The 72089-nt window shown below is 38.6% G+C and overlaps 1 protein-coding gene and 1 pseudogene across 2 annotated transcripts in view; one reads left to right on the forward strand and one right to left on the reverse strand.

The window, feature by feature from the left end:
- GXYLT1 (glucoside xylosyltransferase 1) overlaps positions 1-17049 on the forward strand; it is a 52969-nt gene extending 35920 nt beyond the window's left edge. For both annotated transcript variants that reach the window (XM_027093555.1, XM_027093556.1), the window contains 3 exons: positions 3203-3326; positions 3543-3715; positions 11227-17049. In XM_027093555.1, the coding sequence (XP_026949356.1) occupies positions 3203-3326; positions 3543-3715; positions 11227-11388 (459 nt within the window). In that variant the 3' untranslated portion in view covers positions 11389-17049. The remainder of the gene's footprint in view (positions 1-3202; positions 3327-3542; positions 3716-11226) is intronic.
- Positions 17050-20050: 3001 nt separating this feature from the next.
- LOC113613082 (N-acetyl-D-glucosamine kinase pseudogene) lies at positions 20051-53259 on the reverse strand (annotated as a pseudogene).
- Between the last annotated feature and the right edge of the window lie 18830 nt (positions 53260-72089).

Here is a 72089-nt window from a genome sequence, read left to right on the forward strand (position 1 = left end):
ATTTTTGCCTGTTTTCTCCATCTACTGAGGGCAGGGTGTGTCTTTTATGCAGCTTTGTATTCAGAATATTTAGCATGGAGTCTGGCGTAAAGTAGCAACTCAGTAGATAATTACTGGCAGAGGACAGACAGAAGTTTTAGAAACTAGGCCATTAATGAATTATTGAAAAATTTAAAAAAATAGAATACTTACTGTGAGGTGGCTGTGAGGGTCGTTTTTACATATTTGAAAGATGTATGTGATGGAGGGCTTTTATTGTGTTACGTGTAGAGCTTAAAACAATATCAATGAACATCTTACCAAAAGGGATGGAACTTTTCAGAGATTAGGAGAGTAACTAATCTTTGGGAATTGATGAATTCTCAGTTTCTAGCATTGTTGGAACATAATAGGAATAGCCACCTGTCAGTTTTATATTTGTTTGTAACCTAAACTGAGGATAATAATGAGTCTGTCTATTTTCAAAAGCATACATAGTTCTAGAAATGAAACTAATTTATCTTAATATAATGCATGTGCATTTTGGTAGGTTTGCTGAAATTAGTAAATTAGAACTACATCTTTTTAAAAAATTACAAAAATACTTCAGCTCTGTCATCTCCCACCTCCTCTCCCTCCTCCAGTCAGTAACTCTTCTTGCCTGTTCACTTGATGCCAGTTCCTGTATGCCAGCTGTTGTACTGTACTACTGTACTTTTCAAGGTATTGTACTGTAAGATTTAAAATGTTTTCTTTAAAAAAAATTTACAAAACTAAATCATGCTTATAAAAATTCAGGCAATTCATTGCATATAGAGTAAAAAGACAAGTCCCCCCTTTACACACCACTCTCCTCAGTTTCATTCCTTTGCCCAAATGGCATTATAAACTTTGCTGTGTATTCTTCAGACCCTTTAAAAAAGTATTTTGAAACAGATATACATGTACATTAGCATTTATATGTAGAATTCTTTTATATATCTTCAGTTTGCTTTTTTCACTTAGTAAATATATAAATGATTTTTATGTCAGTACATATAGTCTGTCACATTTAATATGTGTGATATTGTGGAGAAAGAATGTTTTGATTTTATTGTTTGTGTGTACTAGTATGAATATGTAGTTACATGGCTGAAAAATATCTCATGTATTTTAATTTTTACTTTCCTGACTGTACCACCAATGTGGGATGAAAATCTTTTCATACAAATTTTAGCCATTTTTGTTTCCTTCTTTGTGAATGGCTGTATGGCCATATCCTTTGACTATTTCTGTACTTTGCCGTTTTTCCATTTCTGTTGACTTGAGCTCTTTTTATATATGATGCCTCTTTATTAAACTCATTTCTCATAGTTTTCATTGGTTGTCTTGGATATTCTAGGTTGTATCCTCAGCAAATAACACTAGTGTTATTGCTTCTTGTCCAGTATTTTTCTAGTAGGACTTTTCCTTTACGTGTATTATAAAGGTCCCCCCCACCTCCCACCCCTTGATTTTTTTCTTTTTTCCCTAAAACTGCCCTGGACCTTGTAATTTTATCTTTCTTTTCTTTGAATAGATGTATTTCTTTGAATAGGTGTATTTCTGTCTCTCTATACATTTTTTTTTTCATAAGTAGAATCCAGTGAAGACTTGAACATTGACATGGTACAAGGGGTCCACCAGTCCTGTCTATTTAATCTGTTTCTGGTCTTGGTCCTTTTGAGCAATTCAGAAGTTTCCTTTTCAGATCCTAAGAACATTTAGTGAACATGATCTGTGACTTATTTCAGAGTCATCCTTTCAATAAAGTATTTTCTTAATATTTCCTTAAGTAAAACTTGCTTCAGTCATTTTCCAGATTTATTTCTGATTGTGTATAGTTTACTGTATTTACTGCATTCTGAGAAATTTCACACAAAGGTAATACAATTATAGCAGATTATATTTAGTTTAAATACGTAGTTTTTTCCCCAGGAATTCTGACTTTTCTTTCTCGAAGGATAGATTGTTTATACCTCCATTGTGTTTGTTATATATCCTAGAATAGCTTGTAATAATGTTTTTTAAGCTATCTGTGGAGAAGAATCCGTGTTTTTTTAAACATTATTTACAATCTGTCATGAGGCAATGCTTTTCTAAAAATAATATAAATAAATTACTAGGAAAATATTAGACTAAATAGACATAAAGTTGCTATAAATGTTTCTAAATCTTACTCTTAATTTGTGTACTTAAATCTTGTAGAGGACATGAAAAATTCACTGATCAGCACACTGCAAACTGTACTTTGAGGAGTACTGGTTTAAGTCTGGAGAGTTTCACAGAGTCAGATTGGTATAAAAGACTTAGTATTCAACTTCACCCCAGGTTCACTTGATCCCCAGCCCTCTTTCAACTCTGTTGTTTCCTTAGGTATGAGCTATGAGTAGTTCCGTAGAGGCTGAAAAGGCATCTGATGAAATTCAGTATCTATTTTTGATTTATCAATTTCAAATGCCCTCTTTGAAATGCCAGTTATAAAGGGTTGGCAAATCAGACTAAGAATAATAATGATCATGGTGATAATAATAGCTAACACTGTGCCAGGTACTTTTCCTAGTACTCTTTATTTATATATTAACAGGTTTGATCCTCAGCAGCTGTATGATAGAGACATAGGTACTGTGTCTAGACATATGACATAGGTACTAAAGCTATCTGCTTTTTAAGATGAGGTCACAGTCATAGTACTTAAACTACCACCTACTTTCTCTTTCCCTTTCCTCCCTGACATCTGTTAGTTTTATCACTTCTTTGTGCAGCTTCAGATACCTTCTTTTGTTATCTTCTGCACTCCAGCTGGACAGTTTTACTGACATTTATGTTTACATTAGGGTCACTTGGTTTTGAAACAAAAGTTTACACTTCTGGGCTTCCCTGGTGGCGCAGTGGTTGGGAGTCTGCCTGCCGATGCAGGGGGCGCGGGTTCGTGCCCCGGTTCCGGGGGGATCCCGCATGCCGCGGAGCGGCTGGACCCGTGAGTCATGGCCGCTGGGCCTGCGCGTCCGGAGCCTGTGCTCCGCGGCGGGAGAGGACACGGCAGTGAGAGGCCCGCATACCACAAAAAAAAAAAAAAAAAAAAGAAAGTTTACACTTTTCCCCTTGATCTGTAACAATTGCTAAGGGAAGAATGGGGAACTGTCATTATGCTGCCATTTTACACCTGGAAGCCTGAGAATCTCATTAATGTATTTACCAACAGAATGATATGACCTCTGTGCGACTACGATGGGGAGATATACTTATGCCACTGCTTAAAAAATACAAACTGAACATCACATGGGGTGATCAAGATCTGTTGAATATCATATTTTTTCATAATCCAGGTAATCATTTAAATTTATTCTTTGCATTTGTAAAAATAATCATAGTTAATATTTAGTCAGAACTGGAGAAATGCATTTATTTGATTTTGGCTTATACTAATGGCTATCACTCTTTTTTTTTTAAGACAGAGTAAACTAAATTTAAACTAAAATTTTGCAAAGTATTAATTCTGTGGAATTAGGGTATGTTTGCTTTTTTGTTTTGTCTCTGCCTAGAAAGCCTTTTTGTTTTTCCGTGTCAATGGAATTATCGACCAGATCATTGCATATATGGAAGCAATTGCCAAGAAGCCGAAGAAGAAGGAATCTTTATTCTTCATGGGAACAGAGGTGTTTACCATGATGATAAGCAACCAGCGTTTAGAGCTATTTATGAAGCACTGAGAAATGTAAGCTTTTTTTAAAAAAATGTTTTTGTGGACATACTCGCAAGCTTACAGAGAATTTGCATATCCTTTACCCTAGTTCAAGAGTTATAAACCCAGCACTCCTTCCACATCTAGCTCTGGCACTTGGCGTTCTGCTGTAAGGACTTTTCCCACTTACTGATCTATACATTATCAGTGTGAACTCATTGATATGTATTTTTTTCCATGATTTATAATGCAGTATTCAATTTTATTTATATTGATGCTGAAGTTGTGCCAGATTTGGCGATTGGGAGCCCTTTTGGCTACCTCTTGTGCTCATTTGACATATTCCCATCATTATTTTGAGTACCTCCGCATTCTCTGTCCAAACAAAATATCCCAGGCTCGTCTTGTTAATACATTCCCTGCCCTCACCCTGAAATCAGCTGTCAAAGGAACTCTGATACTTATTGCTACAAGGGTGTCTTCCCTTCTAAGCCCTTTCAGCAGCAGAGCTGGGAAATACAAATATACAACCACACACAGTCATGTGCTCACACCAGTGCCTCCAGTTCCATTCCCTTAGGCCCCTTCCTTGCCTTCTCCTACTCTGTTTCTGTTTTATCTCATTTCTTCCACAATTAGAATCCTGGCTCCGAGCATACAATATTTCCTCTTTTGCTTAGTTCTACAGTACACTTAAACTAATTTCAGAAATGCTCCATTCATACTGCTATCTCTGCTCCTCTGTTCTTGAAAAACCAGCCTACTATAAAGGATTTGTTTCTAGTCCTCCCCCCGCCCCTCCCCTGCCCCAGACGAGGGTGTGTACTCAGTACTATGTACAGAAGTTACTTGCGTCAGTTCTTTTCTCCTTCTTTCAGTGTGGTTATTCATTCACTGGAAATACAGTTGGGTTCATGTGTTTCTGTATGCTTTCAGTTTTAAGTTTTTCCCCCTCATCTTTGTTGATTTAACTTTAGTTTGATATGAGGAATATTAATATACTTCAAAAAGTCGAAACTATATAACGGTTTACTCAGAAGTAGCACTCCTTCCCCATCCTTCCACCCCAGGCCCCCCACCCCATCACCAATTTCATTTTCCGGTTTGTCCTTCCTATACTGGTAAGTAGATACGTGTATGTTTTGTAATTCCCCTTTTCTTACATGAGAAGTAGCATACTGTTCATCTTTATTTGCGCTTTGCCTTTTTTACAGTATTCTGGAAATTTGGGCATTTATAAATATTTTCTTCATGCTTCTTTTCTTTAAACAGCTGTATGATATTCCATTTTGTGCATGTACCAGAGTTTATTCAATTAATCTCTTATGTTTGAACATTTTGGTCTTTTCCAGCATTTTGAATAATAAATAACGCAGCAGTGCATAACTTTGCCATACATATATATGTATTGTTGGGAGATGTTTCTTCAGGGTAAATTCCTGGACATGGGATAATTTTAATTGAAGATACCGCCTGTTTTCCCTACATGGGGATTATTTGCATTCCCGCCAACAGTTCATGACGAGGCCTGTTACTCAGCCTCCCTAACAGAGTGTATTATCAAGCTTGAAAAATTTTTGCCATTCTAACGAGTGAGAAATGGAATCTTAGTTTAATTTTAATTTGCCTTTCTCTTATGATTGAGATGAACATCTTTCTATATATTTAACAGCCGTTTTTACATCTTTTTTATTGATAACATATTTTATATACCACACAGTTCACCCATAGTATAAATAATTCAGTGGTTTTTAGCATGTTTACAGAGTTGTACAGTCATCACCATGAGGGAGTTTCGGTCTCTACTCCCCACCTCCCCACCATTTGTTGCAAGTTCTTTGTGTATTAAAGATGTTAGTTCTTTTTCTGTGACATCTCATGTAATTTTTTTCCCCGATTTGACTGTACATGGAATTTTTTACCATTCAAAGTTGTTTTTTAAAAATTTTATGTAATCAAATTTAAAACCTTTTTTTAAAAAAAGTAGTAATTAGGAAGTCTTTCCTTACCTATACTCAACTTACAGAAAAATTCACCTGTATACTTCTTCATTTATTACATTTAGCCTTCTGCTCCATTTGGAATTTACTCTTTTGAGAGAGGAATAGATCTAATTTGATCTTTTTCCAAATAGCTGTCTTGTCCCAACACCATTTATTTAAAAGTCTATCTGTAACCCAAAGATTTGAGATACTGACTTTATTATATACTAAAGTTCCATTTGTAATTTCTGGATTTTCTGTTTTGCTCCATTGATCTGTCCATTTGTGTACTCTTGCACACTATTTTAATTATAAAGCCTTTGTGCTGTATTTTAATATCTGATAGGGTTACTTCCTCTTCGTAGCCTGTCCTTTCAGTGTTTTCCTACCTACTGTATTTTTATTTTTCCACAAATATCAACTCATTTAATTACATAAAAAACTTGGTTTTTTGTTGGGCGTGTATCATCTTCACATATTAACTTAGTGACTGCTGACATTTTAATGGTGTTGAGACATCTTAAGAACAAGGCCTGTCTTTCATTTGTGTCTTTCAGGAATGTTTAATAGTTTTCTTCATACTGTGGATTTTGAACATATCTTAAGTTTATCCTTAAGTATTTTATCTTCTTTGTTGCCTTTGTAAATGGGGTTTTCTCTTTTAGGCGTTTACTTTATATTGATTTTGGGAAAAAATTATACTGGCCCCACCACCCCAGATATCTGTTCTTCTCTCTTTTTCTTTCCTTGTTCTTACGGTGCTCTTGTTTAATTAAGGTGGATTGACAGGGGGAGATGATGCATGAACCAGGTCTCTGAATATGTTGGGGACCAAGACTTGGGGCAAATCCAGATAAGGACTGGATTTATGATTTTGCTTAAGGAGCATTATATCAAGTGCTATCCATGCAGCTAATTCATTGATACCTGGGGAGAAGTGTATGTGAGCACTCACCTCTCACGTGGGTGTGTTCACTGCTCTGCTAGACTGTGTCTAATCTTATGTGGACGTGAAGACAAAAACATAAGTAAAATAACAGGAGTGGTTTGGTGTAAGCGTGGGGGTCAGGAGAAGAGCTGATGCCCCTGTTTGCTAGATGCTCAGTATCTGCTCGTGACTGCTCTCATTGTTTGCTAGTACAGCCTCAGTAATAGGAATGGGGATAAAGATACTGAACTGTACGTAATCTACTGAGACACAGATTGTACTAGGACTGTGAAAGAGTGCAAGTTTTGCCCCGAAGAGCCAGGGAAGTCTTTGTTGATGAGGCATTTGAAGTGAGCCCTGAAGAATGAGTAAGAGTTTGCCAGGTGAGCAGCCTGGGCCAAAATTGCCTGAGAAAAAGCCTCAGGGGTTGTGGAAGGTCCGCGAGGAGGTCAGGCGTTGAGCTGTTTGGGTTGATGGGTGAAGGGAGGCAGCAGCAGGGCTGGGCTAGATGCGGTGATGACGTGCTGTGTAAGGTGATGGTCTGCAGTGACAAGGAGCTGAAGGTTTCTCCTGGAAATCTGAGTTTCTCAAACCTGGTGGTAGGCAAAGTGCTGACAGCATTGTAGGCTACAGTTTTAGTGTTTTTGCTAAGTTTCTTGTCCTATAAACCTGAGAGAGAAGGTTTCTGAATAATCAGTTTATCACGATACAGCTACACTCACTGAAGAATTATAAAATTTAGTGATGTTCATTTTCATGTAGCCGACCTTGTATGCCTTCAGAAATCAATATCGTATTTTAATAATGCTTTATCATGGGTTGTCAAGAGGTGATAAAAATGACAAAAGGTACATTTGGGGTTCTGAGACTTTGCAGGATAGAAAAGAAATGCACTCCTATAAAAATGTGATTTCTTTGTTGCCTTTGATCATTTAAAAAAAATTATTAAGGAATTAAATCTTACTAGTTTTATTTGATCTTTTCTGATCTTCTATAAATGTATACTTTAAAAAAATTGAGTATTGGTTTTAAGCTGATGAATTACACTTGGTTTTTAAAAAATAAATCTTATTTTAAAAACTATTTCAAATACTGAAGTAATTAAAGATTAATGTTTGTTTTGGGTCCATATTAATAGCCATATTACCCATTTTTCAACTTAATGAAGTTAATCAGTCTTTTTTGGTGCTCTTGGTTAGTGTTTTTATCTTGCCTTATCTATAATTCAGTGAGAAGTGTAATTTAAAAGAATTGCAGTTTAGACAAGGGCATTTATGCAAGTGTCAGACAGAAGCTTAGTCATAGCCATCGAATGCTGTGAACAATAAGGACGTGAACCATTTTTAAAATGTAAATGCATGGCTCTGTCTGCCAGCAAATCAGTTTTTACAGCCCACACATAGTTGTTAAATATTAGTTGCTGAGTGAATAAAAATACTAAGATTAAAAATTGCAGATTTGCAATGGGAACAAAATATTTTATTGCTCTGTAAAATATTTTCTGCTTCTTGTATTTCATTTGAATTATTAGATTTCTTGGTGTTTCTGGGTTACCTATGATTTACTTCACACCCTTCTTCTATTTGCATAAGATGCAGTAGATTTGCAGAGATGCAAGGGATTCTCGACCATTTCCCTCCTGCACGACCTTCTTGTACATAGTTGGCACTCAGCATTTGTCAGATTGAACTGCCTGCCATTCTGCCATACTTTTAAAACATGTTCTGTTTTTTGAAAATGCCTTTAATTATCTACTTGTGGTCATCATAGCCTCACTATTTATTCACTGCCTTCAACTGACAGTCTTAGATATAAAACATGACCTTCCTAAAAGTTTGTGTGCTGGGTGCGGTGCCAGTGAAGAGGGAGGGAGTGATTAACTGTGTCAGGAGAGCTTCTCAGAGGAGCTGACTTTGGACTGAGCTGGAAGGCTGAGTACCAGGCAGGCAGGAATGGTGCAGACCAGTCAAACGTAGCACTCAGTATGGGAAGAGGCGCACAGTCAGGTAAGGGCACATGTGGCCTCTGGGAAAGGGAACGTCTGGATGTGCGTTCCATGCTGCACAACTCCTGGCCACTGCAGAGTCTGTGGCTGGTGGAGGGCGTGACTTCCGGCTGTGCACTACAGGTGGACATCTGGGTGATTTATCACCTTCTCCCGTAAAGGGCAAATTACTTGTGTTATATGTTGGACTAAAAGAGCTCTAATTCATGAGGCACTATTTTTATTTTGGGAAAATACTCATCAAAAGACTTTCCCAGTGAAGAAAAAAGAAATTTAACCACAAACTGGGATTTAAATCACATGAAAATGGATGAACTGAATCTCTAGTATTCCTGGGAGTTTACTTTTAAACACCTTTGTTATGTTTTCATTTTTTGTCATTGTAGAGTAAGAAAAAGACCACAGTTTGCTCTTCCCATTATTACTCGCCTCTCAGCCACAGTTGTCCAAGTATGTTGTTTATACACAGTGAAATGTTACTTGACAGTATCACTTAATACAGGTGTTAAACCTTGAAGAAGGTAAGGTAAACCTGACCTTCTTCAGCATAACCCCAGACAAATGTAGACGTGTCTGTATACAGCACAGCACAGTTTACCATGTTAACAGAGCTGCATCTTTTTTTTTTTTTTTTTTTTTTTTTTTTTGCGGTACGCGGGCCTCTCACTGTTGTGGTCTCTCCCATTGCGGAGCACAGGCTCCGGAAGCGCAGGCTCAGCGGCCATGGCTCACGGGCCCAGCCGCTCCACGGCATGTGGGATTTTCCCAGACCGGGGCACGAACCCGTGTCCCCTGCATCGGCAGGCGGACTCTCAACCACTGCGCCACCAGGGAAGCCCCTAGAGCTGCATCTTTTAACAGAGTTTTTGAAACTGACTTGGCACAGTTGCGTTTGCTGTTTTGGATAAGCGGTGCTGTGTGGTTGTAAAGCTGTTGACTTTTTTTTTTTTTTTAACATCTTTATTGGAGTATAATTGCTTTACAGTGGTGTGTTACTTTCTGCTTTATAACAAAGTGAATCAGCTCTACATATGCATATATCCCCATATCTCTTCCCTCTTGCATCTCCCTCCCTCCTACCCTCCCTATCCCACCCCTTTAGGTGGTCACAAAGCACGGAGCTGATCTCCCTGTGCTATGCGGCTGCTTCCCACTAGCTATCGATTTCTTTTCACAGCTGAGGTGGACTCCTGGCTTAGCCACCTAACTAGCGTTGTAACTGGGAGGATTCTCCTCCTGCCTTAAGTTGCTTTGTAAATAGTGATGTCCTGTTACATGAAGTTGGTATGAGGCTTAAGTGCATTAATACGTATAAAGCTCTTAGAACAATGCCTGGCATGTAGGAAGGGCCCTCTTTTAACCAGTCCAGATTTCAGCAGTCTCTCCTAAATCCCTGTGTGCTAGCTGTTGTTATTTTCGTTACGTTCTTCCCAGTTAAGCCTCTCCTCTTTTTGTTTTTTTGGGGTTTTTTTGGTTTTCAAAAATACTTCAAGATATTTATCTTCAGTATATGGGATTAGGTTTGAAAAACCACCCCAAGAGTGAAGGTTTCATGCAGTTAATGCTCATAGTTTTCTTGCACTAGAGGCACCCAGGTTTAGGATCTCTTTGCAGCTCTACACGTCCATGTTCTAAATTAGCATCTACGTTCAGCCTGTTCTCCCTAGATGGGCTGTGGCTTCCTACAGACTCACTAATTGTGATTCAAATGGTGCTTTTATTTCCTCTTCCTCAGTGGCAGCGTAGTGAACCTCAGGTCATATGCAGCCCTCCTAGATTTCAGGTTCTGAATTTCCTTCAGGATTTTGCATTTTTCACTGACTTCAAACTTTTCCCGTAAAATGTTCTGTTTTCAAGCCCCATCAGTCTTTCTGACTGTAGTTGCAAATACTAAATGAAAAAATGTACCTGGTTGAAAATACTAAGCTCACAGGTTATTTGCACTTAACTATTAGAACAGTGTTTTCCAAAATATATTCCTTGGGTTATTAATATATTTTATGGTGAAAAGGGTAAAAAGTATATTTTGGAATTAGTGGGCCGAACAATACCCAACAGATGTATTTTCTGTTTTTATAGTTTTTCATGTGCCACTGCGAATCCCCCCGAGAGTGCTTGGTATTTAGCAGTTCTCAAACATCTTTATCCTTGGGAACCCTGTGTGCAGTTAGAGTTCTGTGGGAAGCACTGACCTGTGCTGTCATTTTGCATTCCTCCCGCTGTGTGCCTCCGTCTCACTCCTTCCCAGTCCAGCCTCACCAGTGTTATCAGAGTGATTCTTGGCTCTTATTAGTCTCTCTCAGACACCTCGAGCTTTTGGTTGTCACCTCACACCTGTCAGTATCTCTGGTCTTCTCTGCCCTTAACCATGTTCTTGCCTTGGCCTGGAGTGCCCTGCCTCCACGCTCCTCTCTGAAGGGCTCTCCCCAGTACCCCCAGTGAGTTACCCATACTCTCTCCCTCCTCCTGTGAGATCGTAGTCTGTTAAACTCATTGAAATTATTTGTTGGGCACATACTTTCTGTGAGACTTTAAATGGAGGTTGTCAATGTCAAGTTGATTGAAGAAGAAGTTGTTGGGAATAGAGTGAAATTTTTATATATATCTTTGTCTTATTTTCTTTCTCTAGTGTTCTTTTGAAGATGACAACATCCATTCTTTATTAAAGCCTTTAGAACTGGAACTACAAAAGACAGTGCATACATACTGTGGAAAAATTTACAAAATATTTATCAAACAGCTGACGAAAAGCATACAAGATCGTTACGATAGACCACCAAAGGAAAGGTGATTCTTGGTGACCGCTAAATCAAATGAATTAAAACAACAAAATATCAGAGGATGTGTGTGAAGGAACAGTCTTAGATGAAGTGTTCAGGAAAGAATTATTCATCTTCAGAATAATTTTTTTCCCGAAGAAGTTTAATGAGCAGTATTTTCATGTAATGAAGAATAAGTTGAAGTCTTGGACCCCAACAAGAAGATATTTTTGATTTCTGATGTTTTGTAATGCTATTTGCTGTCATTCTAGTATTGATGAAGATATTATTGAATGGTTATATCCTACAGACTTTGTTTGACTCTTACTCTCAAGTGGGTAAGAGCAGTAGGGATGTATGGTTGGAGAAAAATGTACCTCATACACAGTGGAAACACTCAAACTGTGAGTATAGCAATAATTTTATGTCAGCACTAACCTCACTTTAAACGTGTGAGAAAAGAAAGTTGTTTACAGGAGCAGAAAATGTTCTGTTTCTAAAGAAATGGGATGTAACTGATGTCACTATCGACAATCTGTGTGTGCCTTTATACATTTCATCTCTGTTTTAAAATATTTTTGTGACAATCATGCTTAAAATTATTTTTAGTTTATAAGTAAACTGCACATTTAAAATTGAGAGGGAAAACTGAAAGTTTTGATTATTAGTCTCTGTGTGTATTTGTGAAATGTAGAATTTTCATTTGTATGTGCTTAACTGTCTTGCCAAAAGTCATATCTAAGATTATTAGGTATTTTAGGAAATTTTTTATCACTTTAAATGAAAATTTTCAGCTTTACTGGGCATTCTGGACACAATAAATATACTCATAATAAAATGAGAACCTAATGAGTGTACTTATATGATGGTGGAAAATGTGATGGACCAAAATGCATAAGCTATGTACTTCCTGTGAGCAGTCATTATAGTTACAGTGGAGCAGAAAAAAAGTGGTCCACTTAAACCTTTTTCCTTCTACCTCAAAATGGCTTTGCAAGATATTTTTGAAGAAGCAAATATACGTATAGAGCCTTACCTTAAGTTAGACAACTTTCATGGATGATTGGCTTCAGAAGATTGTCACATCTGATTATAGAAAAACTAGTTTTGATTTGGTTTGATGTGCATGTCCTCCTTCTTTGAATATCACTTAAGACAGTTATTTTTTTTTTTTTATCTTGGCAATAAGAAAATATTACTTCTCTTAGTGTTTTTGACCTGTCTTCTATAGCTGTAGATTCTGAGTACTTAGCATGTACTGTGCTGGGGCACACGTCTCATTTTACCAAGTACTGTATGGTTAACTTCTTTTTCTCCTTTTGACATTTTAACGCTTAAATAGAGAAGAGAAAATCATGAAGGAAGACTATCACCTTTGTGAAAATAGTGGTGATTGGGTTTATGAAGACGCAGTGCCCTCTGTGGAGACGTGGAAGACGGTCCTCGGTCTTTGCAGTTCAGTCAGGGACAAATTGGGAGAGGAAGGTGTTAAGAAAGGCAGATTAGAAGCTGATGGCCAGCCCAGCACTCTTGGACAGAAGCGTTCAGAGAGCACAGTCTGTGCGTCCCTGGCAGAGCACCGTGGTGACTGTGAGAACTTGTGAACTTGTTGAAGTTGATTTGCTAAATAAAAAATGAGGTCCCTAGAATTTTGAAGTTTGGAGGGTATAGGATCATTTTTAATGGTCCCCAGGTGAGACCATTGGCGGCCTGGCTACATTAGACTCTTGTGGGGACCTTGCTGAGAATGGATTCCTGGGCCTCACCTTTGGTGACTCTGGTCCCCCATGTCTAGATGGGTCTGCACATGACACAGAAGTAGAGAGAATAGTACAGTGGGACTCCTCGTCCAGATCAGACACGTCAGTATCTTACCACATTTGTGTCATCTGTCCCTTTTTCCTTTGCTGAAGTATCTTAAAGAAAATGCCAGGCATCATGTTATTTCACCTCTGTGAACACTTCGGTAACTACAGTGACATCATATCTCCTTTGGCTTCGGTTAATATCCAGTTCTTAGGCAGATTTCCCTTACTGACTACAATGTTAGAATCAGAGTGCAAAAATAAGTCACATTATGATTCTGTTTTTAATAAGCACCTCAGATGATTTTGGTGTCAGTCTGGGAACCCCTGGAAATCATTTTGCCAACTTGAAGGTTGAAGTTAGGACCACAATTCTCGGCACAGTTGGTGGATTATAAATGTGATTCTGAAACATTAGCAGAAGTACTTGGGGTTATTGACACGATACAAATTTATATTAGGAAGTTGCTTAGATTTAACTTCCTTAGTGAACAGAGACTCTTAGCCCCATAGGCTCTAGTATGATTGAGACTGGGTAGAGTGTGGTCATAGTTTAACTGGACTGTGTGCTGTGGTCTCACGCCTGTTGTACCTATTTACACGGTTACACACTCTACATTGTGGATCAGTTGGAAGGTTCTTCATGTGGTTTATTCAGACCTGACCTAATTGAGCGTTTTACCATAAATTGGTTTATGGCGAAAACTCTCCACTTAGGGACTGTGTTTACCTGAAAGTTAGGGTATCACAAAAAGTCCTTAACAATATTAAAATGAGTTTTCTGAGTTTATCTTTAGATAAGGTAACTTTTTCCTTGAGAAGTCTCAAGAAGTGCAGTTCTCAGCATTAATGAGGTTAAATTCTAGAACAGCTTAGAGAACGTTTTATATTTCTTTCCATAAGATGGTGTATCTATGCAGTTTATACGAATTACATTCTATATCCTTTGAGTCTATGTGTTAGAACAATTCTGACCTCAGAACTATCTCTGGGCTGCAGTATTACCAAAGCGGAATGACTTTATAATGTAGCCAGCCCTCATTTATATGAAGTAGCCACCTTAGAGGAACTTGGAAAACCTTTAGAAAATATATATTGTGATTTACATTTTAAGAAAATACATACTTTTTTTTTCCCTATGAAGAGTAGTTCATAATGTATACAGTAACCCACTTACCTTTGGACACTTCAGAGCCTGAAACAATACTACTGCTTACTCACTGCTCTCTCATCTTGCCTTCAGTCAGATGTTACTGGTGTAATGGAAGGAAAACCAGACTGTGAACTAGATCTGGATTCTCTTCTTGGTTAGGGACCCGAGGCATATCATTTAACCTTCTCTGTGCCATAAGTTTGTGAACAATCAATATGCCCTTCCCACCTCATAAGACTCAGAAGTCATGAAGTTGAGACCCAGAAGAGAGAATGGATTTGCTGCATGGCTTGTATCATGCCACACCAGCATTACTGTTGAAGTTCTGTGTTGCTCTGTTGTCTCCTGAACAGATCATTCTGTTTTAGGCTGAATGTTTTTTATCTCTGGTATGAATTTGCTTAGATTATGTAAGGAAGAATTTTTAAGGAAGAGAAAGCAAAGGAAAGAATGATGTAAAGGAATGATCAAAGGAAGAAGGAAAAGAGAGGAAGTGAGAAAAGTGAGGAAAGAGAAGGGAATAAGAGTGAGAATGGCCAAAGGCAGAGTGCAAGAAGAGAGGGGATGAGAGTGGGGAAATCGAGAAGTAGAGGTAGAGAGCGGAGGTGTGGGAACAGTCACTTTTTGAGTTGCAGCACCCCAGCCTGTACCACTGTCTGCTTGCCTTCCTCTGTTTCAGTTCACGAGGCCCTCTGGGCTCAGGAATTGTGCTGGCTTTCGTGGAAGGGGCAGCCAGGATACCTTGGTTTGATTTGTTGATCCTAAAGGCTTTTCCCAGTCACTCTACTCACTGATCATTTAGTGCTGTGATTCAACATTGTATTTGTTTTTGTATTTTTTTGTTAATTGGATCCAAGTTTGTGAGCTAAGACCTGTCGAAACACGATGACAAATATCTTCCTTTTTAACATTCTTTTAGTCTTCCCAGATGCTGGGTTATGCAGGACTGACCACATAGATAACACAGGAGGAGGGGATGGCCATATCAGATCTGAAGGGGGCCCAGGAATCTGTCACAGTGGTTTTCCCAGATGATACTGATAAGAAGCTAGATTTGGGAACCACTGCCCTGCCTTGAATGAATGGCAGCTTAAACAGTACATCACATCTCCTGCTTCCTCAATAGGCATACTTCCAGTTGAAGTGTTAGGAATGGATTAAAGAGAACAGGAGGCAGCAGGAGTACATTAAATGGAAAAACCTAAAAAGAAAGTATTCAGTGTCTTTTTCAGAAGTTTATATTGTAAGTAATAAACACCTTAGTGTTAATCAGGAGTGATTTAGGGAGACCACTGATTTTTTTTTTTTTTTAAATAACTTTTCATTCCTTAGAGTAAAATAGAGAAGAATTAGGGTAGCAGTATGTCAGGTGTGGGGCCAGTTATCATTTTATTAAATGTAATTTCAAGCATCTTAAACAATTGCCTTATTGAATTTTAATATTTAATACAAGTAGATTAAATAATGATTAGTACTGCAACAGTTATCCTTTTATACATTGCCAAAGCAACCCTTTTTTGCCTGTTAAAGTCTGGCTAAACTGTCCTGGTGTTCGTCGTTTCTTAATTCATTGAACATGAAACTAGATTTTTAAAACTAAATTATATAAACTTAAGGCAGGTGTGAAAGGTGATGCAAGAATTTTTTTTAACTAAAAATGAATATGATGTTAATCCAAATATCTAGCAATTACAGAATTACGAGAACATGGAATAGCATATTGGACTAGGCAATTTAAAACTGATTACAAGTTGATGTCAAACTTCTAAATGGAAAATATCTATTGTCACGTCATCTCTACCAATTAATTCCAAATGTCTGATGGGATTGTTTCTTAAGAATTTTCTATGAACCCAGTTTTCAAACAAAAGAGAACCTTTGAAAAGATACGGAGAGAAAAAGAAAGGAAAATTTCTGTCACTTCTAATGCTGTGAATGTTATTTGGAGGGTCTGTGGTCAGACATTTTAATGCCAAACTGAAGACCTGATGTGGAGCCTCTGATGATGTGTAGTTTGCATATACAATCTGAATTTGTGAGCATATTCAAACACACATCATCATAGCAACTCCTTGTAAAAACTGAAGAAAAGCAACAGTGTACCTTTCATTTAAAATGTAAGTTGACTTTGACTATGATGGAAAATAGCTGTTTTCAACCTGTGTATAAAATCTCTTCAGGGAATATTGGAATGTTATGCAAAAATAATTCAGGGCTTGTAGCGTAGCTGTAAACTGTGTCATCCATTGCATCACATCCATTGTTGTCAGTATCTGAGAGCTGGGCCAGTGGCTTTTGATGGATGTTGTAACAGAAGATTTATGAAGGAGATGGTGGTTTGTACTTGTTCCTGAAGTCAGAAACTGGAAGGTGCTTCCATTTTTCACAAGCATTTTGCATAAGTATGTTAATATTTTGAGTAGTAATGATTCTAAAGCTGCAGGAAGGCAGCTGTGGTGTACTGTGTTACACAGAGATTACTACTCTTAAATTGATTTTTACCTGAAAATATGACGGTTTTAGGATAATTTGGATATCTTCCTCCAAGTATTTTGTGTATCTTGACATTTATTAAAGGGAGGGTCAGTATAAGATTATAGATTGGGATGTAACCTGAGAATAATGGAAAGTTGCTCTGTTCTGTTTTGGGGGGATTCAAATCATCTTTTTCTTGAGAAACTTTGTGTTGTTCTTACTAAATAAACATCTACTCAATAAATACCTAATTTCTTCAAGTGATGTGTCTGAATTATTCTAGCAGTCAGAAGCAATTTTGGAATCTTTAGGCTTGGGAAGCTTGATAACTAAAAGTCAGGGCAGTTCCTGGACTGACTAATTCGGCAACTGGACAACGTCATCAGAAACCTAGGTACCTTTTGTCTTTACAGTACTGTTCTCACCATGTGAGCTGTGTCTCCCCCCACGGCCCCCAAGTGACAGCCAACATTCTGCGTCTCAAGTGACAACCAGATGCAAAAATATATCTTTTTATAAGAGGAAGGTGCCACCTGTCTCCATTCACTTGCTCTCATAGCCATAGCAATATCTGTGTCCAAAACAATTACTTTGCAAAGAGAATAAAACTTCAGTGGTTGGCTCAGACCATGATTTGCCCCAAACTTAAATATAGCCTCCCTTGAAGAATGTATACTCACAGGAAAGGAAATAACATCAGGGTTCTTTTAGAAGTCTGTGGGGTAGAAGGGTAGGGGCTTAGAAGATAGCTATTGGGTAGGCAACAGACCTGGATGATTTTACTGGCCCAAGTATTTCTTTTTATTATTATTATTTTCTTTTGGCTGCGCTAGGTCTTCACTGCTGCACACGGGCTTTCTCTAGTTGTGGCGAGCGGGGGCTACTCTTTGTTGCGGTGTGCAGCCTTCTCATTGCAGTGGCTTCTCTTGTTGCGGAGCACGGGCTCTAGGGCGCACGGGCTTCAGTAGTCGTGGCATGCAGGCCCAGTAGTTGCGGCTCGCAGGCTCTAGAGCACAGGCTCAGTAGTTGTGGTGCACGGGCTTAGTTGCTCCGCAGCATGTGGGATCTTCCTGGACCAGGGATCGAACCCATGTCCCCTGCATTGGCAGGCGGATTCTTAACCACTGCGCCACCAAAGAAGTCCCCAAGTATTTCTTAAAACTACCCAGAGGATCAAATTTCACATCTAGAGAAGAGTACCTTTTCTGTGCCAGGGTGTAATTGTGCTTTAATGGGTCTCGGTAATATTATGATCCAACAGTTCTCAGTTTTACATATTTTATTATTTATACAATGGTTTTCTGGTTACAGTGATAGCTTGAAGGGTTTTAAAAGATTATTGAGGTGATGACTACTTCCAAGAGAGTTTAAAAGTTCTAAATTTATGTTGAGAAATGTATTAATAGTTATTAGCAACCTTTATCATATTTTTAATCATTTATAAGTTACAAAATGCCCTCACTGAAAAACATTCAAACAATACTGAAGAATTAAAAGTATATGAAGTAAAAAGTAAGACTCCTAACAATCCACCCCTAAGAGCATCTGGTGTGTATCCTCCCTGTCTTGCTGTGCACATGTACACACAGTGTACCCACACACGGGCTTGGTTCTACAAGGGCTTCTACAACTTGCCTTATTTCACACAGTATATTATGATATCTTTCCTTGTTGATACATTAGATCTACCTCGTTCTTTAGCTGCATATTATGTCACAGTAGTGTACTTAAGTAGAGATTAGCGTATGGACTTCTGAAGTATGAAAGCATAAGTAATGAGTTTTAACTTGTTAGGGGAAATAGTTGTTAACTACTTTTACCATTTTTCTAGTTGTCATTTAAGGTGCATTAAATCGTGAATAAACTGTAGTGTACCTTAAAAATCAAAGTAAATATCAGATTATTAAAATTTTAAAAAATTAAATGGGAAGTTTTTGTAAGTAATAATATAATATGTAATGTAAGAAATACATAATAAAATAACAATAATTACATTTCTGTGAGACTGGCATGTCTGAATATTGTTACTTCAGGGTTCTTTTACCTTTCCATTCTTTTTTAAAAATACATTTTGAATCGTCTTAAAATACATTTGAATAGCTCTAAAAAATTTATTTGTAGAAATTAACAAAATTTGACCCTCAGTTTTACCTGTGCTTTACCTACTGTTCTTTAGCATTTAAAATATTTTAAGTGGGCCATTTAACTGGTTAAAAGAGGTTTATAATCTATTAGAACAGTGCTATCTGACAGTAATATAATGCAAACACATTTAATTTTAAATTTTCTAGTAGCCACATTAAAAGCGGTAAAAAGCACTTGCAATTAATTTTAATAATACATTTTACTTAATTCAGTATATCCAAAATATTATCATGTGGGCATGTAGTGAATATAAAAATGTTAGCGAGATCATATTTTTTCCATACTGTACTAAGCCTGTATTTTTCACATACAGCACATCTCAATTCAAATTTGCTACATTTCAAGTGGCCACTTGTGGCTCATGGTTAACATCTTGGACAGCACAGCTCTATAGAGTACAAACTCTGGAGGCAAAAATCATTTCTGTTTGTTCAGTGGTGTCTGTCACTGTGACTGTACATGGTAGACACACAGATTTGCTCAGTGAATTTTTTTTTTTTTGCGGTACGCGGGCCTCTCACTGTTGTGGCCTCTGCCATTGCGGAGCACAGGCTCCGGACGTGCAGGCTCAGCGGCCATAGCTCACGGGCCCAGCCACTCCGCGGCATGTGGGATCTTCCCGGACGGGGGCACGAACCCGTGTCCCCTGCATCAGGGTTATGGTGAAGCTACTACACAACTTCAGATGATAGTGAGGTCATATGATTCACATACCCTCAGAGCCCACTTTTTGGATCATTGATTACTCATGCACAAACATTGATCTCAAATCCATAATAAACCGGAGTCTGCTCCCATAGTTTCTGGCTTCCCAACGTTGCTACACCTCCCGTCTAAAGCCAGTCCCTTCATTTTGCACTAGATTTGTAACAGGTGGGATGGGTTAGCTGTTAGCGCACACGGTGGTTACTCGCAGTGGTCCTCACAACAGAGAGTGCAGTGAGAGGCGGATCGTGGCCTTCTCTCTGGGGCCCCCCAGGCCCTGCGGCCTCGGGCCGGTGGCTGAGCTGGGAGCCCCAGGGACAGGCTGGGGGTGTGTCCTGCAGAGCTCCAGAGCCCTCGCCACGGCCGCCCACTGGCTGGGCTTAGGCCTTGAAGCAGCAGTGAATCTCTCCCCTATTTCCACCTCTGCGGCCTAATGCCGGCGGCCGTCTCCATGTGTCGCAGACCTCGGGACCCAGACCCTGTTTGGGTGGCCTGAGGGCCGGCTGGCTCCTGGGCGCCTGGCTCCCTCAGTGAAGACGGCTGGGCATGGTCTGGGGACCTGGCCCTGAGGGCACCTCCAGCTGAGATCTGGCTGCTTAGCTGGGCCTGGGCACCGGCAGGAAGACCCAGACTGGGTGCGGGACGAATGCTCTCAGGGTAACCGTCCTGCGCAGGGACCCCCTCCTCTTAGCCAGGGCCTGGACCTCAGAGGGCTAAAGTTAAGCCTTGGGACCTTGCCCTTTCTTGTCAGAACTGAAAATAACATTTGTTTTGGTGGAGGTTTACAGGAACATCGTGACCTGACCGTGACCTGACCTCAAGAACAAAGGATCCGGATCCGACACCGAGAAGTTTGCAGCAACTAACCACGCCCCTCCATCACTTCTCCTATAAAAGGTCTTTGTTGAAAGCTTTTGGGGAGTGGGGGGAGGTACGGGGGTTAAGGCATGAGCCACCCATTCTCCTTGCATGGCCCTGCAATAAACCTTTCTCTGCTCCAAACTCTGACATTTTGGTATTGTTTCGCCTCACTGTGTGTCGGGCACACACACTTGCATTCGGTAACAGATTCTGTCCTCTCTTGTGTAACTCAAGAACAATGTTCCATCAATTCTTCCCGCTTTCTCTTTACCTTATAATTCTTTCCACTGTACTAGATCATTCTCAGGAAAACTCCTTGAAAGCGTTGTCTGTATTCTCTGTCTCCAGTTCTTCTCTTGTCAAGATCACCAATGACTTGTGTGTTCTTTTTTTTAAAATTATAGGTGATTTATAATATTGTATTAGTTTCAGGGTTCTATAAAAACATTGAATCACAGTGACTTGTGTTTTCTTCCTTCTTTCCTTCCTTCCTTCCTTCTCCCTCTCCCTCTCCCTCTCTCTCGCTTCATGGCTTGCAGGATCTTCATTCCCCAACCAGGGATGGAACCCGGGGCCTCAGCAGTGAAAGTGCCAAGTCCTAACCACTGAACTGCCGGGGCATTCCCAACTTGTGTGTTGTTAATTCCAATCTCCAATTGCTAATCCTCATCTTATTTGCCCTATTAGTAGCATGTGACAGAATTTGAAGAAGCACTTTCTTCATTGAAACATCTTCACCTGGCCTCCATTTCATTGTACTCTTTGTCTTCCTCTTTCCTCATTCAATACTTCTTTCAGGTTTCTGTCTAGCACTCCATTTTCTTCCCACTCTCTTAATGCTAGAGTGTATCAGAGCCTCTCAGCAATCTCATCCGTTCGATGCCTTTACAAACATGGACCGTGTCCCCAATTTGTATTATCAATCAAGATGTCTGCCAAATTCCAGTCTCCTCTACTACTTGTTTCTGCTTGCTATCTCTACTAGGATATCTAGTATTCATCCCAAACTTAACATACCCAAAACAGAATTCTTGGTTTTTTTCCTTAAACCTACTCTATTTAGAATCTTCTTTACTTAGATGATGACAAATCTATCCTTCTAGCTGCTCAGGCTAAAATCTTTGGAGTCATTCTTTACTTTCGTCTTGTTCATACACATGACACATCTAAGCTATTAAAAATACTATTGCATCAACCTTTAAATTAAATCCAGAATCCAACAACTCCTCCCTACTTCTACTTCTACTACACTTGTCTAGACCATCATTACCTCTTGTTTGAATTAATGCAACAGACTCCTAAATGGTGACCCTGTTGCCAGCAGCATCCAGCCACAGTCTATCCTTAACATAGCAGCTAGACTGATCCTTTTCAAAAGATGAGTCATATCATGTCATGTCTCTGCTCATCACTCAGTGACACACCATTCACTCATAGTAAAAGCCAAAGCCTTTAAGTGGCTACAAGACCTTACAGGATCTGCCAGCATTATTTCTCTAATTTTATTTAATACTGTTGCCTTGCTCACTCTTTCTCCACCACACTGGCATGCCCGACAAACTCCCAACTAGAAGATTTTGCACTGTTGTTTCCTTCCTCTGCAAATCTTCTCTTAAATATTTCCCTGGCCAACTTTTTCATCTCCTTCAAATCTTTGGTTAAATGTCAATACCCAGTGAAACCTACCAGAAGAATAAGGGATGGCTGCAAATTTTTTGACACTCCTGTTGAGGGGAGAGTTTATTTCCCATCCTCTTGAATTAATAAGAATGGTTTGTGATGGCTTAGACCAGTAGAGCATGGAAGGCTTATCTTTGGGACTAACAACTTCCACCTTGGAGTCTTAGAATCCTGAGTTTTCTTGTAAGAAGTCTGACTACCCTTCTGTAGAAACCACCTGGAGACATCCTGAGACAACATGAGGAGTGAGAGAGTTCCAGCTGAAACTAGGCTTCCAGCATCTCTGCCAAGTCTAGGCATGTGTGTGAAGACATCTTGAACCCTCTTGGACCAGTGAAGTCATACCGGATCATCCAGCCCAAACTTGCCACCAGTTGAAAACCACTGAGTGACTTCAGTTGACATCAGGTAGAACAGAAGCCCTGCCCAAATTCCTGACCCACAAAATCATATAATATAAAATGGTTGTTACTTGAAACCACTAAAGTTTTGGGGTAGTTTGTTACACAATGATAGACAACCAGAACACCTACACTGACTGCCTATTTAAAGTTGCAATTTGTACCTGTCTCTACCTTGGTACTCTCAATTCTCCTTACTTTGTTCTATTTTTTTTCTCCATATTACTTATCTCCTTAACATGTAATATATTTACTATGTTTATTATTTATTATCATTCTCTTCTTAATCAATGACCCCTTCTCCCATTCACCAGAATATAAATGGGATTTTTTTTCTGTTTTATTCATTGATACATGCCTGGCACATAGGTGTTCAATAAAGTCTTGTTGGATGAATGAGAAGTAATTTACACTTTATCACAGGATATAGAGGATCTCATCAGAGCTGTCCAAGAATGAGCAAGATAAAATTTAAAAAGTGGCATGGTAACTATGGGGTCATACTACAGGAAAAAAAAAATCCAACCTAGAAGAAACTATATCCTAAAGAACAAATTTCCCTCAAGTGCTTCATACTAGGGAACAACTTATTAAGCTCATGAATTCATTAAGGTAAGCCTCAAATATGAAATAAAACAATTAAATGAGATTTTAAAAAGAGATTATAGGTCTAAGAAACAAGTTGAGGATCAAAAGGAGGTCATTAAAAGTTTGTTAAGTAAATTAGAAAGGAACAGAAAAGACAGTTGAAAATTAAATTGCTGACATAGAGGAAAAGTACAGTGAGTCAAATGCCAATGAAAAAGAAAGATCATCATAATTAGGAAAAATCCAAAAGGACCACAAACTAGAAATAGGGCATGAACACATGGAACAAGAAAGTTTCCTTGGAATGAAAATTATAAAAGAATAATCAGCAAGTTAAAAGAGCACATCTTATTTCAGGAAATTTTGTTTCTGAGTACTAACAGATATATTCTAGGTAAGTTGTAAAATTTCAAAAATAAAGACAGATTTCTTCAGATAAATCCTTTTTTATTAGAAAAAGCAAATCATGCTCCTAGGCACCCCCCCCCCCCAAAAAAAAGAATGAAAAAAGCAAAATCAAGCTATTTTTAGATTTCTGGAGAGCAACATTCAACAGACAGAGGAAATGTCTACAAGGTTTTGAATGAAAGAAAATGACTCTAACATTTATAACAAAGAAGATCTCATTCAAATATAAAGGCAAAATGCATATATTCTCAAACATGCATGAACTCAAAAGATGGTAGACCCTTGAGCTGTTCTTGAAAGACCTACTTATAAATGAAAGCAGACAACTAACTGATGAATCAATACAGAGACCTCAGCAGTGGAGACGCCATGATAAAAGAATTTACAATAAACTGTGAAGCATTCAGTTATGGGGCTAATTGGAAATAGTGGGGGTATTATGATAACATCTGAATCTAATCTAATAATGTAATCCACAAAAAATTGGGAGGTGGAAAGCAAGGAGGGTATATAAAGTGTTAAGCCTTTACTAGTTTAAAAAGGTATTAGGATATCAACCTCATTTAAAATTTTTTATTTATTTTAAAGTTTTAATCACAAAATTAGATGAATCACAATGCTTGGTGCAAGATACGCTCTTAGTTTTTGTCTATTTGTAATCTTTCATTCATTCCTTCATAACATGCGTGGTATAACCCTATTTCCTAAAAGTATTTCTACTTATCATTCCACCCGTATATATGTAGAGAAAGATCCGTGAAATGATGTTCACCTGATAGTGATAGTTATGTGGATGGTGGAGTTTGAGGTGATGATAGTTTTGTTAACTTTTTGCTGAGAAGTATAAGAGAAACTAAGGAGCCAGGGGTTGGGGGTTGGGGGATTGAGACAGCAGCTCTGCCTCTCAATAACTGTAATTTTGAGCAAGTTAATAAATTTTAAGTTTCTGCATCTGTAAAATGGGTACAGTAATAGTCCTACTTCATCAAGCCATTGTGAGGATTAAATGAGTTAATATCCACAAAGTACTTAAAATAATGTTGACATATAAAGAGGTCTCAATAAATGTTAACTTTGTTTTTTTAACTGCCTTTCCTCTACTAGACTTCTTCATGCTAGACATTCCTTAAAATAAGCATGTACCATTTTTATATAAACAAAATTAGTAAAATACAGACCAATATCTTGATGTTTGGTTTAAAAAAAAACTAGCTTCATGTTCTCTGTGAGAAATATATCTGGTAACTTTAGCAACAAAATGATAATGTAATTGTTGGAAAAATGCCCATGTCATTAGAGGATGTAATATTTCTTTATAGAAAAGGATGTGGAAATTTATGGATTTGTTTAGACAAGGCAGGAGATGACACAGAAAGCTGCCTGATGGTGGTATGGGCTATTTAGTCTCCAGTAATTTCCCTGGGACATACATTTGTGGATATGAGTAGCTGCATTGTGTAAGAATTCTGACAGATCTTATCTTGTCATTCTCACAGGATTTTCATCTCCTTCTTTTCCCCACCTCTGCCTATTCCCTCCTATCCTTACTGCTCTAGAAATTCAAACTCTGTGCCTTCCCACTCAGCAGAGACAAAATAATCCCACAATGTTTCTGAGTGCTTTCCATGAAAATGGGTGAATTTAAGAGCCATTTCCCAGCAGGCCTAGCACCCTTTGAAAGAGTTAGTCTTTTGACACTTTGAGGTTAATCCTGCAATACCTAAGCAAAGTGACAAAGGAAGAAGGAAAATACAGGAATGGGGAAAGGCATAGAAGAAAAATTTTTAAAGGAAATCAAATGTAATATTATCAGAAAGAGTAAAATCAAGATCCAAAGTTTAAAATGGGACAAAGAATTTTTTTTAAATTTCATTTAGTAGTCTACCAAAATATACACTAATTGTTATGCATCAAACATTATAGAAGATATTTACATATAGCAAAATCTTCCAAAAATATATGACATTGATAAAGCCACCATCATAGTATCAATCTTTAATTAACCTTCAGAATTTGTACATCAAGAAGACCAAAAATATCAGATGTATTTATAGGATTTAAATAACACAATAAATAAAAACCATGTTATATATATCCATATTATATACATTTTTTTAGAACTTAATAACTTGCAAAGAAAACCTTCCTAAGCTTGTGTATTAGGTTGGATTACCTGAGATGAGATTTGACTACAAGTGACAGAAACCAAAAATAATTATGACCTAAAGAAGATAGAAGCTTATTTCTCTCTCACATAAATGTGGGTTGTCAAGGCTAATTTGGAACATCAGGAACTCAGCCTCCCTCTTGGCTGCTTCTTTGTCATTCCCAATAAATGATTTCTAACAATGGTAACAAAATGCCCTCTGGTTCCATCTAGCGTGTCTATTTTCTAGCTAGCGTGGAGGAAGAAGCGGTAGGAGAAGGGCCTGCTCCCAGATTTTAAGAAAACTTCTGGGGACTCCCTGATCTCAAATTATACTACAAAGCTTCAGTAATCAGTACAGTATGGTACTGGCACAAAAACAGACACATAGATCAATGAAACAGAATAGAGAGCCCAGACACGAACCCACACTTGTATGGTCGATTAAGCTATGACAATGGAGGCAAGAATATACTACGGGGAAACACAGCCTCTTCAATAAATTGTGTCGTGAAAACTGGATGGCTACATGCAGAAGAACCAAACTGGACTACTTTCTTATACCACATACAAAAAAAAAAGAAACACAAAAACAAAAAAACACCTCAAAATGGCTTAGGGACTTAAATGTAAGACATGAAACCATAAAACTTTTAGAAGAAAACATAGGCAGTAAGCTCTATGATATCATCGATCTTAGCAATTTTTTTGGATATGTCTCCTCAGGCAAGGGAAATAACAGTAAAAACAAATGGGATGACGTCAAACTAAAAAGCTTTTTGCACAGTGAAGAAAACTATGAACAAAATGAAAAGGCTACCTACAGAATAGGAGAAGATATCTGCAAATGATGCATCCGATAAGGGGTTAATATCCAAAATATACAAATAATTCCCACAGCTCAAGGTAAAAAAAAAAAAAACCAAACAACCTGATTAAAAAATGGTCAGAGGACCTGAATAGATATTTTACCAAAGAAGACATACAAATGGTGAACAGACACGTGAAAAGATGCTCAACACTGCTGATCATCAAGGAAATGCAAATTAAAACCACAATGAGATATCACCTCACACCTGTCAGAATGGCATCAAAAAGACAACAAATAACAAGTGTTGGCAAAGATGTGGGGAAAAAGGAACCCTCATGCACTGTTGGTGGGAATGCAAATTGGTACAGCCACTATGAAAACAGTATGAAGGTGTCCATGTGGGTGTATGCTTCTCCTGTTTTACTATCATTTTGGTGGAGTTTAGTGAAGAAACAAAGGTAAGTATGTGAGTCAATTCGCTATGTTTAATTAGGCAATTTGTTGTTTTTAACATGAAGAGTTTTTTGTTGTGTTGTTGTTTTGGCCGTGCTGTGAGGCATACGGGATCTTAGTTCCCCGACCAGGGATCGAACCTGAGCCCCCTGCAGTGGAAGTGCAGAGTCCTAACCACTGGACTGCCAAGGAAGTCCCAACATGAACAGTTTTGATTTTCTTTTCTATCTATGCTTCTTACTTTAGTATCTTACATTTTTAGTGGCCCTAATTACACGTGAAAGACTCATTTAGCTAAACTCTGGGTGTTTTAAGCTCCATCTGCTTTCATAAATCTCCTTATTTCACCCCACACATGAGTTTATTAAAGGAGCTAAGCCTTTTCTAAGGTAGAGCACTAAATATGATGCTTTTTGCTTTATATTTATTATCTCATGAAATCTTTATGACAGTTCCAGGAGCTAGATAATACTATCCCCATTTTATAGATGGAGCAACCGAGAGACATGGTATGTTATTGGCCTAAGGCAAAGCAACTTATAAGCGGCAAAAGCAGACTTTAGTGCTCTTATTCTTAACCTCAAAGCAACAAATATGTATCCTTTTGCTTTGTTGTGGTGGTTCTTCCTTTTTCTACTACTATATTGTCTTTTGGGGAAAACGTAGTTAGCTACTGAATAAATCATTTAATTTTCTTTTCTAAAGGGACTTTCTGTTTGTTTTTATGTTAATACCACTTTAGGTCATTTGAGATGGGCAGTTTATTAGAGTGCTGTAATGTGTTTTTCACTACCCTCGGGCTCTAGGAGTCCAATTCATCTCATACTTTTCCTTTTGATAGCTTAGCATCAGCATCATATCCACAGCTCTGTAATTATATGCTGCACCCTACAGATTCATTTGATAAAATGTTCATTTTTTAAAATATTTATTTATTTGGCTGTGGCACGTTGGATCTTCTTTGTGGTGTGTGGGATCTTTTAGATGAGCTGCACAGGCTCTTCATTGCGACACATGGACTCTCTAGTTGTGGCACATGGACTCTAGAGTGCACCAGCTTAATGGCTCTGCACAGGCATGTGGGATCTTAGATTCCCCAATCAGGGATCAAACCCACCTCCCTTGCACTGGAAGGCAGATTCTTAACCACTGGACCATCAGGGAAGTCCCAAAATGTTCATTTTTAAACAATTGTCAAATCTGCTGACAATTTGCCAACCTTTTAATACCAAAATATCATCTGTAAAATTAATTTATAATATTTATATTAATTATTCCAAACATGTGCCCACTTGTCCTATAGAAAAATCAACCTATCCTGAAAAAGCAAACAAACAAAAAACCCCTTCCCACCCAAGACTGATCAAATCCATACAGAATCTCTATATATTCACAGATATCTTTGATCTTTATTTGGAATAGTTTTAGAAAAACATTAAATATAAAAATTTAATTTTTAAATTGACTCTCATTTGCCCTCTGTGTCAGTCTCTCTCTTTGTAAAATTAAGATTTATATACTAATTTTTCCAGGGTAAGAAAAGAATCAAGGAAGAAATGTGAAGGTGATAAAAAGTCTGAAAATTTATAATTATTCTGTATCTCTCCTTAAAAAAAACAACAAAAAACCCATAATATTTCAAAAATACCTTAATTGTCCCAGGGAATAAATTGAGTAATTCTGGCTGGATATTGGAGAGGAGGTTCTGATATTGATGCCAGCCAGTCTGAGTCCTATTCATTCTTGTTAGTGTTCCTGTGTAACAAATGATTAAGAATGGGTTGTTACTAGGCAACAAAACAAGTCTCAGTAAATTTGAGAAAATTCAAACCATCCCAAGCACGTTTTCTGACCAAAATGCTATGAGACTAGAAATCAAGTACAAGGAAAAAACTGCAAAAAACACAAACATGTGGAGGCTAAACAATATGCTACTAAACAAATATAGATCACCAAAGAAATCAAAGAAGGAATAAAAAAATACCTGGAGACAAATGAAAACGAAAGCACAATGATCCCAAATCTCTGGGATGCAGCAAAATCAGTTCTAAGAGGGAATTTTTTAGCAATACAAGCTTACCTCAGGGAACAAGAAAAATCTCAAATAAACAACCTACCCTTATACCTAAAGGAGCTACAGAAAGAAGAACACACAAAACCCAAAATTAGTAGAAGAAAACAAATTATAAAGATCAGAGCAGAAATAAACAGAGACCAAAAAAAAAAAAAAAAAAAAAAAAAATGCCCAAAGAAACCAAGAGCTGATTCTTTGAAAAGATAAACAAAATTCATAAACCTTTAGCCAGAGTCATCAAGAAAAAAATAGAGAGCTCAAATCAATAAAGCCAGAAATGAAAAAGGAAATGTTAAAACCAATATCTCAGAAATACAAAGGATCATAAGAGATTACTACCAGCAATTATACCCCAATAAAATGGACAAGCTAGAATAAATGTACAATTATAAATTCTTATGAATGTATAATCTCCCAAGACTGCACCAGGGAGAAATAGAAAATATGAGTTAACAAATTTCCAGTAATGAAATTGAATTAGTAATAAAACAACTCTCAACAAACAAAAGTTCAGGGCCAGATAGCTTCACAGGTGAATTCTACCAAACATTTAGAGAGGAGTTAACACCTATCCTTCTCAAACTACTCCAAAAAATGCAGAAGAAGCAATGCTCTTGAATTCATTCTATGAGGCCAGCATCACCTTGATACCAAAACCAGACAAAGGTATCACAGAAAAAGAATATTACGGGTCAACAACATTGATGAACATAGATGCAAAAATCCTCAACCTATTAGCAAACTGAATTCAACAATACAATAAAAGGATCATACATGATGATCAAGTGGGATTTATCCCCAGCATGCAAAGATGTTCAAAATCTGTAAATCAAACAATATGATACACCACATTAACAAATTGAACAATAAAAATCATATGATTATCTCAATAGATGCAGAAAAAGCTTTTGATAAAATTCAACATCTATTTATGATAAAAACTATCAACAAAGTGGATATAGAGGGAACATACCTCAACATAATAATGGCAATATATGACAAACCTGCAGCTAACATCACACTCAACAGTGAAAAGCTAAAAGAATTTTCTTTAAGATCAGGAAAAAGGCAAGGATGCCCACTCTTGCCACTTTTATTCAACATAGTATTGGATGTCCTAGCCACAGTAGTCAGACAAGAAAAAGAAATAAAAGGACTCCAAACTGGAAAGGAAGAAGTAAAACTGTCACTGTTTGCAGATAACATGATACTGTACATAAAAATCCTAAAGAAGCCACCAAAAAACTACTAGAACTCATCAATGAATTTGGTAAAGTTGCAGGATACAAAATTTATATACAGAAATGTGTTGCATTTCTATACACTAACAACAAACTATCAGAGAAATTAAGTAAACAATCCTATTTACCATCACATCAAACAGAATAAAACACTTAGGAAAAATCTAACTAAGGAGGTAAAAGACCTTTACATGGAAAATTATAGACACTGATGAAAGAAACTGAAGATGACACAAACAAATAGAAAGATATGTCATGTTCATAGATTGTAAGAAATAATATTGTTAAAATGTCCATACTACCGAAAGCAATCTGAAGATTTAATGCAATCCCTATCAAAATAGCCATGACATTTTCACAGAAATAGAACAAATAACCCTAAAATTTATATGGAATCACAAAAGACCTGTAATTGCCAAAGCAATCTTGAGAAAAAGAACAAAGCTGAAGATATCACATGTGCTGATTTTAGACTATATGACAAAGCTACAATAATCAAAACAGTATGGTACTGGAGCAAAACCAGGCACATAGATCAATGAAACAGAATAGAGAGGTCAGAAATAAACCCACTCACCTATGGCTGGTTAATCTATGACAAAGGAGGCAAGAATATACAATGGGGAAAAGATAGTCTCTTCAACAAATGGTGACAGGAAAACTGTACAGCTACATGTAAAAGAACGAAATTAGACCATTTTCTCACACCATATGGAAAAATAAACTCAAAATGGTTTAAAGACCTAAATGTAAGAGCAGAAACCAAAAAACTCCTAGAAGAAAACATCAGCAGAAAACTCTTTGACATAAATGGTAGCAATTTTTTCATGGATTTGTCTCTAAGACAAAGGAAACAAAAGCAAAAATAAACACATGGGATCTAATTAAACTTAAAAGCTTTTTCACAGCAAGGGAAACCATTGACAGGAAATTCCCTGGTTGTCCAATGGTTAGGACTTGGCACTTTCACTGCCATGGCCCTGGGTTCACCAGGTTCATTCCCTGGTCAGGGAACTAAGATCCTGCAAGCTTCGCAATGCGGCAAGAAAGAAAGAAAGAAAGAAAGAAAGAAAGAAAGAAAGAAAGAAAGAAAGAAAACCATTGACAAAACTAAAAGACAACCTAATAAATGGGAGAAAATATTTGTAAATGATATGACCCATAAGTGGTTAATATTCAAAATATATAAACAGCTTATACAACTGAATATCAAAAAACAAACAAGCTGATTAAGAAATGGGCAGAAGACCTGAATAGACATTTTTTCAAAGAATACATCCAGATGGCCAACAGGCACATAAAAAAATGCTTAACATTGCTAATCATCAGAGAAATGTAAATCAAAACTACAATGAGTTATCACCTCATACCTGTCAGAATGACTATCATCAAAAATACCACATATAACAAATGTTGGCAAGGATGTGGAGAAAAGGGAACCTTTGTGCACTGTTGGTGGGAATGTAATTTGGTGCAGCCACTATGGAAAATGGTATGGAGGTTCCTCAAAAAAAATTAAAAATAAAACTATCATATGATCCAGCAGTTCCACTCCTGGGTATATATCTGGAAAAAATGAAAACACTAATTTGAAAAGATATATGCACCCCTATGTTCATAGCAGTGTTAGCCAACATATATAAGATATATATATTATATACAATATTATATATATTATATACAATATATATAATGAAATATTACTCAGCCATAAAAAAGAACTATATTTTGCCATTTGCAACAACATGCATGGACCTGGAGGGTATTATGCTTAGTGAAATAAGTCAGACAGAGAAAGACATAACATATAGTATGTACTATATGTTATCACATATGTGGAATCTAAAAGAATGAAATGAATGAATATAACAAAACAGAAACAAAGGTACAGATAGAGAACAAATAGTGATTAGGAGTAGGGAGAGGGAAGTGGGGAGGGGTAATATAGTGGAGGGGGATTATTACCATGTACAAAATAAATAAGCTACAATGATATATTGTACAGCATGAGAAATATAGCCAATATTTTATAATAAATTTAAAATGATTATAATTTGTAAAAATACTGAATCACTATGTTGTACACCTGAAACTAGTATTTAACAAAAAGAATGGGTTGTTACTGGATTGTTGCCATGTAAAAGATATTTTTCTTTAATCATTTAACCTTAGTTAATCCATGGTCATTATTAAAAAAAAATTAAACACAGACAAATAAAAAGAAAAAAACCTTATAAGCCTACCACTCAGACATAATGAGGATTTCCATTTAGCACTTATCTTTTCAGACATTTTCCTACACATATTCATGTATTGTTTCAGTTAGGGTACAGTCAGGGAAGCAGAGTCGCCGTGGATTTATAGAAGAAGGGGTTGGTTATAGGAATTAGACCATAACAAGTTATGGGGGGAGCTGGAGAAGTGAGAGTCCAGAAGGGGGAGTTGGAGGATTGAGAAAGAGCCACTAGCTACTCTCCTGAAGCACCAGTGTGGTTGGACAAGCAGAGCTTGCAGGAAATCTGAGAAGCCCTACCACATCCCACTACAAAGCTGAGGCTTGTGGTGAGGTCTCAGGGAAGCTGTTGCCTCTGTGGAGTGAAGGCTGGTATAGGGTACTGCTGTGGCAGCAGCAGAAGATTTGGGTGTGGAATGAGAATTAGGACAAGTTGGAAACCACCAGGCAAGTCTGGGTCTATCTGGCAGTGTATCTAACTGGAAATTCCTTCAGCGTGTGGCTGCCAACTCCAGCTCAGAGCCAGACAGGGAAGAGGTTTCTGGGAAATAGAGTTCCCAGGTTAACAAAGTTGACAATAACATGTGTGTGTGTATGTGTGTGTGTGTGTGTGTGTGTGTGTGTGTATAAGTGCATACATATATGTTTTTGTGTATATATGTTTCTATATGTATATGTACCTATATGTGTGTGTGTGTGTATGTATGAATTCATACTCTACAAGGAGTTCTGTAACCTACTTTTTCTCACTTCAACCATTGTAAACACTATTGTTTATATAGATCTTTAGCATAACTTTAATGGCTGCTTAGTCTCCCATCATTTTGAGGATTTATTTGATCCGTTCGTTAATCTTCTCAATTGTTTAACACTGAAAGTTTAGGCTGGGGTGCTTCTGGTGATGGACTGATGCAGTGAGTAGGTCAGGTGAAGGACAGCAGGACATTCCAGAGCAGAGTGGTGGTTGTAAAGTTATAATATTCCATTATTCTAAGACTTTTAGTAATTTCTCATTAACCTTGACTACATTTTCTCTGATATACTGTTATGAAATCAAGAGGGAGGTTCATTCCTCTGAGGAAGGAGTCGTGGCCACATTAACTGGGCTCAGGGGCACGGTGATCCTACAAAGATGTTCGGCCATCTTTGTGTCTCCAGTGTCTAGAGAAGCATGTTCAAACTGGGTAGCTGAGGAGTGGTAAATGAAGTTACAAATGTGTGGTCAAGGTTTAGGGAAAACAACATGGAATGTTGGAATATCCAGGGCTCATAGCGCTGGGAAACTATTATCACTTCTAAGCCCCAAGGGGCAGAGCAGGGAGGTAGAGGTTGCCAGAACCCAAAGAGCATCTCCCACTGGGCAAATCCAGCTAAAGACCAGAGAGCACAGAGCCCACTGATAGAGTCCTTAAAGACAGACCCCCAGAGATCAAACCGGGGCGAGGAAGGTGGTGGAGGCCGAACTGGAGGGACAAGTGGGATATACCCAGCACAAGGCATCATTAGACACAGGTGTTTTTGAGAAGATGAGCCCTGAGCTAACCATTATGTATGTTTATATCTGTTATCATGAATTTTAGGTAAGTTTTCATTTTGATATATTTCGAACTAGAAAAGTTACAAGAATAGCACGAGGAACTCCTGTATACCCTTAATTCTTTTCCATTTTGCCTCATTTGCCTTATAATTTCCCCCCACCACACCCCTCTCTCCTGTGGTTCTGAGGTTTCCCTCAACCATTTGAGAGTAAGTTGGATACATTATGTCTCCTTTACCCTCAATACTTCAGTGTGTGTTACCTAGACATAAGGACATTCTCTTACATAACCATCGTACAATAATTTAAATCAAGAAATGTAACAATGATACAATTCTATTCTATTGTTTTAAATACAGCCCATATTCAAATTTTATCAATCACCCCAATAATGTCCTTTATAGCTTTTTTTTTTCCTGCTTCAAGCTCTAATCCACGCTCATACATTGTGTTAAATTGTCTTGTTTCTTTAGTCTCTTTGAATCTGGAATAGTTCGTCAGCTTCTTGTAGTTCTTTTTGATCTTGACTTATTTTTTTTTGCTATTACTGTTACATTTAGGTTAAATCTATACTTTTGAATCCATGTCATCATAGAGTTGAGTTTATAGGATGCCCCTCCCTCCTTTCCTTCCTTCCTTCTTTCCTTGAAAAGCTGGATGTTATTTAACCTATTGCACTGATGTGAAAACCAAGGCCCAGAGAGGGCAAGTAACTTGGTGTAGTTTGTAAGTGTAAAGTTGGTCCTGGAATCTAGAGCTTCATGAATCCACAAACCTGTGTTCTTAACCATCATGTTATAAGGTACATAGTCAAGTAATTTGGAAAGGGCTATTTTAGACAAAGTTATAAAATTACATTGATTTCTTCACTGTAAGACTTGTTGGAGATTTTATTATGCAAATGAACATTGGGAATTTCCAAGAGGGGAAGAGTATGCAGCATTTCTTAAATTTGTACTCACAGAAGCCGTTCCCCCACCTCCTAACCCTCGGAATACTTCTCCTATGCAGTGCTGTTTATAAACATTGGGCTGGAAGGTGGAGCATCTGTGGCTTGAAGAGGGTGGAAGTACAGAGCTGTGGTTGAAAAAGGAAGGTTGAAGACTGTTAACGGGAGGATGGCCGAGGAAGTTGGAGTTTCCATGAATGAAGTCTGGCCTGGGTGCTCTAAGCCGCCATGTTCGGGTTGTCCCCTCAGCCTCTTTTTCGCTTTGCTACAGCTGCCTACACCCCTGCTACCCCTGCTACTGCAGCTAACACAGCCTTCAGGAAAGTTTTAAACTTGTGTTTAGAATGCTGACTCACAGTCAATCTAAAAGAATAGATTCAAATCTTTCAGATTTGAAAGATGAGAAGAGTTCTGGTGATGGGTTGCACAGCAATGTGAATGTACCTGGCGCTACTAAACTGTTCACTTAAACATGGTTAAGATGTTAAATTGTATGGCATATGTATTATACCACACCCACCATAAAGGCTGTAGTGATTGACATACTTCTCATCCCAGAATCCAGTTTGGGCAGACGGTCCCTCCTACCTCAGGGTTACCACCCTATTTATTGACAACACAATGCTTCTCAATAAAATGCCATAAAACCAGCAGAGGGGAAAACTGCCACCAGTGGAGAAAAGACAAAAATTCCAAGGACAAGCTTTGCTCTCAAAAATTACTTTTAAAGGGGAAGTTCTATTTGTATTTTAATTTACATTGTATTAATGTACAATTTAATTTGTTTTAATGAATTTCTTAAGATGTCAGTTGATGAGCAAAACATCTTTGAAGTATTCTCAATCCTGTTCAGATATTACTTGTGATGTAACCATGTTTATCATAATTTCAAAGAACAGTAAAAACATTTTATATAAGGAAAAATATCAACAAAGATGTAATTTTATTCAGAGCATTTTGAGAGTCTCTTTTTACTCCCAAGTCTAAAACATCTATAATTTATCCTTCTTTCTTCCCCTCCTACCCCCATCACCAACTCCCACTGCCCTAATGCAGTTTTATAAATGTGCTCATAGACACAATTGTAATCTCAAAGGAGTGGAGCTGTTCATCTATTTTGGCACTTGGTCCTCCTGTGTATGTCAGATCAGTACAAAGAGTGACTAAATTAACAGCAATATTAGGATAACAGAAAAATCCAAGTCGACATTCTGTTAAAAAAAATCATTTTGTGACACAAATGAAGACATGGGAAGGTCTGAATTTGCATCTTTGAATGACATGTATGGAAAAAATTCTCTGCTTTATAAAGCATGTTATAGAGAAGTATCGTATTTTTTATACTTAATAATTCTTGAACAACAGAAAGTCCATTGTGTAGCAGAGACCAAACCAATACAGTCAAGACTTTAGAAAGAACTTCCTTCCATCAACACAGAAGCAGATGGAGCCAGGTAGCGGAAATAATGGGAATCTCTTAGTGTCTGAATCGGTGTGACAACACTGAGGCATATTTGTAACCTCACGTTGCTCCTTCTGTGGCCGGATGAAAATGTAATAACAGGACACCCACTGCACATTCCAGGTTCAAGGGGGAAAACCCCACAATATAACAGAATAAGAAGTAAATCATATGTTTTGGAACTAGCCATAAAGGAGGCAGATGCTCTGACAATAATGCTGATATATCCAGGGAGGCATCAGGGATCTTGTAGGCTGGTTCTTCCTCAGATTAGCACTGCCTAATTAAGAATAACTGAATTATGGGCACTGCTGGTGAGGCTGTATCATTTGTCTTGTTGATAGCAACTCCAAGACACCCACACTTGAATTAATTTGCTGGTAGTTATCATTGAAAGAGAAGTAAAATGGTTCAGCAGGCTAATCAGAAGGGCTGGAGAAGTGGAACGGAAAGCCATGCTGTCAGTCGCATACTGCAGCCCAGCTACGTCATGGAATATGTCATTGAGCCGTCAGTTGACACCTCTGCCTCAATTTCTTCGTGATGAAGCTGGAAAACACAGTGGCTCAGACCTACAGAGACTTCTGCTCATCTCAACAACACCACTGAGCACCAGTGTCAAGTTTATTGGCTTCAAATTCCACTTTGATCCTGTAGAAGCAAAAAGTGACATTTTACCCTGCTTCCAACATGATTAGGCACATCGTATATGACAGTCAGAGAAAACATGTAATGCTCTGACATAAACCAAAAATAATGAGGTCACCTTGACTGGGTTTGGCCCCTGCATAGCAAAACCTTGAATATTTCCTGTAAACCATTTTATGCTTGATATTTGCCATGTTGGTGTCTGAAGATACGTCGTGAGTTTTTGAATATGATAATCATGTGAGAAAGCTACTGTTTTTCCTTCATGGACAGACTAATGTAAACTCGGTAACCTGGGCAATTTTGCAGCTTTTAAATTTAAATACTTTGGCCAGCCAATTCTTCTGAAGTCTGACTCTCTTGCCCTCTTAGAAAATAAATGTTTGCTTTCCTTTTCTAAATGCTTCTTTCTCTGTCTTCCTTTGACAATCATCTCAAAAGCCTTTGTGCAAAACTAATGGTTTCTTATTATTTATCCAATCAGATGCAAATTCCTTTGGCTGATATGTCCTGGCTATTGAAATCTGACCTTGAACTCTTTCTGTAAATTTCTGTCCCATTGTTCCCTCACACAAATCCCATTGCAGCCAGGAGGAGCATGATGCCTGGATTGCCACCTCTGCACCTTGGCCCATGCTACCTCTTCCTCTTGCAAAATACTCCCAACATCGCTTTATCAATGCAAATTATACCCATCTCGTCGGGCACAGCTTAGGTCCTATATTGTCCGTGAAACTGACTGGGTGGCTCACAGTATTGTCCTCTCAAATCATAGTCTGTGCTACGCACTCAGCATTTAACCCTTTGTCCCTATGTGAAGTGTTTTGCATTAACGTTTAAGTCTGAGAACCGCATCCCTCTAGATAGACTGTAAACTTCAATCCACAAGAAAAATTGGCGTTTCTAATGCAGGTCTACTATTTAACAGAGGGATTGGAAACTGAGTAGCGTATCGTTCTCTGCTTTTTACACAGTTTTAACTACAATACATGGAAAACATTGGAATACAAGCCGCCTTTCATAGTATTCTATGCCAAATACTACTTTCCTATGCCAAGTACAACCTCCTAACAACACCTTGGGCAAATCCTATACCTTTCTGGTCAGTTTCTGTTATTAAAATAATCTAGTCCAGTTAAAAACTTCAACTTCATATCTGATCCAAAACTCTCCCCCAGTGCTGGTCAGACTTGTTACTCTTCCTCTGTCTTCTTTCTAGATCTTGGGGAAGGGATGGCAGGGAAGGAAAGCACCCCTTGTCTTCTTTGGGTGATTACAATCTGCTCCTTGTTGCTTTTCTGGTAATGCTGATGGCAGATAACTCCTTGCAGAGTGCAGGTGCCGGCTTTCTGACGGGGTCCCCACTGCAAAGTCGCCTCTTATGGGATCTTTGGGTCCAGATCAGCCTCTTCCCTTGACCTCCTTTTACTGCCACACCACTTTCCTGGCAAATGGCTCCCTTGGGTGTTGTTCTGGTTGGATAACTCCAGCCCAAGCACTTTCACACAGCCACACAGAAAAGTCATGTTATTCATATGATGTAGCCCAAGTGCTGACTCCACTTGTGCTTTCTGTGTCCTGCTTCTTCCCTGTTCCCCTTCCTCTGCTCATGCCAGCCTGGGCGCACATATGCAAGACTACTTTCTCAGCAGATACAAAGTGGGGAAAAACGACAGTGTCCTGACTTGTACACACCCACATTTTTTACATCTGTTCTTTCGCACACTCCTGATCAACCCTGGACTTACATAACAAGATACCAATTTTGTGAAGCTCCTTTTCTAATAGCAGTTCTTGGTCAAAATTATCCTTGATCAAAATTGTAAAATGAATAGCTGTTTCATTTCTAAATGAGGTAGTTCTAATGAAAGCCTAAGATGTCCTCAGGCATCCTATTATATTACATTATATTATATTCACAGGGGTCTTTGTTTCACTGAAAAAGAGACTATTTCAACAGGTTATTTTTCAGTCCTGAAAATTTAAAAAATTTGTGATATATGAATTTTATTTTATTAGAGACAGTTTGGGACTCTGCCTAAATTTCAGACACGCTCCAGACAATACCATTATATTTTACAGTCACCCATTCTCCCTATAATTTTTCAGCTTAATTTGTATTTCTAATTAAGTTTTTGTGTGTATTCTACCCCATCATCAGTGTAATCTTTTCCAGATTTTTACTTTGGGGTCACTATATGCTTCTTCTGTGCATTCTAATTTTATATTCTCTATCTGGTATTTCCAATAGCTGAAGTTCTTGAGGGCCTAATCTCTTATCTCAGCTAATTTTTCCTCATGGCTGGTGTGTTTTGTAATTTTGGATTGTGATTATCATGTTTGCCTGAACTTTATATGTTAATTTACTGTTTTGGGGTTTCCCAAACCAATTAGAGGCTGAATTTTAATCCCAAATGCAGATTCATAACCTGTAGTTATGAATCTCAGAGGTTATTATTATTATTTTTTTTTGCGGTACGCGGGCCTCTCACTGTTGTGGCCTCTCCCGTTGCAGAGCACAGGTTCTGGACGTGCAGGCTCAGCGGCCATGGCTCACGGGCCTAGCCTATCCGCGGTATGTGGGATCTTCCCGGACCGGGGGGTGAACCCGTGTCCCCTGCATCGGCAGGTGGACTCTCAACCACTGTGCCACCAGGGAAGCCCCTCAGAGGTTATTTTTATTTTTGAACACCCTAAGTCTGTGCCAAGACAGACAAATCTCTTTGTGTTTCCTCTTTGCTGATAGGCAGACAACATTTTTCTAGCCTTCTTTTTCAGTGTGTGTGAGCACTGGGACTTCAACTCCAAATCCCTATCTTTTGCAAGTTCAAGGTCTTGTTTTCTGTCTCGAGGTTGCCCTTAAAACCCAAGCATTTAGAAAATGGGAAGTGTCAACTGCTTTAAAGCCAACTGCACTTTCAGTGTCAGGCTACAACTATGGTTACAACTTGCTTTTTAGACTTGGCCCTTGGGAATTTTCCATACTTTTTTTTTTTTTTTTTTTTAATGAATTCAGCTATGCGTTGGAAAGAATGGCTATTATATTTGATCCAGTTTTTCTAAGTATCTTATAGAAAAGAATTTGAAAATATCTAGCCTGCTCTTCCTTTAAATTTTCAATCCTACCTACTTGCATTTCAGAATTTTTTCCATATCTTGTTCTGAAGCAATGTAATAATATTTATTGAATGCCTTTTATATGCCAAGTGTTTTATATTTGTGATCCCATTTTCTTGTCATCTTTACTGTAATTCTGATCATATCGTATAAATAAGACCCTATCTGTTACTTTCTGTGTCCACCCCTTGTGTATATCCTGCATAGTGCTATGATATTGACTTGTAATAAGAAATACATATTTGGTCTTCACCCAGTTGAGATCCTAAAACTCTTGGAATTTCCTAAGTGATGAGAGCTATTACGGTGTTTCTTGTTATGTTAATTAGGTGACTTTTGGACCCCACCTAATTGGGGGCGCTGGTTGCCAGGAGAATAAGCCAGGTGATTAGAGGGTCGGAACTTACAGTCCTACAATCTGACCTCCTGGGATGGTAGAGAGTCTGGAGGTTGAATTCATCACCAATGGCCAATGATTTCGTCAAGCATTCCTATGTAATGGGCCTCCATAAAAACCCAAAAGGACAGGTTGGTGAACTCGTGGAGATTCAGAAAGAGTGGTGTGCCTAGAAAGGGCGTGGAAGCTCTGGGCCCTTTCCCCATACTTTGCCCTATGCATCTCCTATTTGGCTCTTCCTGAGTTATACCTTTTTATAATAAGCTGTTAATATAGCGAGTAAAATGTTTCTCTGAGTTCTGTGAGCCACTCTAGCAAATTAATCAAACCCAATTTGATTCACTGGAACCTCCAATCCATAGCCAGTGACAGCAATGGTGATAGACACATAGGTAATATGTACCTATTTTCAGATAAGGACCTGAGACCAGGGAAGTGAAGTGACTTGTCCAAGTTTATAGAGGTAGTCAGGGATTGAGTTGTAATAAAAGATCAGATGCCCAAATCCATCCCCACTGCCACTGGGACGCTATTTATTTCATTAGTTTCTGGGAAGCCAAGGTGACTAGCTAAATTATGAAAGTGGTTTGATTAAATGATAACTGAAATAAATTTTCACATCATTAATTTCAAATTACATTTAATTTTAATGCTGTTAGATGATTTATATTGTACAGAATTAAAGAAATTTCATAGAATCAGCACAACAGAGTAAAACTTCCAGGCCCTATTGATTATACATTGTGCCAATTTTTGTACCATCTCTGAAAAGTAGGTAACATTTATTTTGGAAGGTATTTTGAGTTCTTACCTCATGCAAGAGAAATATTAAAAACCATTGTGCTTTATTTCTTCCCTCCCCTACTTTTCTTAGTCCCTGATATAAAGGAGAAGATTGGCAAACTATTGTTTTTACTGAGTCCATTATAAAAATCAGTTTATTATTATTTCTAAAAAACCCATGAAAATTAGCAAGTTGAAAATGTCTTATTCTTAAAATTCTCTAAAATAGATAAAAGTGCCTTGCTTTGACTAATCTATTACAGTTTTCTGTAATAGATTTAAGACGAGGTATTTAAACTGGAGAACATTTTCTGCAGCAGAGGCTAAACTATCAAATTGGTGATCAAAGTCAAGTGAAGGACTTCCGGGAAGATGGCAGAAGAGTAAGACGCGGAGATCACCTTCCTCTCCACGGATACACCAGAAATACATCTACGCGTGGAACAACTCCTACAGAACACCTACTGAACGCTGGCAGAAGACCTCAGACCTCCCAAAAGGCAAGGGACCCCCCACGTACCTGGTTAGGGCAAAAGAAAAAACTAAACAGAGACAAAAGGATAGGGACGGGTCCTGCACCAGCGGGAGAGAGCTGTGAAGGAGGAAAAGTGTCCACACACTAGGAAGCCCCTTCGCGGGTGGAGACTTCGGGAGGCGGAGTGGGGGAGCTTGGGAGCCGCGGAGGAGAGCACAGCAACAGGGGTGCGGAGGGCAAAGCGGACAGATTCCAGCGCAGAGGATCGGGCCGACCGGCACTCACCAGCTGAGAGGCTTGTCTGCTCGCCCGCCGGGGCGGGCGGGACTGGGAGCTGAGGCTCCGGCCGTCCCTCTTTGTTTCCTGGTGCACAAGGAGAGGGGATTAAGAACGCTGCTTGAGAGAGCTCCAGGGACGGGCGCGAGCCGCAGCTAAGAGTGCGGACCCCAGAGACGGACATGGGACGCTAAGGCCGCTGCTGCCGCCGCCAGGAGGACTGTGTGCGAACACAGGTCACTAGCCACACGCCCTTCTGGGGAGCCTGTGCAGCCCGCCACTGCCAGGGTCCCGGGATCCAGGGACGGCTCCCCGGGAGAGCGCACGGCGCGCCTCAGGCTGCAGCGTCACGCCGGCCTCTGCCGCCGCAGGCCCGCGCCGCACTCCGTGACCCTCCCTACCCCCCGGCCTGGGTGAGCCAGAGCCTCCGAATCAGCGGCTCCTTTAACCTCGTCCTGTCTGAGCAAAGAACAGACGCCCTCCGGCGACCTACACGCACAGGCGGGGCCAAATCCAAAGCTGAGCCCTTGGGGACTGTCAGAACAAAGAAGAGAAAGGGAAATCTCTCCCAGCAGCCTCAGAAGCAGCGGATTAAAGCTCCACAATCAACTTGATATACCCTGCATCTGTGGAATACCTGAATAGACAACGAATCATCCCAAATTAAGGAGCCCTGTGGATGAAAGGCTCTTGGTGCTGCAGCCAGGACTCAGTGCTGTGCCTCTGAGGTGGGAGAGCCAACTTCAGGACACTGGTCCACAAGAGGCCTCCCAGCTGCACATAATATCAAACAGCAAAAATCTCCGAGAGATCTCCATCTCAACGCCAGCACCCAGCTTCACTCAACGACCAGCAAGCTACAGTGCTGGACATCCTATGCCAAACAACTAGCAAGACAGGAACACAACCCCACCCATTAGCAGAGAGGCTGCCCAAAATCATAGTAAGTCTACAGACACCCCAAAACACACCACCAGACGTGGACCTGCCCACCAGAAAGACAAGATCCAGCCTCATACACCAGAACACAGGCACTAGTACCCTCCACCAGGAAGCCTACACAACCCACTGAACCAACCTTAGCCACTGGGGACAGACACAAAAAACAACAGGAACTACGAACCTTCAGCCTGCAAAAAAGGAGACCCCAAACACAGTAAGATAAGCAAAATGAAAAGACAGAAAAACACACAGCAGATGAAGGAGCAAGATAAAAACCCACCAGACCTAACAAATGAAGAGGAAATAGGCAGTCTACCTGAAAAAGAATTCAGAATAATGATAGTAAGGTTGGTCCGAAATCTTGGAGATAGAATGGACAATAGAATGGACAAATTGCAAGAATCAGTTAACAAGGACCTAGAAGAACTAAAGATGAAGCAAGCAACGATGAACAACACAATAAATGAAATTAAAAGTACTCTAGATGGGATCAATAGCAGAATAACTGAGGCAGAAGAACGGATAAGTGACCTGGAAGATAAAATAGTGGAAATAACTACTGCAGAGCAGAATAAAGAAAAAAGAATGAAAAGAACTGAGGACAGTCTCAGAGACCTCTGGGACAACATTAAACGCACCAACATTCGAATTATAGGGGTTCCAGAAGAAGAAGAGAAAAAGAAAGGGACTGAGAAAATATTTGAAGAGATTATAGTTGAAAACTTCCCTAATATGGGAAAAGAAATCATTAATCAAGTCCAGGAAGCACAGAGAGTCCCATACAGGATAAATCCAAGGAGAAATACACCAAGACACATATTAATCAAATTGTCAAAAATTAAATACAAAGAAAACATATTAAAAGCAGCAAGGGAAAAACAACAAATAACACACAAGGGAATCCCCATAAGGTTAACAGCTGATCTTTCAGCAGAAACTCTGCAAGCCAGAAGGGAGTGGCAGGACATATTGAAAGTGTTGAAGGAGAAAAACCTGCAACCAAGATTACTCTACCCAGCAAGGATCTCATTCAGATTTGATGGAGAAATTAAAACCTTTACAGACAAGCAAAAGCTGAGAGAGTTCAGCACCACCAAACCAGCTCTACAACAACTGCTAAAGGAACTTCTCTAGGCAAGAAACACAAAAGAAGGAAAGGACCTACAATAACGAACCCAAAACAATTAAGAAAATGGGAATAGGAACACACATATCGATAATTACCTTAAATGTAAATGGACTAAATGCTCCCACCAAAAGACACAGATTGGCTGAATGGATACAAAAACAAGACCCATATATTTGCTGTCTACAAGAGACCCACTTCAGACCTAGAGACACATACAGACTGAAAGTAAGGGGATGGAAAAAGGTATTTCATGCAAATGGAAACCAAAAGAAAGCTGGAGTAGCAATTCTCATATCAGACAAAATAGACTTTAAAACAAAGACTATTAGAAGAGACAAAGAAGGACACTACATAATGATCAAGGGATCGATCCAAGAGGAAGATATAACAATTGTAAATATTTATGCACCCAACATAGGTGCACCTCAATACATAAGGCAAATACTGACAACCATAAAAGGGGAAATCGACAGTAACACATTCATAGTAGGGGACTTTAACACCCCACTTTCACTAATGGACAGATCATCCAAAATGAAAATAAATAAGGAAACACAAGCTTTAAATGATACATTAAACGAGATGGAGTTAATTGATATTTATAGGACATTCCATCCAAAAACAACAGAATACACATTTTTCTCAAGTGCTCATGGAACATTCTCCAGGATAGATCATATCTTGGGTCACAAATCAAGCCTTGGTAAATTTAAGAAAATTGAAATTGTATCAAGTATCTTTTCTGACCACAACGCCATGAGACTAGATATCAATTACAGGAAAAGATCTGTAAAAAATACAAACACATGGAGGCTAAACAATACACTACTTAATAATGAAGTAATCACTGAAGAAATCAAAGAGGAAATCAAAAAATACCTAGAAACAAATGACAATGGAGACACAACGACCCAAAACCTGTGGGATGCAGCAAAAGCAGTTCTAAGGGGGAAGTTTATAGCAATACAAGCCCACCTTAAGAAGCAGGAAACATCTCGAATAAACAACCTAACCTTGCACCTCAAGCAATTAGAGAAAGAAGAACAAAAAAACCCCAAAGCTAGCAGAAGGAAAGAAATCATAAAAATCAGATCAGAAATAAATGAAAAAGAAATGAAGGAAACAATAGCAAAGATCAATAAAACTAAAAGCTGGTTCTTTGAGAAGATAAACAAAATAGATAAACCACTAGCCAGACTCATCAAGAAAAAAAGGGAGAAGACTCAAATCAATAGAATTAGAAATGAAAAAGGAGAGGTAACAACTGACACTGCAGAAATAAAAGAGATCATGAGAGATTACTACAAGCAACTCTATGCCAATAAAATGGACAATCTGGAAGAAATGGACAAATTCTTAGAAATGCACAACCTGCCAAGACTGAATCAGGAAGAAATAGAAAATATGAACAAACCAATCACAAGCACTGAAATTGAAACTGTGATTAAAAATCTTCCAACAAAGAAAAGCCCAGGACCAGATGGCTTCACAGGCGAATTCTATCAAACATTTAGAGAAGAGCTAACACCTATCCTTCTCAAACTCTTCCAAAATATAGCAGAGGGAGGAACACTCTCAAACTCCTTCTACGAGGCCACCATCACCTTGATACCAAAACCAGACAAGGATGTCACAAAGAAAGAAAACTACAGGCCAATATCACTGATGAACATAGATGCAAAAATCCTCAACAAAATACTAGCAAATAGAATCCAACAGCACATTAAAAGGATCATACACCATGATCAAGTGGGGTTTATTCCAGGAATGCAAGGATTCTTCAATATACGCAAATCTATCAATGTGATAAACCATATTAACAAACTGAAGGAGAAAAACCATATGATCATCTCAATAGATGCAGAGAAAGCTTTTGACAAAATTCAACACCCATTTATGATAAAAACCCTGCAGAAAGTAGGCATAGAGGGAACTTTCCTCAACATAATAAAGGCCATATATGACAAGCCCACAGCAAACATCATCCTCAATGGCGAAAAACTGAAAGCATTTCCACTAAGATCAGGAACAAGACAAGGTTGCCCACTCTCACCACTCTTATTCAACATAGTTTTGGAAGTTTTAGCCACAGCAATCAGAGAAGAAAAGGAAATAAAAGGAATCCAAATCGGAAAAGAAGAAGTAAAGCTGTCACTGTTTGCAGATGACATGATCCTATACATAGAGAACCCTAAAGATGCTACCAGAAAACTACTAGAGCTAATCAATGAATTTGGTAAAGTGGCAGGATACAAAATTAATGCACAGAAATCTCTGGCATTCCTATATACTAATGATGAAAAAATCTGAAAGTGAAATCAAGAAAACACTCCCATTTACCATTGCAACAAAAAGAATAAAATATCTAGGAATAAACCTACCTAAGGAGACAAAAGATCTGTATGCAGAAAATTATAAGACACTGATGAAAGAAATTAAAGATGATACAAATAGATGGAGAGATATACCATGTTCTTGGATTGGAAGAATCAACATTGTGAAAATGACTCTACTACCGAAAGCAATCTATAGATTCAATGCAATCCCTATCAAACTACCACTGGCATTTTTCACAGAACTAGAACAAAAAATTTTGCAATTTGTATGGAAACACAAAAGACCCCGAATAGCCAAAGCAATCTTGAGAACGAAAGAAGGAACTGGAGGAATCAGGCTCCCAGACTTCAGACTATACTACAAAGCTACAGTTATCAAAACGGTATGGTACTGGCACAAAAACAGAAAGATAGATCAATGGGACAGGATAGAAAGCCCAGAGATAAACCCACGCACATATGGTCACCTTATCTTTGACAAAGGAGGCAGAAATGTACCGTGGAGAAAGGACAGCCTATTCAATAAGTGGTGCTGGGAAAACTGGACAGCTACATGTAAAAGTATGAAGTTAGATCACTCCCTAACACCATACACAAAAATAAGCTCAAAATGGATTAAAGACCTAAATGTAAGGCCAGAAACTATCAAACTCTTAGAGGAAAACATAGGCAGAACACTCTATGACATAAATCACAGCAAGATTCTTTCTGACCCACCTCCTAGAGTAATGGAAGTAAAAACAAGAGTAAACAAATGGGACCTAATGAAACTTAAAAGCTTTTGCGCAGCAAAGGAAACCATAAAGAAGACCAAAAGACAACCCTCAGAATGGGAGAAAATATTTGCAAATGAAGCAACTGACAAAGGATTGATCTCCAAAATTTATAAGCAGCTCATGCAGCTTAATAACAAAAAAACAAACAACCCAATCCAAAAATGGGCAGAAGACCTAAATAGACATTTCTCCAAAGAAGATATACAGAGTGCCAACAAACACATGAGAGAATGCTCAACATCACTAATCATGAGAGAAATGCAAATCAAAACTACAATGAGATATCATCTCACACCAGTCAGAATGGCTATCATCAAAAAATCTAGAAACAATAAATGCTGGAGAGGGTGTGGAGAAAAGGGAACCCTCTTACACTGTTGGTGGGAATGTAAATTGATACAGCCACTGTGGAGAACAGTATGGAGGTTCCTTAAAAAGCTACAAATAGAACTACCATATGACCCAGCAATCCCACTACTGGGCATATACCCTGAGAAAACCATAATTCAAAAAGAGTCAAGTACCAAAATGTTCATTGCAGCTCTATTTACAATAGCCCAGAGATGGAAACAACCTAAGTGTCCATCATCGGATGAATGGATAAAGAAGATGTGGCACATATATACAATGGAATATTACTCAGCCATAAAAAGAGACGAAATTGAGCTATTTGTAATGAGGTGGATAGACCTAGAGTCTGTCATACAGAGTGAAGTAAGTCAGAAAGAGAGAGACAAATACCGTATCCTAACACATATATATGGAATTTAAAAAAAAATGTCATGAAAAACCTAGGGGTGAAACAGGAATAAAGACACAGACTTACTAGAGAATGGACTTGAGGCTATGGGGAGGGGGAAGTGTAAACGGTGACAAAGCGATAAAGAGGCATGGACATATATACACTACCAAACGTAAGGTAGATAGCTAGTGGGAAGCAGTCGCATAGCACAGGGAGATCAGCTCGGTGCTTTGTGACCGCCTGGAGGGGTGGGATAGGGAGGGTGGCAGGGAGGGAGACGCAAGCGCGAAGAGATATGGGAACATATGTATATATATAACTGATTCATTTTGTTGTGAAGCTGAAACTAACATACCATTGTAAAGCAATTATACTCCAATAAAGATGTTAAAAAAAAAAAAAAGTCAAGTGAATATCACAAAGAATATCCATACCTGGAGAAAGTATGCAGCAAAGATTAGATTCTCAGAATAGATGAGTAGATACTGTATGCTGAGTAGAAAGGCAATTTTGGGTCTTTTTAGGCTAAATCAGTCTGTAGCAAATTGTAGGTCACCACTGCTGCGGTTCATTCTCAGATGGAATTTGAAATAAATGAATACATGTGCTCTCTGAGTATAAAGTTTCTGACTTATAGTGCCTTTTTCAGTTTTGTGCTATGAAAAAAGTGATTCCCATTGTCTGAAAGAGTAGTTTTCTGTAGGGTCTGGAAAACGTTCTTATACTTTTAATGGCAAATTTTAAGATGTTGTCTACAGGGTTCTATATTGTACAGCTGGAGTCCATTTTACAGGAAGCGTGGAGCCTTGATTATTGGATGGGTTTTCATGGTGGCATGCACAGAGAACAACTTTTCAGTCTTTAGAGTCAGAGTGTGTTTGCTTATGTTAGGTCATAAATCAATGCTATTTTAATTGCAAAAAAATGAAATACCAAATATTTTGGCAATATAATTAAAAAAAAATAGACAAGGAGTTGTAAAAGCTAACATTTAGGGGAAAGAATCTTTCCAAAATAGGACAGTTTTGAGTGACAGTATGATTTTAACATGCCTTACGAATTACCATGCAACTCTTTAGGTCAAGCACGATATTAGATTGAAGGCAGGGACATCTCTTCTTCATTTTTTATCGTCTCCGCTCCTTCTACACCTGGTCAGTCGTGGATGAAGGTCTTTGGAGACATCCACCTAAATGATCACGGATGAGCCTCCGCTCGAACATTTTTCAACACAATTACCCCCACCACACCAGGCAGCCCATTCTGGTTTTGACGGCTTAGGCGGAAACTTTTTCTTCTCTTGAGTGAACACGTGCTCTCCTCTAACTGGAACTGAGCAGAACCCTGCAGTGCCCCCTACCCCCAAGAACAAAGGCCCCTCTATGTCCCCTGCCTCTCATTTGTAGAAAAGCTGAAGTCTCCCAGGCCTCCCAGAATCACAAGAGAGCAGGCTCAAGCAGTTAATGATTAGGACAATGGAGTCACAGACTCAGTGTCTGATGCAAGAATGGGATTAACACTATTGCTCATAATAATCTATATCTTTGTTGGCGTAAGAATGACTGTAGTTTGCTCTGCCCATGTATATAAGCAGGCAACTAAAACTGTCAGCAAAGAGATGCTACAGACCCATGTCGACATTTTTCACTCTAAGAATTTGATGCCCTCTCTCAGCAGGAAGCAGTTACAGCAGATGGGCCTTTGCCCCTAGTCTCATAGAAATGGAATGATGTCTGACAGTGGGGATTTGTAAGTGGCTTTTTTGCCCCTTTTCTGTTTGTTTGTCTCTGTTTTCCTCAGACCTTAATCATAAAAATGAGATCACTAGGTAACATTTAACCTAACTCCCGCCTTGCCTAACCTGTTGACTCCTTTCCTGGATTAAAAGGAGTAGGATTCCACAGGGGCCAGAGGACAGCCAGTGGCAGGTGGACCAGGTGGGCAAGACAGCATCCAAAGGAATCAGGAAAAGTCAGTGGGTCTGCACACAACGGAAAAATGACAATCTAATCTCTTACCTTAATGATTAACTGAGATTGTTTCCGCCTTTTCCTTTAAAATATCGCCATGGCTGAGCAGAATCTTTGGAGATGGTCTTTGGCCAAGAGTCCACCTCCTCCTCAGATTGCTGGCTTTTATGAAGAAAGCAACTTTCCTTTCTACCGACACTTGCCCCTCGATTGTCTGCTTTTGAGTGGTGAGCAGCCGAATCTGAGTTCAGTAACAAAAATTCCTCATGCCGGGCCTGTCCTCTGAGGCCTCAGAGAACAAGTCTGACCCTTCTTCCATGTCAAAATCCCTTTAGACATTTGAAGGCAAATACAATGACACAAAATTTGAATTATGGTGAGGCAAGTATCACACCATAAATTCAGATTCTGACTTCTTCCTTTCAGGATTTTGAAGAGGTTTCTTCTATGGGTTACCTTCTCACTCATTTAAATCATATTAATCTTGTAGTCACCTAAAATCCCTGTGCCTTTCTCTCATGCTCTTAAACATTTCCACCCACCCTTGAGAAGTTAGACTTTGAAACTTGCATTTATCCCTCTTAAATTTCTTGTATTTAGCTTATCATTTTGGCTTACCAGAATCTTCATGGATTCTTCTTATATTATCTAATGATCCCCTAACACTCTTTTAGTCTCCTCTCTCATCACCCCCACCATCATATACCCTGCTCCATACATACAATCAGAAATATAATTCTTGGAACAGGTCATGCTTTATCTCACTTTGAGTGAATTGAGACATACTGTCGCACACACTGTTTTGTGATTGCGCATACTGTTTTGTTGCACACACTGTTTTGTGATACTTCTCCTTTTCTCCTCTGCTAACTTTTATTCTTCAAGGCTTGACTGAGACATCACTTTTTTTAGGACTTTGTTTATTACTGGGTGACGTGGCCCACTTCTGAGCTCCTATACTACTCTGTATTTATGTTAATACTAGCACTTATCAAACTACATTATAATGGTCATACCCTTGACTTCTTTTCCTCACTAACCTGTAAGATCCTGAATGCAGGAATATATATTTTTTCACCATTGTATATTCAGTGCCTAGTACAATGCATGGCATATAGTAGGCTTTCACTATGTATTTCTTGATTCAGCTAGCCTCACCAAAGTAATAAGAAGCATATGTATACAGCCAAGGAAGTTGCCTATGATGTGCCTCATTAAACCCTGCTCCCTCAATCCATAATCTGTGTTTTAGACTCTGGTCATTCAACCAGTTATGAATCCACCACACAGAGTCACTTCCAGCACAGGTCTTATCCCATGTCTAACAAGGTCATCACCAAATATAATGAAACTCTATCAAATGCCATTCTGAAATTCAGTGATATTATGCAAATGGACTTCACCTGACCTATCAGTCCTAGAAATGAAACATTTGTGTCGATCTTGAACTATAATGGTATTTAATTCTTATGCCCAGTTTTTTGTTGATCTTTCCCTGTATTGTTTATAGAATACTTTAATCTCATCTCAGTTTTCTGTAGATTTTATTTGTATTTTCAAAACATCTTTAATAAATTTAGAATACCTGATTTTTTTAACAAATATTAAGTATGTTTATGTTATCACTGATCTTTGTTTTTTAACTCTACCTTACAACCCCCTTTCTTAAAATGAAACTTAAGTTTTATTTATAGTTTAAAGGAGTCTAGAGAAAGGGAATTAACCTTGATGAAGTACATGTATGCCAGATACTTCCCCCTTGAATTATTGCTTATTCCTCAGAAAATACTGCAAAGTAGATTTTATTAAACCTGTTTTATATAAGAGGGAAGTAGGACATGAAGTAAGGAAGGGACAGAGTTGACACTGGAATTCAGTTAGATTTGATTCTAAAACAGAGAACCTCTGTGAGAATCTGATGAAAGCCATAGCCCGCTTCCCAGTAAATGCACGTAAGTCACATATCTATTGGTGTTCTCTGTTATAAGCTACAGAAATGAATCCGATTTTGAAATAGAAAGAAGACTTTATGTTTTTAAGACATTGGTAGCTCACAGAACCTCTGGGAGATCTGTAGAATCGGGAATGAGACTAGGCAACCAGGAAGAAATGTCCAAACCCACCCTTACAGAAGTGTCTGGTGAGGGATCCGTTGCTATACTTCTGTGAAGCACTAGAAGATGCAGTTTGCACTGCTATTTCTGGAATTTAGTGTTGTTGAAGCCACTGCTGCCACCCCATTTTTTTTTTTTTGGAAGTGGGTAAAATGTGTTTATTTTCTTCTATTTGTGTGTATGTGTGTGTATGTGTTTAAGGAAAAGGAGAAAAAGCCTCCTCCCTTCCAGGACCCAGTGTCTACTGGGCTTGGAGGCGGGTGGAGCCAGGGCCAAGCACCCCTACTAGAAGTTGTAGAGTAGAAGGTGGTGGCGTTAACTCTGTAGTCCATGAGAAGGGGGTGCTGCATGTGTCTGAACCCTAGGCTGCCCCGCCCAGTGAAGAGAAGTGCCACAGCTTCATCAGGGTGAAAGTAGAGAAGCAGTTCTGAGCCAGGATCTCTGCCTTGGGTCAGTGCCAAAAGGAAGTCTTCCTTCAGCAGCTCCCAGCTCTTCCATAAGGAGCCCACAAACAGAATGAGAAGGCCAGTCTCCTGTTGGAACAAGACCTGGTCAATCCCAGGTAATATTGCCATGGTGTGTCTTCCCAGCATCCACGCGGCCTTCCTGAAGGTATAACAAGAAAGGAGAGGGACTTCCCTGGTGGCGCAGTGGATAGGACCCCGTGCTCCCAATGCAGGGAGTCCAGGTTTGATCCCTGATCAGGGAACTAGATCCCACATGCATGCTGCAACTAAGAGTTCACATGCCACAACTAAGGAGCCCGCCTGCTGCAACTAAGGGGTCCACGTGCTGCAACTAAGGAGCCGGAGAGCCACAACTAAGGAGACTGTGAGCCTCAACTTAGGAGCCCACCTGCTGCAACTAAGACCCAGTGCAACGAAATAAATTAAAAAATGACAACAACAGCAACAAAACATTAATGTGTCTTAAAAAAAAAAAACAAGAAAGGGGAGCTACCTGCTGAGCACCTCCTGCAATTTTAACAGCAAAATCCAGTAAACCTGCATTTATCAAATATAGGTGAGTGAGGATTCCTAGCTGATCTGACACCTGGAAATAGTTGAACATGGTGGGCAGTGTCATGAGGAGCTAGGCTGTGCATCGTCAAACACAAACACACCACTAACTTGGTCCTGCAGCAACAAGCATCAGTACTTGTTGACATTACAAACGTGGACGCATAGCAACCATCATCTGCACCTTGTTGACACTGCTAATAGGGCCTGCCTCCTGGGTCTGCAAGCTGAGCAGCTGCACAGGGTGCCATGTTCAGAAGGGCTCACACTTGGTTTAATGCTCTATTATCACCGCCTTGGATTGCTGAATCATTTTTGCACACTGGTCTCCACATTTTCACTTTGCACTAGGCCCTGTGAATTACGTAGCTGGTCCTGACTGCCCACATGGTCCTGTAGCAACCACCACCAGCCCTGCATGGACACCATGAACATGGACCTCGAACTACCCCCACTGCCATTCCACTGCCACTGCAAACATGTTCTGCTGCCACTGGGATCACCAACATGCCAACACCACAGATACAGTCCTGCAACAACCCCACTCCTACACTGAGAGAGAAACCCATGAAACACAAACTTTGTGTGAATATTTTAAGGTTCTTGGATTTCTAAAGCCGCCTTTGTGGTCCCAGCTTAAGACTCTAGCTCTAAAGCCCATTTCCAGGACTAGAGCAAGAAAGTTTTTTTTTCCAGTTTTATTGAGATATAATTGACATACAGCACTATATAAGTTTAAGGTATACAGCATAAAGATCTGACTTACATCATGAAATAATTACCACAATAAGTCTAGTGAACATCCATCATCTCATATAGATACAATATTAAAGAAATAGCAAAAAAATATACTTTTTCCTTGTGATGAGAACTCTTCAGATTTACTCTCAACAACTTTCATTATAATATTGTGAGTGTTAATTGTCTTTATTATGTTGTACATTACATTTGTACCTTTTGACTACCTTCATCTAATTCCCCCTCATATGGTAGTTCTATTTTTAATTTTTTGAGGAAACTCTATACTGTTTTCCATAGCAACTGTACCAATTTACATTCCCACTAACAGTGCATGAGGGCTCCCTTTTCTCCACATCCTTGCAAACACTTGTTATTTGTTGTCTTTTTGATAATAGCCATCTGACAGGTGTGAGGTGATACCTCATTGTGGTTTTGATTTACATTTTCCTGATAATGAGTGATGGTGAGAATATTTTCATGTGTTTGCTGGCCAGCTGTATGTCTTCTCTGGAAAAATGTCTATTCAGGTCCTCTGATCATTTTTTAATTGAGTTGTTTGCTTTTTTGATGTTGTATATTTTGGATATTAATCCCTTGTCAGATATATCATTTGCAAATGTCTTTTCCCATTCAGTAGGCAGTTTTTTGGTTTTGTTGATTATTTCCTTCTCTGTGCAATAGCTTTTTAGTTTCATGTAGTTCCACTTGTTTATTTTTGCTTTTGTTTCCCTTGCCTTAGGAGAGATCCAAAAAAAAAAAAATATTGCTAAGACTGACATCAAAGAGTATGTTGCCTAGAAGAGGATACTCTTCTAGAATTTTTATGGTTTCAGTCTTACATGTAAGTCTTTAATCCATTTTGAGTTTATTTTTGTATATGCTGTGAGAAAGTGGTCCAGTTAGATTCTTTTGAATGTAGTTGTCCAGTTTCCCAATACTGTTTATTGAAGAGGCTATCTTTTCTTCAGTGTATATTCTTGCTCCTTTGTCATAGATTAATTGCTCGTATAAATGTGGGTTTGTTTCTTGGTTCAATTGATCTATGTGTCTGTTTTTGTGCCAGTAGCATACTATTTTGATTACTGTAGCTTTGTAGTATAGTTTGAAATCAGGGAGTGTAATACCTCCTGTTCCATACTGCTTTTTTAAGATTGTTTTGGCTATTCGAAGTCTTTTGTGTTTCCATACAAATTTAAGAATTATTTGTTCTAGACCTGTGAAAAATGCCATTGGTATTTTGATAGGGATTGCACTGAATCTGTGGATTGCCTTGGGTAGAATGGGCACTTTAACAATGTTAATTCTTCCAATCCATGTGCACAGTATGTCTTTCCATTTGTTTGTGTCACCTTCAATTTCTTTCATCAGTGTCTATAGTTTTCCATACAAAGGTCTTTTACCTCCTTAGATTTATTACCAGATATTTTATTCTTTTTGATGTGATTGTGAATTGGATTGTTAATTTCTCTTTCAGGTAGTTGGTTGTTAGTGTATAGGAATGCAACAGATTTCTGCATGTTAATTTTGTGTTCTGCAACTTTACCAAATTCATTGATGAGTTCTAGTAATTTTTTGGTGGCATCTTTAGGATTTTCTTTGCATAGTATCATGCCATCTGCAAACAGTGACAGTTTTACTTCTTCCTTTCCAATTTGGATTCCTTTTATTTCTTTTTGTTGTCTGATTGTTGTGGCTAGGACTTCCAATACTATGTTGAATAAAAGTGATGAGAGTGGGCATCCTTGTCTTGTTCCTGATCTTAGAGAAAATGCTTTCAGCTTTTCACCATTGAGTATGATGTCAGCTGTGGGCTTGTCATATGTGGCTTTTATTATGTTGAGGTATGTTCCTTCTATACCCACTTTGTTGAGGTTTTTATTGTAAATAGATGTTGAATTTTGTCAAGAGCTTTTTCTGTATTGATGGAGATGATCTTATGATTTTTATTCTTTAATTTGTTAATGTGGTGCATCACATTGATTGATTTGTGGATATTGAACCATCCCTGGATCCCTGGGAAAAGTCCCACTTGATCATGATGTATGATCCTTTTAACGTATTGTTGAATTTGGTTTGCTAATATTTTGTTGAGAATTTTTGTATCTATTTTCATCAGTGTTATTGACATGTGATATTTTTGGTTATGACATCTTTGTCTAATTTGTTATCAGGGTGATGCTGGCCTTGTAAAATGAGTTTGGAAGCATTCTTTCCTCTGCAGTTGTTCAGAATCATTTGAGAAGGACAGGTGTTAACTCTTCTCTAAATGTTTGGTAGAATTCACCTGTTTGACCATCTTGGTTCCAGACTTTTGTTTTTTAGGAGTTTTTTTTTTAAATTACTGATTCAATTTTATTACTGGTAATTGGTCTGTTTATATTTTCTGTTTTTTCCTTGTTCAGTCTTGGGAGATTGTACATTTCTAGGAATTTGTCCATTTTTTTCTAGGTTGTCCATTTTATTGGTATATAATTCTTCATAGTAATCTCTCTCCCCTTTTTTTTTTTTTTTGCGGTACGCGGGCCTCTCACTGTTGTGGTCTCTCCCGTTGCGGAGTACAGGCTCCGGACGCGCAGGCTCAGCGGCCATGGCTCACGGGCCTAGCTGCTCCATGGCATGTGGGATCTTCCCGGACTGGGGCACGAACCCATGTCCCCTGCATCGGCAGGCGGACTCTCAACCACTGCGCCACCAGGAAAGCCCCATAGTAATCTCTTAATGATCCTCAGTATTTCTGAGGTGTCAGATGTAACTTTTTTTAATTTCAGATTTTATTTATTTGAGCTCCCTCTCTTTTTTTTCTTGATGAGTTTGGCTAAAGGTTTACCAATTTTGTTTACCTTTTTGAAGAACCAGCTCTAAGTTTCATTGATCTTTTCTTTTGTTGTTGTTGTTGTTTTTAGTCTCTATTTTATTTATTTCTTCTCTGATCTTTATGGTTTCTTTTCTTCTAACTTTGAGTTTTGTGTGTTCCTTTTCTAGTTTCTGTAGGTGTAAGGTTAGGTTGTTTATTTGAGATTTTTCCTGTTTCTGAGATAGGCTTGTATAGCTATAAGCTTTCCTCTTAGAACTGCTTTTGCCTTATCCCATAGATTTTGGATCATTAGGTTTTAATTTTTATTCATCTCCAGGTATTTTTTTATTCCTCTTTAATTTCTTCAGTGACCCATTGGTTATTAGTAACATATTGTTTAGCCTCAATGTGTTTGTAGATTTTGCATTTTTTTATCTTGTACTTGATTGCTACTCTCATAGTATTATGGTCAGCAATGATGCTTGATATGATTTCAATTTTCTTAAACTTACTAAAACCTGTTTTGTGGCCTCGCATGTGATCTCTCCTGGAAAATGTTCCATGTACACTTGAAAAGAATGTGTATTGTGCTGCTTTTGGCTGGAATGTTCTCTATATAATCTATTAAATCTATCTGATCTTATGTATTGTTTAAGGACAGTGTTTCCTTACTGATTATCTGTCTGGATGATCTGTCCATTGATGTAAGTAGGGTGTTAAAGTCCCTTACTACTACCATGTTACTGTCAATTTCTCCCTTTATGTCTGTTAATATTTGCTTTCTGTATTTAGGTACTCCTATGTTGGGTGCATATATATTTTGAATTGTTATATTTTCTTGGATTGATGCCTTGATCATTATGTAATATCCTTCATTATATCTTGCTAAAGTCTTTGTTTTAAAGTTTATTTTGTCTGATATAAGTATTGCTACCTTGGCTTTCTTTTCATTTCCATTTGCATGGAATATATTTTTCCATTCCTTCGCTTTCAGATATGTGTGTCTTTGGATCTGAAATTAGCCTCTTGTAGACAGCGTATATATGGGTCTTGTCTTTGTGTGCATTCATCCACTCTATGTCTTTTTGTTTTTTAATTTATTTATTTTTGGCTGCGTTGGGTCTTTGTTGCTGTGTGCGGGCTCTCTCTAGTTGCAGTGAGCAGGGGCTACTGTTCGTTACAGTGTGCAGGCTTCTCATTGTGGTGGCTTCTCTTGTTGCAGAGCATGGACTCTAGGTGCACAGGCTTCAGTAGTTGTGACACGTGGGCTCAGTAGTTGTGGCTCGTGGGCTCAAGAACACAGGCTCGGTAGTTGTGGCACATGGGTTTAGTTGTTCCGTGGCATGTGGGATCTTCCCGGACCAGGGCTCGAACCCATGTCTCCCATGTTGGCAGGCGGATTCTTAACCACTGTGCCAACAGGGAAGCCCCACTCTATGTCTTTTGATTGGAGTATTTAGTCTACTTACATTTAAAGTAATTATTGATAGGTATGTACTCATTTGCCATTTTGTTAATTGATTTTGTGGTTCTTTTTTGTTCCTGTCTTCTTCTTCTTTTGCTCTCTTCCCTTGTGACTTGATGACTGCCTTTTGTGTTATGTTTGGATTCCTTTCTCTTTTTTTGTGTGTGTGTATCTATTATAGATTTTTGGTTTGTGGTTTCCATGAAGTTTATATATAGCAATCTATAGGTACATACACATGATTATTTTAGGTTGCTGATCTCTTAAGTTCAAATGCATTTTAACAGTTCTGCAGTGTTATTCCCCCTCTCCATGTTTATTGTTTGTGATATCATATTTTATATCCTTTTCTTTTGTACATCCCTTTCCTTATTGTGGATATAGGTGATTTCACTCCTTTTGTCTTAACCTTCCTATTAACTTTATAAGTGGTTGATCTACTACCTTTACTGTATTTTTGCCTTTACCAATGAGAATTTTCCTTTTGTGCTTTTCATATTTCTAGTTTTGGCCTTTTCTTTTCCACTTCGAGTACTTTTACCTTATTTCTTGTTTAGCTGGTTTAATGGTGCTGAACTCTTTTAACTTTTATCTCTCTATCAAATCTCAATGAAAGCCTTGCTGTGCAGAGTATGCTTGGTTGTTGGCTTTTTTTTTCTTTTATTCCCTTTCATCACTTTGTATCATGCCACTCCCTGCAGAGTTTCTGCTGAAAATGAGCAGATAGCCTCATGGGAACTCCCTTGCACATAACTTGTTGATTTTCCCTTGCGGCTTTTAGTATTCTCTCTTTATCTTTAATTTTTGCCATTTTAATTACAGTGTGTCTTGGTATGGTCCTCTTTGGGTTGATTCTGTTTGGGACTCTTTGTACTTCCCTGGGCATGGCCAGGGTCCTGGGTATCCACTACGAGTGGTGCCAGCCTGCTGGTGGGTAATTTGGGTCTTGACTTGATTGTCTGTGAGGTGTGGTGGTCCAGGGGCTGGTGTTGGCCTGTTGGTGGGGGGGCTAATCTGATGGCTAGCTATGGGGGCCCCTGAGGGTCCTGGGGCAAGTGCAGGCTCATTGGTGGATGGGGCTAGGTCCTGGGCCCTCTGGTGGGCTGGGCCAGTTCCCAGGTTGGCTGGGTGCTCAGGGGGTCTTATGACAGTTGGCCTGCTGGTGGGTAGGGACCTGGCCTAGGGCATCCCAAGGCTGATGCTGACTGGCTATAGGGCGGAGCCAGGTCCCAGCACTAATAAGCTAGAGGGAGGATTACCAGTACCAGTGTCTTTGTGGTGGGATGAGCTTCCAAAAATGGCTGCTGCCAGGGTCTATATCCCCAGGATGAGTTTCAATTGCATTTGCCTCTCTAGGAGGCTCTCCAAGATTATCAGGTGGGTCTGACCCAGGCCCCTTTCAGTTTACTGCTTCTGCCCTGGGTCTCAGAGTGTGTGAGATTTTGTGTGTGCCCTTTAAGAGTGGAGTCTCTATTTCCCACAGCCCTCTGGCTCTCTTGAAAGTAAGCCACACTGGCTTTCAAAAACAAATGTTCTGGGGGTCTATCTTTCTGATGCAGGACCCCTGGCCTTGGGAGCCAATGTGGGGCTCAGACCCCTTGCTCCTTGGGGAGAACCTTTGTAATTATAATTATCCTCCCATTTGTGGGTTGCCTATCTGGGTGTGGGTCTTGACTGTATTGCATCTCTGCCCCATCTGCCTGTCTTGTTGTTGTTCTTAGCTGTAGGTCTTTTCTGCTAGTTTTCAGGTCACTTTCATGGATAATTGCTCTGTAAATAACTGCAGTTGTGGTTTGCCTGTGGAATGAGGTGAACTCAGGGTTTTCCTGCTCCATCATCTTGACCACTCCTCTCTCTAGAGGAAAAAAGATTTTGCTCACATGTGGATAAGGGATACTGTGAATTCTTGATCTTGAGCTGAGTGACTGTAAACCTAGAAAATAATTAAATGGTTATCATAGTAGAGCATATACTGTCTGTAGAATTGTGAAATACTGAAATATATTTTGTAAGTGAATTGAAGCCAGGAGCTTAGAGAGTGGTTAGGATTGGAGATCTGAGAGTCATCAACATAGTTGCAGAAGCTGAGTTAATTAATTCAACAAATATACATTGAGTACCTACACATGCTGGGTGTTCTTTTAGGCACAGGCATAAAATTTTGAGAATTAACCCATGTTACTACATTTAGAGTTTATATCTAGGCACTAGAGCCTTAGGGAGAACAGGTAGACTGAGTAGAGGAGATACTCGGATACAAATAATTAAAAGGATATGCTTATTCATGTAAATACAACTTTTAAGTTTTCTAGGAATTTAATTGTAAATCTGTCATTGACAACTGAAATCTGTAACTGCAATTCAAAAAGAGCAATGTCATATCTAAACATTTTGTGGGACATTAAAAAAATGGCATTTAAATTTATACATGAACTAAAAAGTGAAACAAGTCCTATCATAATTTGACAGGCATAATCACTTATCCTGTAATGCAGACAGTAACCTAATAGCAAGATGCTAATAGTTCCTTGGTGCAGGTGTTGCTAATTAGCTATTGGATTAAGCTGAATCCTCTTCTTCTACCTGTGCATAATGTTTGTGCAGAATGCAAATGTGAGGTGTAAGCTGAAATGTTTTAAGTGCCAACCGTGGCTCATGGATTGACCTTGAAACAATGAGAATTTTGAATTGGGCAATAACCATAGCTGAATTGTAGCTTAGAGCTTAGTCAGATTCCTGGTTCTCCTGATGAGGAGGTTTGCCCTCAAATAGGAAGTTTAGTTAATTTGGGCTCTTGGTCAAGTGACTAGGTGAGAAGACAGAAGTCATTTCTTATTCTTTTCCTATCCATTTCTAGTAGTTGGATTGTCTAGGAGAAATGGTAGCAATTACTAACATAATTAGGGATCATTTATTTGCTTATTCAGCAAATATTTATTGAGTGCCTACCATGTTCCTGCACTCAGCATATGGTAGGAGTGATATAAATATTTGTTGAATGAAAAATAATCACTTGAGAGTTTAAAAAGCCTTCCATAAATAATTTGCAAACTTTGGATTTACCTTAGTGAGGAAATTATTTCTATTTGTGTGATTGAAGTACGGAAGAGTTACTGAAATAGATTATTTTATTCTCCTACATTTTTTCAGCCTCTTTTCAGTTGAGAGGGAGAAAATACTAGTTCTGGCTAATGAGATATGAGTTTACTTCTGGGCTGAGACTGTAGGAAGCCCAGTGATCAAGGAGGGAGGCTGTTTTCTGGATGATGAAGAAGATGGTGGAACTCTGTGGAGCAAAAGCCCTTGCTGATTCCTGCAGGCTGTGTCACATGAGTAAGAAACAAACTCTTGCTGTATTAAGAGAATCTGAGAGTTTAGTAAAGGGTTTCGGGGTTGTTCTTTTAACACCATGTTACCTAGTCTATCCTGACTAATACAAGCTCTATTGTGTACTTTCTATTCTAGAGGATTTTATGTTGCTCTTGTAGCATTGTATATTGTAACAAAAGACTGTAGATAATTAAATGACCATTGATAACAGGTAGCTTAGATAAGTTATAGTATCCTGTACTATAGAATATCAACCAGCCATTTAAAAGAATGTGCTGATATTGAATTCTCTCTAAGATATGTTGTTATGAGAAGAAAAGAAGGTTCAGAACAGTGTTCACAGCTTCAATTAGTACAAAAAAGAGAGGCTCTATCATCTATTGATCTATCTATTATCTATTTACATGCATGCACAAATGAACACATGTGGTCTTTTTTATTGTAGTAAAATACACTTAACATAAAATTTAACCATTTTTAAATGTACGGTTTGGTAGAATGAAATATATTCACATTCTTGTGCGACTATCACCACCATACATCTTCAGAACATTTTTCATCTTCTCAAATGGAAACTGTATGCCCTTGGACAGTAACTCCCCATTTCCCCCTTACCCCAGCATCTGGTAACCATCATTCCACTTTCTGTCTCTATGAGTTTGACTACTCTAGTACCTCATATATGTGGAATTATGCAGTATTTGTTCGTTTGTGATTGGCATATTTCACTTGGTAAAATGTCTTCAATGTTCATCCGTGTTGAACATGTGTCAGAATATCCTCCTTTTTTAAAGCTGAATAATATTCCCATTATATGTATATATGACATTTTGTTTATCCAATCACCTATTAGTGAATACTTAGGTTGCATCCACTTTTGGGCTATTGTGAATAATGCTGCTTTGAATACGCATGTACAAATGTCTGTTCAGATCCCTGTTTTTAATTCGTTCTGGTATATAACCAGAAGTGGCATTGCTAGATCATATGGCAATTCTACGTTTTTTTTTTTTTTTGCAGTACGTGGGCCTCTCACTGTTGTGGCCTCTCCCGTCGTGGAGCACAGGCTCCGGACGCGCAGGGTCAGCGGCCATGGCTCACGGGCCTAGCCGCTCCACGGCATCTTCCTGGACCGGGTCATGAACCCGTGTCCCCTGCATTGGCAGGCGGACTCTCAACCACTGCGCCACCAGGGAAGCCCTATTTGCAGCTTTGACCCATGAATTTTCTCACATTTTCCTTAAAATTTGAGTGGTACCATTGGGTAGTGCTTAAAAGTATAACTTCTAGAGCCAGGCTACTTGAGTTCAAAGCCTGGCTCTGCTACTTACTAGCTGTGTGACTTTGGACCAGTTACTTAATCTTTCTATGTTTTGGTTTACTCTTCTGTAAAATGGGAATAATATTGGTACCTAACTCAGAGGGTATTGTGAACACTAAATAAATAAATATATGTAAATCACTTGGAACAATTCTTGGGACACAGTAAATACTAAATGTATTATTTACTATCATAGTTAAGTTTAAATATTGTGAACTCTTTGATAATAGTGCAGCACATGTTTATATGTATTTGGAAAATATGTTCACAGTGTTATTCAGATCTCAAGCAAGGGAGTAAAATAGTCTATTCATTAGAAGAGTCTATGGCTTTGAATAGAAGGATTTATCTGGCTTGTGTTAGTCAATAAAAAGTAGCTGAAAGTCACCTTTAGTACTTCTCTTAAAAGTAACTAATCTTTTGATACCATGGGGCCTTGAATCAATGGTTGCAGATCAACATTTTCTATATACAGCTATTGTTTCCTTTCACCTTATACACGATGGGCTTAAAATCAACACACTGTAGACCGAGAAAATCAATGGGGTATATTTGTGGTTTAGAGAACACTGGATAGGAGACTATGTCCTTTTGGAAAACACATACAAAGAAAATTATGTAAGCACTCTCATAGGAATCCTAGGCAATTACTGGATGAATTTGTGACCCAACAGGTTTCTCCTCAATTACACATAGAGAACACATCAATTCATTTAACTTGCAGTAAACAGCCTACCTCAAGCTTCCAAATAAAGACACCAAGATTGTCCCTGTTACAGTAATTGGCTCTGGTGGGCCCAAACTCAGAATTTACATCCTGCTTCTCATTTCTGGCCCATTTGGCCTTGATTTTCAGGGACAATTACTACTTACTGCTTTGAAAGGAATCTTATTTTCAGTAGTCTCAAGGAAAGAAGTCTGAATGGTTTTGAGCTTTCTGTGTTAGTGGAACCAGATGAATTACTATCAGAACCTAATTCACATTGTGAATTATGTCTCTTTAACAAATGCACTCCCTCTTGGGGAATTAACAAAGCTATGCCATCGTTTTAAAGTCAGGACCTCAAGAGTGCTGGCTGGCCCTTGTACTGGGAGTTAGCTCTGCAAAAGCTTTCAAGAAAGAAACATATTTCTGTGGTTTGAATGGGGAGTAGAGTTTAATGCTATGCTCTCTGAATCCTCGCATGCTGTTTACTGGGTGAAGTTTGTGTTGGGATAGATATGCTGTGAGGTTTTCCCAAGTGGATGACCACGTCTTTCATATAGGAGAAAGGCTGAGAGGAAGAATTAATATTTTTATTTTCTGAATGTACTAGAATATTCATGATGGGTTGCTTGTATTATCATTTGCAAATTAGATTCACACAATTAAGATAGAAAACTTATCCTTCATTGTGTTTTTATCAGCTAGCATCTGAGTTAGTTCAAGCTCTGCCACATTCTAGCTAAGATATTGGGCAACTCATTCATTCAGTCATTTCATTGCACAAATACACTGTATGTCGAGTGGCAACTAGGTGCTGGGGATACAGCAGTGAACAAACAAAACCTAGTTCCTTATGAATCTTATAATCTAGTTGGGGAGAGTGGATTGTTTTAATCTTCTCAGGATGCCATAACAGTATACCACAGACTGGGTGGTTTCAACAACAGAAGTTTATTTTCTCATAGTTCTGGAGGCTAGGAAGTTCAAAATCAAGGTGTGGGCAGATTCAGTTCCTGGTGAAGCCCTCTTTCTGGCTTGCAGATGGCTGCCTTCTAGCTTGTCCTCACATGGCAGAGAAAGAGGAAGCAAGGTCTCTGGTGTCTCTTATAAGAGCATTAATCCTATCATGAGGACCTCATTCTCATGACCTCATCTAACCCTGATTAACTCTCAAAGGACCTGTCTCCAAACATCATCACATTGGGGCTTAGGGCTTCACATAGGAACCTTAGAGAGATGCAGCACAGTCCACAGCAGAGAAATAGACTACTACATAAATACATAGTAGTTAGATGGTGATAGACACTAAGGGGTATGCTGATGGGGTTGTTGTTTTATGAAAGGTGGTCAGGGCAAACCTTTGTGATAACAAATGAAACGGAGTCATTGTAGAATTCTGAGCAGAGAAGTGATGTGATCTAAGGTATGTTGTATGTTTTAGGTGGATCCCTCTGCCTGTTGTACTGGGAATAGACTTGGGGTGGGGTGGATTAGGAGACCATTGCAGAAATCCAGATGGGAACTTGCACAGGGATACAGAGGTAGAGGTGATGAGATGTGGACAGACTCTTGACATATCTTGAGCATAGAGCTGATAGGGTTTGGTGATGCATCGGCTTTGGGATGAGAGAAAAATAAAATAACGACTGTTGATATGAGCAAATGGTGTTGTTATTTATTGAGATGCGGGAGGCTGAGGGAGAACTTTTTCTTGGGGGTAATCAAGAGTTTGATTTGGGCTACTAGACGTGTGAGCAGAGAAGAGGGCACTTGGATACATGAGTCAAGAGTTTTGGGTCATCTGAGCTGGAGACGTATATTAGGGAGTCATCTGTACACAGCTATTATATAAAGTCATAAGACCAGGTGAGATCAGCAAGGAGGTCCCGGGACTGATCTCTGGGAGATGAAGAGGAAGCAGCAAAAAAGACTGAGAAATAGAAACTAGGTAAAATGTGATCCAAGAGAAAGTGATATTTCAAAACCCAAGGGAAGAATGTATTTTGAAAAGAAGGAAGCAGCCAACTGTGTCCAATGCTAAAGGTTTTGGTGGAGGACCAAGAGTGAAGTTCCCTGTACTAGATTGTTCATTCCCAACTAGGCACCATGTAAAGCTGGAACTACATTTCTCAGAAACTCTTTCCCTGTAAGGCGAGAGTTGGGCAAGAGAGAAACTTGTATTGAGATTTTGAAAGTGAAAGCAAGAGCCATTATTCACAGCAAGTCAGGCGGCCACACGTGATGGCTTGGCAGGTTTCTCTAGAGCTCCCCCTGCCGGTGTTGGTGGCCACGAGCAACAGTTTCTCAGGCTTCCCTATGTGAGCTCTGGCTACTTCTCTTCCACTGCCTTAGTTTAAATCGAGGTTGTTAGTCACTATTTTTCTTCTTTTTCAGCTGCAGACTTTAATTCCTATGTTAAACACCTTATTTCTTAAAACTTGTAGTGGCTCTGTTCTCTGACCAAATCCAGACTGATAAATCCTGCTTGGATCTTTATGGAGTCACTTCAAATATGTTAGCTACTTCTTGGGACTAATTAAAAAGGTAATGAAGCCCCTGAAGGGCTTTTGTAAATTCCTCTTTTATGTTGCTCCCAGAAATTCTGAAATGGGTCAAGGAAGAGCATTAATTAAATAAACCTGAAGACTACATACACAATAAATTCTGGTAGAGGTAGAAGTCTCTCTACCCTGGAGAATTCACTCATTTCCTTTGTCTCTAGAGCACGGGACATATCTGCCAGCAATACACCTCGAATTTGATTTGAGCATCCCCTGTCAAGTAAACACCTGGATTTCACAGAAAAGTTTAAGTTCCTCTTCTCATTAATATCATATTTTTTTCTATTAGAAAGTTAAAGCACACTTGACTATTAAATCTTTCTTCTGTTGTTCAAAACAAAGTACAAAAAGTGGATTTTCCTTCTTCTCATCACCATAATAAAATTAAAGTCCCACTGTGATATTGTGATTTATAAGAAATATATATTTGGTCATTCACTTAACCAAATATATTTCTCATATATATTTGGTTTTCATCCACATCACTGGATTGTTTTTTCAAGGGGGTAGATAGAATTGAATACAGCAAGGAACCAGAACCTGAGCCATCAGTGTCAGGCGTGAGTGAAATTGCAACTTGCCCTCTGTCTCCTTTTGCTGACGATCCTTCAGCTCTACCATCTCCCACCTCTTCTCCCTCCTCCAGTCAGTAACTCTTCTTGCCTGTTCACTTGATGCCAGCCCCTGTATGCCAGCTGTTGTACTGTACTACTGTACTTTTCAAGGTACTGTACTGTAAGATTAAAAAAGTTTTCTTTATTTTTTGTGTGTATTTGTTTTTTATGCATTATTTGTGTGAAAAGTATTATAAATCTATTACATTATAGTACTATACAGCCGATTGTGTTAGTTGGGTACCTAGGCTAACTTTGTTGGACTTACGAACAAATTGGACTTACACACGTGCTCTCGGAACGGAACTTGTTCATGTGTAGGGGACTTACTGTAGTCTTATAGTCTCATCTCAAACAAAAGAAATGATCCAAGAATCCAATCATATATTTTAGACCCACATTAATTTCATCAACCACAGACCATAGACAGAAACAGTATTTTGTGGGGAAGGAGGTAAAAAGAGGAAATAGCAAAGAGAAAACTAGAAAGGTATTTTGGCCTCAGCATGGCCATGGTGCCAGTTAAACCATCCGGTTGGCCAGAATACAGGGTCTGTGAACTTAAAATTCAACTGGAAGAGAGATTGACACAAATGGTTGCATACTATCATGGTATTCTGCACCTTGTTTTTTTTTTTTAACTGTAGTAACTTGGAGGTTATTCATACTGGTGCATATAGAGGTGCATCAGTCTTTATGCCAGCTGTATAGTATTCCATTGTTTTTATGTGTCATAGTTTATTTAACCAGTCCCTTGTTGAGTGACACTTATATTGTTTTAAATATTTTCCTATTAAATACAATACTGGAATGAATGATCTTTGTATCATTTGAGGATCATTTTGAAAGACAGAATTTATTGTGTATTTCAAACAGAGGGAATTCTACATAGGAAACTGGTTAGAAAGGTCCTAGAAGGGTTGGAACAGCAAAAGTTAGAAGACTTAGGGAGCCCTGGGAAAAATGGAAGATGGCATGATAATCTGAGATCAGAAGGCACTAATACCCCTGAGTAGAAACCCGCACCAGCGCTGTTCTGTTGGAGATACTATTGCAGCCAGTTGCTTCTGGACCTGCTGAATCTGTGCACTTAGGTCAGCACTGAAATAGCTGAAAAGATGGTTCTTGGGGTACTGAATTCGGACTTCTGCTGCCGTGACAGTATATGCCAGCCACCAGCAGTAACCACCACACTGGCTGAGCCAGAAATAGAAGGTTTGTCTTTTTTCTCCGGCCTTCTCATTACCTTCCAGGATCTCTTACTGGCAGAACCAAATGGGAAGCCAGCTGACAAGGGTGGCTGGAAAATGCAGTTTGCACACCGAGAGTCTCAGTAGCACAGAACAGAGTATAGAAGGGTGGGGAGGGGGGCTGAGGATAACTAGCTCAGTCTACGCCGTAGCGTACTCAGCCGTATAAAGGTCCTTCTACCTAAATTTTGCCTTTTGTGAATAAATTTATAGGACAAACTCCTCAAGTGGAATTGTCCAGCCAATGGATACATACCTTTGAAAATCTGAAACATATAACCAAATTACTCTCCGTAGAGGAATATTTGAGAGTGCTTATTTTTCCATGCCCTTGCTAAATCCATGTACCTGCCGCTCTGGTAGAACTGGTCAATCTCTAAATCCATATCAGTCATGCACCAAAGCCTTTGTTCTCGGCAAATACCATGCTTATCACTCCTAAAAAAATCATTCTTAAAAAATGCCTGAAATCCCCTTAATTAGAGACTCATGGTTAATAATATTAAATAAATGCACACTTGGAAGTGTTAAGGCTATCTATCATGCATTCACACAGTCCTATGAATTAGTCCAACAGTTTTCTGTCTTAAAGGGAGGTAGGAAGATTTCAAAGGTATTCATAAACTTTGCTAAGAGGTTTTGCAACCAACTTCCAATGTGGGGGAAAGGGGTTCCCACACCAACAAGCAATTCTCTGACAGCAGCTGGGTGTCCTACAATTCAGGCCAATTCTGATACTATCTACCAGGAGGTAGAGTCAGATCCAACAGGTTAAGGGCTTAGTCTTATAAGACTGCATCCACTCCACGTCAGATGCCAGTGGCAACTCTAGGTGGTCACCTGTGCTTCTGACAGACCAGCTATAGATCCAGAGTTCCAATGATCCCCTCCTTGGGCTCAATTTATTTGCTAAAGCGGCCCTCTGAACTCAGAGAAACATTTACTTACTAGATATAGAAGAGATGCATAGGGTGAGGTGTGGGGAAATGTCTCAGATCTTGCATGCCCTCTCCAGGAGTGCTACTCTTCTGAATCTCTACATGTTCACCAACTCGGAAGCTCTCTGAATCCCGTCTTTTCTGTTTTTTATGGAGACTTTGTAACGTAGCCATGATTGATTAAATCATTGAGAATTGGCGATTGAGTTCAATCTCTAGCCTCTCTCCCCTTCCTGGAGGTCTGAGAGTGGCATTAAATATTCCAACCCTTTAATCACATGGCTTGTTCTCCTGGCAACCAGTTCCCATCTTCAGGTAGGGTCCAAAGTCACCTAATTAACATAACAAGAGACACCTTAATCCCTCTCACCTCTTAGGAAATTCCAAGGGTTTTAGGAGCTCTGTGCCAGAAATGGGGATGAAGACCAAATGTATATATGTCTTATTATAAATCACAATGTCACAATTGCCTAGGACTGACTCTGCAGTGACTGGAAGCAGGGAGTAATTCTTTAGAGCTGGATGGGAGGCTGGATGTCATCTAATCAAAATCCTTTATTGTGTTGATAAAGAAAGGCCTGGAGAGGTGAAGTCACTTGTGAACAGAGGCAGAGTCGGCAGCAGAAGGAGACTGAGGAGGACTGAACTGTAGATGGATGAAGCATATCATATTTTTTAATATTTAACAACAAAATTATTATTCATTATGAGAAAAATAAAGACTGTTGAGTTTAGTTTATGACTTAGTATTGTTTTAATTTTTAATTACATATTGGTGAAGGGGTACCATTCACTATTTATGGCCTCAGTAGGTCTTATTTCAGCCTGAGATATACGTCTCTTGGGTCCTAGTTCGTTCTTTCCTCCTCAACATGTTGTCTCTGAGCACCACTAGACATCATGATATACCAGAAAAAAATGACATTTCTGGCACTTCAGTATTTATTTTGATTTTAAGTGAAATGAACACTGAAATACATGCATCATCTATAATTTATTTAAAACAAAATTTCATAATTCTTAAAATTCAGTTGGATTAAAAAGTCATACATTTCAAATATAAAAATTATAAACCTAGAAAACCTCAAGTAAAATATGAATTCATGAAAATAAATAAGCATTATAATAGTAAAATTATTAAAAAATGAAATATATAAAATAATGCTTTACTTAAATGGGCTTTTTATAAAATGAAGAAAATTAGTCACAAAATGTAAAATCAAATATCTGTTGTAATTTATAGTTCTTTTAAGAAGCACTAACTTAAAAGAAATGAGGTCAACGGTATCATTATTCTGTTGCAAGCATGTTTTTGTACAAATTTTTTCAGCTGCTGATAATGCTCTTTCTATGTACCTGTCAGAAGTGGAGAAGCAACTTAGAAGCTAACTCCAGACATTTACTTTTGACTCTTTCATCTTCAAACAATGCCATCCCTTTGAGGAGTACTTTTTGAATATTTTTGAGACTGACAATCTTTTTATTACCATAAGCTTCAATATTTTGTTTTGAAAAAAACATTTTGGGTTTGTCTTTTCTTTTCTTAGTGTCTTAAAGACTGAGATTGAGAGATCTTCATCAATGTCAATACTGACAGATTCATATTTTACTTGCTCAGAAAGTCTTTGAATTGGAAGAAGACTTAACCCTTTCAGTGGAAGCCTTGCAATTGCACATTTGGTTACTTACTGCAACCTTTTGGGTGTGGTCTTACCCAGCTCTAAAAAACGAGCACAAGTTTGTTTCGTGGCATAAATTGAAGAATTGAGTCACTGATTTTTGAATACATAAAGGATTCAGATTTCACATTTTTTCAAATATTGAAGCAACAGTATTATCCAGAACTAAATATGTATTTTAGTACTTAAAAATAACATAGTGTGGCAGAATACTGTAAATGGTGTCACGAACACTAAGTATCACAATGCCACGTTTTGATCCTTTTCCTTCTCCTTTTTAGCTTTCTGTTTCCTGGGCTTGCCATTTTGGTTTGTAAAATAACGTCATAATGTAACTGTATGATGAATTACGCAGACTCATGAATTGGCTTGGGAAATTAACCACTTTTTATTTCTTTGAGGAAGTACTTTCTTACCTTCAAGCAACTGCCTTAAAAATGGACTTTTGCAACATAGCATATCTATTAGTTAATTTCATATGTAGTTCTTATCTATATTATAACACAAAAGGTTTGACAGAAACTTAATTAGTAAAGAAGGATGAGAAACTAAGTCTTAACACCCAAATTGATAGCCCCTCCTGGAAGCTTATTTGAGTCAGTGTATTCTGTTTGATAAAACTCATGAAGCAAGCTAAAATATTTGACAAACTTAATGTTGCATAAACATGGCTTCGGCTGTGAACAAACTTTGTGCAGTTAAAAACTGCACTTACAAGGAATGTTATTCACTAGTCACATCCATGTTAGTGTACCTTTCCTCGAGTTTCCTATTTCCTAAGTGGTATGTGAAATTGCCTTATTTAAGGTAAAAAATAGTCAAGTAGCAGTAGTTTCTTATGGCTTAATTTATAATTTGTTTCATGAATACTATTTCTAGCATCTTGTTCTTTCCCAATATTTTTGGGAATATTTATAATAAAAAACAAGCATTGTTTATCTCTTGCTGTCACTCCTACCTCAAGTTATAGGAGTAGAAACTTAGTAAAAATCAACACCTGGAATAAGATGTTGGCAGGAGATGCCAGAGGAAGCTGCCTTTGGGCTTCTTTGTCCAGGTCTCTGCTGTGGTCTCAATCCAGAATTTTAGGGCTGGCTGTACATTAGGTAAGTGTTCCGAGACTTTTGTGGCTGTCCTTGACATCCTGTTTACCATTTTTTTCTGGTCACATAAGCCCTAAATCATCCAAGTTAGAGACCAGTATCTAGTCCTGTCCAGGACATATTCATTCATAGTTGAAAGAATCCCAGTGCACCACTGTCAGCTCTGAAAATAGGCTTCATTAAAATAGAATTACATACTGAATCCAGCTAAGGAAAGATCAGTAACACAGTGCAAAACTTCAGCTATTTTAAGGAAAGAAGACTACTTTTGAATCATTCTTTAAGTTCTAATATGTTATTTTAAAAATATTTATCTTAACTCAAAAGGTGCTGTTTTATAACATTGTTTGAATACATTATCCTTCTGCAATATTTCCCTT

The sequence above is a fragment of the Aethalodelphis obliquidens genome, unplaced genomic scaffold (genome assembly GCF_003676395.1).
Source record: "Aethalodelphis obliquidens isolate GAN/ISIS:26980383/991018 unplaced genomic scaffold, ASM367639v1 scaffold84, whole genome shotgun sequence".
In the NCBI taxonomy this organism is placed as follows: Eukaryota; Metazoa; Chordata; class Mammalia; order Artiodactyla; family Delphinidae; genus Aethalodelphis; species Aethalodelphis obliquidens.